The sequence below is a fragment of the Ochotona curzoniae genome, unplaced genomic scaffold (genome assembly GCF_017591425.1).
Source record: "Ochotona curzoniae isolate NIBS_2020 unplaced genomic scaffold, NIBS_Ocur_1.0 contig_1400, whole genome shotgun sequence".
In the NCBI taxonomy this organism is placed as follows: domain Eukaryota; kingdom Metazoa; phylum Chordata; class Mammalia; order Lagomorpha; family Ochotonidae; genus Ochotona; species Ochotona curzoniae.
The window spans coordinates 111,885-174,730 of record NW_024465073.1 but is presented as its reverse complement, the minus strand read 5'-3'; the positions used below and the strand labels follow the sequence as shown (position 1 = coordinate 174,730).

The window sequence follows — 62,846 nt, the reverse complement described above, 5'->3', positions numbered from 1 at the left end:
TTTACAAACATAATATTAATGGAAAAGGGGTGATCTTTAGCAAATAAATTGAAATTCAACAGGAACTTTTTATACATAACTGGTTTAAAAATCAAATGTGACTTGAAACTTACAATGGACATCAGGAATATCCGTGGTGGTGATCATTTTTCTGTTTTGCGCATTAATACCTTAATGGATTGCAAATATTTCCCTATTATTTCTTTTAAAATTTTAATATACTTATCATTGCTAAAGTTTACTATTTTAACAACCTGGATGATAAAGTAAATATATTTTAAAATATTTGTATGTACACTGGATACTTTCATGTAATATTCATTCAAATGAGTGATCTCTAAAAAATATAACATTTATTAAATACAATATTATTATTGTAAGCAGAAAAATGTTATCACTGACTTATTCTTTTTTCATGGCTGCCTGTTAAAAATTTACTATTGTTCAGATTTAAATATTGTATGATTTATTTTGCCACAAACCAAAAATAAAAACCAATTTTCTGAAGCATCTTAAATAGTATTATTAAATTGGATAATATTATTTAGAATGATCTAATTCATGTAGGTTTGAAATAAATTTAATTAAAATAGTGTAAGATTAATTAAAATATGTTAGAATCAAAGAAACCAAATGCAATTTTAATTCAAATACATAAAACTCCAACTTTATTTTTGCAAACCTACTTCCTTATGTAATTATGTAATTCATAAACCTGATCATTTCATGTCTAGCAGGAATAATATATAAGATAATAACATGAGTGTGGAATTTTGCTAAAATTACAATTTAAAAAAAAAGTTTCACCCAAGCATCGACTTGTTTTTGGAGATTTCAGTGCATGACACAGAGAAAGACAATCTCCCAGCTAGGCCTCTGAGGTTTATCCATCGTAAGATGAATCCTCAGTTTGGCAGGCATGGCACCAGCTCACCTCCCTCCAAGCCCATAACTCTCATTCCCCTTGTAGTAACAGGACAGCCTTGGCATTGGCATCCTTACAGATGGCCCAAAGCCAGGAAAAAAGTAAACCTCCCTGGTTTCTCAGAGACAGCAGAATAGAGCCTTTGGCTTCAAATTTTGTCACATCTGTACTCAGTTCTCCAAGACAGATCTACCTGGGCAGATTGTTCTCAGTCCTTGTCAAAGTCAAAATTAAAACAACAAGCTTGGATCTTTGCTCCGCGGGTCAGGCATGTGGAGCGAACTCCACATCATTGGTCAATCTTGGCTGATGGACAGAGGTTGCAGCCTACTCCCAGTTGCTGTTTAAGCAGCCGTCACCATCTTTGCTCTGTGGGCAGCCAGTGTGCCCATCAGGCACTGGGCTTTGCCTGCTGACTGCTAGCCAATGAGCTCTGGCGACTTGGGGGGTGACGAATTATTGCCTAGGGACATCCATGGGTGAAGACACCATAGGTGTAAGTTAGGAATGGAGCCTAAGGGACACCTAATGACAAAGCCACTATACTTGCAGGTAAGTGAAGGTACTGAGACCTGGTGGTATGGAGGGGAGAGATGGGAAGATTTGAATGGGCCAGACTTATTCACCAGCCCACATGGCAGTCCTAAGATGAGCTTGTTAGCACAAAGCAACACTGACCACCACATGTCAGACCACATGAAAGCTATGGCTGGGGACCTGTCTAGTGGAACTAGATACCAGTACCTGATTGAGTGTTGGAACAAGGGACAGGTCACATTAGGTAGGGCCATGACACTAACCAGCATGGGAGAGAACCAGATCCAGAAGGAGATTCTGTGAGGTATAAGTGGGCCCAAAGCTATGGAAATATAAGTTCTGCTGCTTAGTGTTGGGGTGGTGACTTGCTGAACTGAAAGTGAACATAGCCCTACCAAAACTCATGGGTGCTGGGGCTGAGAATAGGTTGGGCAGGTCCAAGCTGCAGCATCTGCATGTGCATCCTAAAACAGGGTGTAGAGTATGCTAGTTCACAACATCCACCAACACATACCAGGGCCAAGATGGAGGGTCAGGCTATGCGGGGTAAGGGCTGAAACCCTGCTGGAGTATGTGAGATCTGGGTCTGGTAGTGGGCCAAGTGGGGGAGTCTGAGAGACTCCCCAATATGGACTTAGCTCCCACTGTTGAACATGTGGTCCAGACATAGGGTTCAGGCAAGCTAGGCAAGGTATCCTCATCTTAGCATGTGTGTAGGTTGGTTTTGGAAGGGGGCAGACCAGGCAGGGTTGAGCATACCCTAACCCAATGCACTCCAGGCTGGAGTGCAGGTCATGTTATCACACCAACTGGTTTAGATGAGCTGGGGATGAGAGCAGATTGTGCCAGGGCCAGATTGCAGCACCTGCCAGCAAGAGTTGGGACTGGGGTCTAGCTAGGGCAGGCCAGCTTGCTACATCCAAAGGCAAAGCTAGGACAGATGAGGGGAAACACCAGGCCAAGTCCGAGCAACCACTGGCACACGCAAGATTGATGGATGGGAACAGGCCTGGTTGGGGAGCGAAGTGGACATCCTGGCCAGGTTGTGATCCCCATTGGAGAGTGAGAGAGCCAGCATGGGGACTGCAGTCTGGTCTGGATATAGCTGCAGAATCCCTCAGCATGTGTGTGGGCTGGGTCTGGGATGCACCACACTGGACTAGAATCCAGCACCTACTGGTGCCCATGAGAGCCTGGATAGGTGTAGGATTGGTTAGGTTGGTTCTCTGCCCCTGCTGAGCCATGCATGAGCTGTGTCTGGGTGTGCACCATGCTTGGCTAGGCTGTAGCGCCCTACAACAAGAACCGGAATGGGTTAGGGCTGGTGAGGAAAGGCCACTGTTCCTGTAAGGACAGGAGGTATACTAAGTAGGGCTGGTCCATAGACCCACCGGTTGCATGAAACCTTGCATTTGAAGAGGTTATGATGGAGGAGCTTGGGGAACTCCTCTGTTGGGATACAGTACCTGCAGGTGAGTGCAAGAACCAAGACAGGGAGTAGCCCAGACCAGGCCAACATATGGTACCACTGGCATACATTTGGTACAGATCAAGGGCAGGTCAAGCTGGGTCAGCACATATCACCAACAGTTGAATCCAAGTGCCAAAATGTAGTGTGGCTCAGACCGGGTCAGGGTGCAATTCCAGCCAGTCAACATGAGGGATGGTACTGGTATGGGGAAAAGTGGATGAGAAAGCAGCTTCATATCACGTTTTTTCTTCTGGTATCAGGGGAAAGTGGAGAGAAGGGAACAGGGCTGCTGCCAAGAACACTACCACATCAGTACCCAGGAATGGGGTAAGTCCATCTGTGTCATCTTAGGGTCGCTGATGTAGAGCATGTTCTGAGGATACTTCTTATATGGTTTGATAATGCTGCCATGCTGTTGATTTCTTTGCTCCAGGGTTGAGGAAATCCTTCTAAGGTCCATTGGCTGACACAGTCCACATTAGAATCTCGATTCATCCAGATACTTGTCCAGAAGAGTTGTCCAATTTGTTTTGCTCTCTGTGATGCTATATGTCCTCTGCAGGCCTCAATGAACTGGTAGTTATGTCCTCCATGAGCATCTGGACATGACATGACAGGGCAGGCTTTAGCAATCATGGAGACCCAGGTCCGATGCATGCAGTCCATGGTCAGGCCACAGATCCTGAGATTTTCCCCGTGGTTGCAATTATGAGTCCAGTGATTCAGTTGGGGAGGATCTTTAAAAGACTCATGAGAGGTAACCTGATGGCTGTATGTGCCCATCAAAGTCAGATCCAACTAAGTTCAACATCCACATCAGCCTACACACACTGGCGGTTACAATCACCTGATCAGTTCTGTCTCCAGCCACATCTAATATGCACACCAATAGATGGTTCAGCTCAGCACATCCCTGCCCACCATTCACTCTGCCCTCACACACTCTAGTGGAAACTGCAGCCTAGTTGGAGCAGCAGCCTCCTACAAATACTGACCAGGCCCTCTCGCAGCCCCAGATCCTGTGCTTGCTGGTATGTGTGGCAGACTGGTCCAGTCTATCCGCCATCACATTCAACTCTCCTACACATCAGTAGGCATTAGATGTGATCATCATGCAGTGCAATGATTCACTGAAATCAACATTTCCACTTTTAAAAATCCCTTTCTTATGTTACCTAACAACTTCTGGGTATCAATGTTCTTTTTATTTCCTGTAGAAGGAAATAAACATATTTTTTATAGATGCTTAAAGAAATTCTCATTGTTTTGACGTTTCACAGAATGACTACCAAAAAAAAAAAAAAAAAAACTACTGCATGAAAAATTTTCATTAGTGGTAGATGCCCAGAGAAAATCCTACTACGTGATATAATCTTAGATATCACAGTTGGAAATGAAACCACTTCATGTCTCTTAATTACCTAGACATTATTAATCATATTGGAAAAATACTGGGCTGCACAGAAAGTTTGAGAAAGGATAAGAAAAGTAAAAAGCCTGCTGAGTCTGCAGTGGAAAACATTGGTTTCTGGCTGTTTTCTTTCCTATTCTGCCCCCAACAGCCACAAAGGCATCCAGTACGAAGTAGGAAAGCAGATTTTTGTGACAAATCGTCTAGTGAAAATACGTCAGTGATCAGTAACGGAAACAATTACTGTGTAATATTAAACATTAGCATCTTCCTTCCTAAGGAATTTACACGTGTTTCAGTCTACGTCAAAGCAACTTATCTATGCTTTTCTTTTTTGATTTTCAGAACATCACTGAATCACACTAATAAGATGCTCCCCTGGCTCTGTTGCAACATTACAGGGTAATGGAAATTGATGTGGCCATGCGCTAAAGCCAACCATGTGGGGTCAGCTTGCCAAATAACAGTATTCCCTTGTGAGAGCATCTCATTATAGCAGTTTGCCGTTAGGATTTCCACGATGGGACTCCAGATAAACTGACCACCTGATATGAGGATCTGCCTCTAAAAGATTTCACCACAGCATTGTCACCTCCTAGGACTAAGCATGCATCACATAAACTTTCAGGAATATTCTGAAAATCTGTTGAATTCATACAGCCAAATGATACAGTAATCTCATCTCTGAGTCTATATTCTAAGGTATTCAAAACTGTATTTTTATGTTTAATGGAACATCTTTCATATCATTGAAATTTGAACTAAAGTCCATCAATATTGGATGAATAACAAAATGTTGTATCAAAACACAGTAAATTACTACTTGGGCTGTAAATAAAAGAAAGCTCTGTCATTTGCCAAATGATGGACAAAGAGGCACTATCATGATCAAAATACATCAAACATGGAAAGAAATATGATGTGAATTTGGTCAATATATTAAATGTAAAAAGTCAATAATTAAAACAAAAGCATTTCAAATGCTACTTTAAAATCAAAACCAAAGCAAGGAGTGCATGAGAAACAAATGACCAAAGTTTTGCATGAAATCAGGAACAGGAAAAAAGAAGGTTTCACACAGGCATACAAGGCTTGATATGTACAAAATGTGAAGAGACATTTCTTTAAAAAGTGCAAAATACAAGTGCAAAATCAGGTAAGACAATGGAAATGAATTTTAAAAACAGGCAAAAGTAACAAGCACAATATTTGAAATACTAACATTTGTGAAGAAAGTGGAAAAATAGAGTAGTAAGATCAATTTTGATTAATTTTATGAAACTCATCTATAATGCCTTTTACCAGGAACTTATATAGGAAAATTTATAGAAGACAACATTTTCCATATATAACAAGATGTGGATACTTATAGTTGGTTCAGTTTTTCTGTTTTCTTTTCAAATTTGCAAACAAGGAACAAATGTTGTACATTTCATATGCACCACTTTAAAAGCATAATAATGTCCCTCTCTTACCCCCAGTTTCCGTCCCCCTTCTTCCGTATTTTTCATTTGAGTTTTACAATGACGTACTTTCATTTTACTTGGAAAATCAAAGGCGTATCCCTTCATTGAATACATAACTCAACAATTAATATAGGCTATTGTGTTCAGTCAATTCTAGCACTTTGGGTTCATCCACAGGTGAATTAAGATCTACTGTAAACAGTGAAACACAACTTAAGTTTAGTTATCAGCATCTAAATAGGAGCTTTGCACTGAATGACATCCACAGAAGCCCAAGCCCAAATTGTGCCTAATAAGACAAAATATCAATGTTGCGTTCATATTAGAGTACTAAATGGAATTCTCTGAAGGTCTTCTCATTTTGAGAGTAGACTGCCTCATGAATCCCTTAAGGCTTAAATAAGTAATAAGTCAAATAATGAATAAATAAGCCGAATGCTTCAATGAATAAAAAATAACAAAATTCCAGACTTCCTTAAATATATTGTTTTAACAATAGAGTCTGAGAAATTCTACCCTATCTCTATTCAGAAGAGCCCTCTGACACACCTTCACTCAGAAGAGGAGATAAAAACACAGTGTGACAATCAGGAGAAGTTGTCCTTTGGAGACCTGTGGTAACTCATTACCAAGGTGCCTTTGTACCCATTTCACAGGGTGCTGCTCATGGTGTCATTTGGCCTTCCTATCAGGTTTAGGTTGAGCAGATAGAGCAGGTCACAGGAGCATCTGAGACCACATTCCCACACCACCCTGATGCACTCTGGTGCCTTGGATACACACACCTAGTGACTGAGGACGACCTAAAGACACCGTATTAAACATGAGGAGAACATGCCACAGCAAGGATAATCTGACTCCTTTGATATTTACTATTAATTGTTATAGCCACCATATTTACATGGTTTGCACTAACCTGAGTACTTTAATAAGTTGGAAGGGATTTTTGTGTAGAAAAAGAATTCTTAACGAGTTCTTTGCGTTTCACTGCAGCTTGCTGTCCCATTTCACATCCTGGTATTTATTTGCATCTTGTTTATACAGAAGACTGAATCTAGTAACCTATTAGAGATAAGCTGGAAACTAGACAAAACTCAGGTTACCCCAAAATCAGAATAACAGCCTAGATTTCTTAATTCTTAATGTTTTTACAGAAAACCACTTATTGCACATTGAAAAAACCTTATCCCTGATTGTTTCAAACTGAATTCCACCATGGTTAAACAGAACCTATTTTCGCCTCAACATTCTATTATCCTTGGCAGTGCTGCAAACAACAAAATACATGCAATGAATGTTAACATCTCAAATCACATATAATCAAATACACCACAAAATTCTTGTTAAACAATTTAAGTGAAGCTAGCGAGTGGGCATGCTCCTTGCACAGTGGGGATATGTCGGCTGTGAAAACAAAATAGTTTCTAATTAGGATTAACACTTATAACCCACTCTGGATTCTCCATTCTGGGGACAGACAGACACACACATATACACACACTCTTTTATACAGAAAAAATGCAGGTAGGTTCAAGATATATACTTGGCAGAATACTTACATATAGCTTCCACAAATTGCTACAGAGACGAACAATTACAAATTCCATGAAGAACCAGTGAGCATGCATTCATCTGGGTTAGTTCTAAATAATGCCATCGGACTATGTGACTCTGTCTGATATTCTAATCATTATTTTCCTTTGATCACTGGATTCTTACAATAACATTAACAAGACAAGCCACAGCTGCATCAGTTGAAAAAAAATGAAGACTAGACTAAAAAATCCACATCCATCCCACATCATAATGCTGTCCTTGGAAGACCAGCAGCTCATACACAATCTCTGAGCACAAAAAATGGATCATAAGAGCTGGAATGGTTATTTCATACTATTTAGTATCTTCATTAGTACAACAAATGCTACCAGAACATAATATCATCTCGAAATATAAGCAAATTTTTCACAAAGACAAAACAACTCAGATAAAAAACCAAAACCACACGATTAATTCAACATTCAGAAAAAAAACACTATACTATCTGGCTGCAATTAAATAATTAAATTTACTCAAAAAATAAGTTGTATACCAAACAACTTTGTGTTGCGAATCATATTAATAATGAAAATATTGACAAAACCAACTAGTTAAATATCAAAACAGAAAATAAGAGAACCAGAACGCAAACTTCTTTTACACAATGCTAAAGATTTAGAATAGAAACAACACATTGGGAACTAGGAGTCTCTACTTAGAGGAAATAACATCAGAAAAGACCCCAAACATATATTAACAATCACTGAGAAAAAAAGCTTACAAAGCATATATCTTTCACATGACAGAATCTATTAACAAACGCAAACAGTAACAGAAAGGGCCTAATTTTTTTTTTTTAAACAACGAGTAAAGTTACTCTGAAAAGCTCTAATTCTCTGCTCTACAAGACATAAAAAACAATATCCAGTCTGGCTAGCCAATTTGACCAGACAAGTGAATCATAAACAACAGATGAAACTTCTGAACCCCCAAACAACTTAGATGATCCTACCAACAATAAAAATGAACCTTGTATGATGTTAGATGCCAAGATAGATCCAACTAAGATATAAAAAAGCAACAAAAAACTAACAATACACAACCATTAATTTACAAATTGAAACTAAAATTTCACGTGAACATTATGTGTAACTTATACTCGCATTAAACAATAAAATCAATAACAACTCAAATAACAAAAGACTTCAAATCTAGAAACCAACATACCTCAAAATCGAGCTATTTAAAAACTTTAAGCAATTGCTAAAAATGCCAAAAAAAACCATGATATAACACAAAACTTATACAATTTTAAAATTTACAGTATAACTCAACTATATATTTTAAAAAATATCCAGAATTGCATTTTAAAGAAATATTCATTTAATAATTTTATTGGAAAGGCGGAAAAACAAGAGAGAGACAAGAGGAAGAACTTCCATCTGATGAATCACTCCCCAGTGGCCACAAAGGCTGGACTTGAGCCAAAATCCGAATCCCGTAAGCCTCTACTGTACTTTACCACAATGTTGCAGGTCCCAGCATGGCCGTTCCTCGACTTGCTTTTCCCCGCCCACAAGCATTAGCATAAGGAAGATGTACAGCCAGAAAAATCTGGCCACACCAGTGAGCTGTATGGGAAGAGGCCCCTGAAATTGCATTAATACAAACATCAAGCTCGTGCCGCATCGCGTGACGCAGTTGTTTACTTACCGTCACCAATGCAACGCCCTGTGATCCATTGGCGCTGGTATCTATCCCCCACCCCACTACCCAACCAGCACCCAGCCAGGTGGCCCGTAAAATCAGTACTTGATGGCCCAAGTCTATGGACCCAGCACCCTCGTGTGAGTCCTGGAAGAGTCACCTGGCTACGGATCACATAGCATCGCCCGTTTCTCACACTTGGGAGGAATCATCGAGTAAATCTACCACACTTCTCTTCTCTATTTACATCAGCCTTTCCAAAAAATAAAAAATAAATCTAAAAAAACAACCAAATAAACAAGCTTCTACTTCTTCAAACAAAACTCCTTTAATCGGCAAAAAGGTATGTTAATGCATCATTAAAAACGTAACACACGGGTCTGGCGCTGGCCTACTGCTAAATTCCTTGCCTTGAATCCCGCCGGTAACCCATATGGCGCACAGATTCAAATCCCGTAAGCTCCATTAACCATCCAGCTTCCTGCTGTCCTGGGAAAGCAGTAGAGATGCCCAAAGCTTTTGGATCTTTACCCATGAGGGAAAAAGGAATAAGTTCCGGATGCTGAATTCTGCAAGGTATAGCATCGGCCATTGCGCTCCACATTGTGTAGTGAAACATCAGCTAAGATCTATCTCACTGTCTCCCGCCTCTCTGACCTCTCATGTAAAACTACATTCCATAAAAAAAACTAATCTAAAAAAAAAAAAAAAACCACAAAAAACCATAACACACACTTCTATCTATTCTGGAACTTCCACTAACTCTACAGCATTTGCAAGGATCACGTACCCACTACCTCTTTCTTATATTGTCCACCTTTCTCATTTATGAAGTGTACACCTCCTAATTTTCCTCAAGCAGTGCTGCCGTTCAGTCTTCTGCATTCGCTGCTATGCTGTCTTGACTCCTTCAATGTTTTTCCACTGGTGATGTGTCCCCCACACTACACTGTGTCCAACAGAAACCCAAGTTTTGTCGGTGTCTGCAGAGGAGGCACAGCAGCCCCAAGCGCATCCACCTGGAAATGGAGTGTTACAGTAGATGAGGCACCTGCTTTTGAGACTCCATATATCTTCCCGTCATGTCAGAGGTTCGTGCCGAGAAATGTTTGGCATGGGCACTCTCCTGAGAGCTTGTTGTTGCACTACACTCTTAAAAGTACTGGAAAGTGGATCCGACCAAAATACAGCTCAACTTGCTGGCCTAAAGCTTTTTCTACAGACAGCTGCCTCCCATTTTTGTGTAAAGCTGGGTTGAGTCAGTGGAAAACCAGGCACACACCCCTTCAGACCAGGTGGGGACCAGCACCACGACCTTAATTATACTATTAATTTCAATAACCCAAACCTATTTCCTCCTGTCCTCCCAAGGCATGCCAGCTGTATCCCAGCTAACTCCTCTCTATATATTAAACCCAAATAGCACTGCTTATTTAAACAGTTCTAGGGTCAAATTCAAACCAACGAGAAGTCCTAATCTTAGAATTTTCAATGCTGTTTGCTTGTTTTCCATTGGAGCAGTATTGGTCATGTCCTGGGTGGTTGCTGCCCTCCAGCCACAAACTTACCAGGTGAGCTTCAAGATACATGCAAAAAGTGCTCATATTTAGGCAGTCTCATGGGATGCTTTGCCTCCTCATTTCCTTGACCAACCCGTGGTTCTGTGTGGTCGCTGAAGCATGATCCTCTGAGTCCCAATGTCTTAGTGGCTACCAGTCTGCAGCTAAATGTAGTGCTTCAGAAGCCAACCCATTTATGGGAAATGCCCAATGTGGAATTGATATGGGGTCAGCTGTGGGTCTTGCTGCCCATTAGGAGGTCAAAATTTGGGTTGGCAGTGCACGACTGCCTCTCAAAAAAGCTGCATGCTGAACTGTACAGGTGGCTTCAGGTGGCACTCTGGCTGCAACCTGTTGCTGCCTGGCTCTAGGTAGTTGCTGGAATGCCTCAGGCTGTGGGTATCATAGAACGTTACCAAGAGGTAGGGATAATGGTCACCCGGAGCTCAGGCTCCTGGCTGCTGGAGTCCCAGCTCTGGGATGACTTGGCAGAGCTCAGCTCAGCCCTCTCCCTCAGGGATGAACCATTGTCCCCCAGTTTGGTGCTATGTAGGTCAAATACTGAGAATTGTCTTCATAGGGCATGTGCAGCTTATGTAATTTCCAATTGAACTGAAATCAGGAGCATGGCTCAATTAAACCATTTGGAGGTGAACTCAAGGTACCCCCTTAGCACCAGTGTTGCAGTGAAAATATTTGGTAAATCTGATTTCCAAAGACGTAGCAGGCAATATTCAGAGCATTTGCCTGTCTGGGCCGCAATGTTGGTGCTTGTCCAACATTAGGCACACAGGATCCTGGGGAGCCCAGAACCATGTACATTGAGGGTGAAGAAGGAGCAGTTCAGCTGTCAATCTGGAGCGGCAGGTAAAGGTCAATTTCCACAGCTGTAATCTTGGATTGTAGGAGCAGTGTAAAGATGACCTCTTTTAAACCTGAGCCATGTACTTGAAATATATCCCTGTGCTAAGAAAAAGGACAGGGAATTTCCCTGAATTATTTGGTGAAACCTTCAAGATAAGATTTCAAAATCTTGTCTACATCTATAAATTTTTGCTTTAGGAATTTAATACATGAAGCCATGTTAAAAACGTGTCACTCCTTCAGTGTTTGAGGATAAATGCACAGGTAGGCAGATATCCACTTCTGGGTAAAGTGTGCCTCCTAGCTGATTTTCACACACACACACACACACACACACACTATGTTTTATTCTTAAAGGGTACATGGTATGTATAGGAAAAAGTAAATATGCTTTTATAATTTTAATCAATGGTCTTCTTCATCAGAGATAGTTTCCTAGATGGGAGAATTTTGAAACTGTGTAATGATATTTATTATGCCTTCTTTAAAACAGCAAGAAATTTTATGGGGAGTGGATTGGTCCCTACAAAAGGCCAAGGTATAAAGCTACGAATACTTTAATTCGACTTCTCTCTTTTCTGTTCCATACAGAGTGCCAAGTCCCCATGGCTGATTTCCATGGAAGAAACAACTATTTCATGTATGTCAGTCTAGATTTCTTACAAATTCTTTCTCAGCCAATGCATTGTTTGTGCATGCAAAGGCTGTTGATTTTTGTGTTCATTTTATATCCTGAAACATTACCAGAGGGGAAAAAAAAAACATGAGATAAAAGACAAATGCTTGGGAACAGCATATACTGACAAAAAGCCAGGGAAAAAATCAGGAAAACTCAAAAGAGTGCTCTAGTTTGGTGAGACAAAAGCCAAGTAACCAAGCATATGTATCTTAGAAGTTCCCAAAGGTGTTGAAAAAGAAAATGGATTAGAAGGCCTATAACAGCAGAGACCTTCCCTAATATGGAAAAAGTTCTGTAGGGAGCACATAGAACTCCAAATGAGCATGATATGAAAACAACCTTCACAACAACACACTAGAGTAAATCTCTCAACATTAATAGAGAGGAGCTTCTAAGATGTCCATGAGAGAAAATGTCATATGAAATTCAGAGGATCTCCAATACTATCAACAACTGATACCTCATCAGAAACCTTACAACTAAAAAGAATGCGGAGAATAAGGCCAGGTCATTAAATGAAGAGACTTCCAACCAGAATATCTTATTCACCAACATGAAACAGAGACCTTCCAATACAGACATTTAAAGAATTTGCCACAATACATGGAGGCTTAGAAATAATGCTTTAGGATGCGCTACGCACAAAAACGAGAATGATAATCACCAGCCCTGAAATTTAGACTGCAGGCCTCTACCTGGGTTGCACTATGACTTCTCTTTTGTTTTTATTTCCCACCTACCATCCTAGGACTTCATCATTTTCAAGGTTCCATGCTTCTTTACCAGGTTCCTGTGTTCATTCTCAGGCATGTGCTTCAAAATCCAACATTGTGATTCATACTTTGCTTATTCCCTGTGAAAGCATAGGTGAATCTCTCGCACATCTATTTAACTATATGCTGCTTTTCACCTTGCAACTTTTGGAAATAATGATCAACACTTTTGTAGGTGGGTCTCTACTAGAACGTGTTAGTCTTTCCATGAATAAATTGAAGTCATGGGAATTGGGGAGATGATATAACTAAGGATAAACCATCATCACAGAATGCTCAAAGTACATATTGTCAACATGACTTAGCTTTTATTTTGCCTAGATCATAGAAGCTGAAGGAATTATTTTTTTTCATATTTTTCTACAGATGAAGTTTTTCATTCACTTTCTATTTTCCATGCATAGTCACTCTTAAGAAGTAGAGAACTAGGCTTTATCTCCTAGAGCATGAAATTTTAAATAAATTATTTGCTCTATAAAATAAAGTGTCCCCTTCACCTCACTGCTTTATCTAGTCAATAATGGAATTGTCAGTAAGAACACATGCTTATTATTTCACATTTTGGTTAACAATTGCTAAAATTATTCATTTATATAAAGTTAAGAAATCTCAGATAACTATTACACACAGGTGTAAGATTTACATCACTTTCCCAACACAAAGACAAAGGGATTAAGTTTCAGAAAGAGTTCCAAAAGCAAACTGAAAAACTACTTTCATTTACCGTATTATGATAGTATAAGGGACAGAAAGGTTATTAAATTGAGAACTTCGAATCATGAGAGGCATATAGACTTCAACAGCATCAAATTACAAAATATTACGATATAAGACAAAACCACGAGACAAAATCTTGCATATTTAAACTGCATGAAAATCTTAGATTTTTTAAATTACTGGACAAAAAAAGTTGTAATATTCGTTTCATCAATTTAACGTTGTTTTCATACCAATCACATTTTGCAGAATGCCAATTAACCTTTTATCAGAACTAATAAGCACCAAAGGACTCACAGTGGCGTAGATATTTTCCACAAGTCTCTGGATATCCACGACAACTGGCTCATATTTCCAGAGTATGGATGAGAAGGATGCGATGGTCATATCCACACAGTACATAATCACAAAGAAACTCACCAGCACTAGGACAGTACACGTGGCCTGTTTGGCAGGGGAGATTCTTGGGGAAATGCTCGTGCTGTGAAGGTACTCAGACTTCCTCTGATGGCTACATAAAAAAATCACCATGTACATGCTGGAGAGCAGCATCATTCCTATAAAGAAGACATTCTGAGACAATATAAGTGTGAGAAATAGTGTCATGATGACAGAGTTCATTGAGGAAAGTGAGCAGTATTTACTGACATCGAGTAGATTGGTCCTGTTGGAATAAGCTACTGCATAGATGATCATGTTGCTATTGGAAGACAGGTTGAGGGACCAAAAAGAGAAGAAAGCAATGACAATATAACTTGTGAGTTTGTGCTTAAATCTTGACAAGTAGGAGTTGGGACTGATGATGATGACCTGAACGATGCTCAGGAGACAGGTGGTGGAGATGGAGAGATTCCGTGTCACCCTGCTCACATAGTATGAAACCTTACATTTAAAGTCACTTGGAAAATTCACTGACTTGAACATGTGTGCAGACAAAATTTCCACTGTAGTAAGCAGCATCACTAAGTGCACAAAAGCCAGGTGACATTTGGTTATATCAGTGGGCCTTGGCCTATGAGCCTGGTGGAATGTGAAGATGTGGAAGACAAGGAGGAAGGCATTGGCTGATATCCCAATGCCAGCTTGGAAAAAATACACGCGTTTTAATGATAACATAATTAGATAGTTTGTATATCTCTGCACACCTAGGACATTTTACATGCCTATAAAACAAAGAGAGACCTCATGTCATATGTTTTCTTTTTTATGAAAGTCACCACAAATCATCCTTTTTATTTTACCCACACATTATGAGCCCTGAATGCAAACTGGAAATTCCTGGATTTAAAATTTCTGCACTACTTTTTCTACAATAAGTGTTTTGTCATTATATTAATGTTTGACTCTTTTAAACCTCTCAATTTTGGCATAAAAACAACCCTCCAGAAAGCAGTCTTACTTTTAATTTGCTCTTTCTAAACTTTTTGAGGTACTCTGAAGAAGCACACACACACACACACACATCTTATCTTAAATAATTAACATTCAGGAATGGATGGAAAAGGAAAAGCACTCTTCTACAACCACATGACTTGCATGACTTAAGGAAGGACACACTGTACATTTGGATGGTTGGTGAACTTTCTTAAAGGCTTTATCTGGGAAAGCAAAAACACAGGTGTATCAGAACTGATAACTGATTGCTCCATAAACGTGAGCATTCACGCTCATAACAACATGGGATTAGCATAAATTTGACCAAGTGATTGGATCTTTAAGTATTTGAAGACTCACATTTGATTTCAATAATATATTTAAGCATGGAACATATGTGTGCAGTCATTTTTCTTACTTATATATGGGCTTATATTGGCTTAATTCATACATTCTTAGCCATGCAGTAAAATGAAATAATTATATAAAGGATACTGGATAAGAATTTCAGTACTTTCCTCATCTAACACAGAAATATTTGGGGGATTATTCCTAACTAATTTTCCTCATTCTGTAAATACCAAAAATGCCCTGAAACAGATTTGCTCCTACAGAGCATCAAATATCCTCCTTTCCCCATGAGGCTGATCTTAATATATAAATTAAGTGAGAAAAGACCTGCTTACTGTGCATGAATATTAACAGCTAATTTAAAATATTTGCATGATTTACTTGAAAACTGCTTTAATTCACATAACCTAACAACTTTCATTGTCTACATATGTCATACATTTAACCCTAAAATTCTCCTTTATTATTTATTTGAGCTTCAAATTTTTTTTTTCATTTTATGTTTGGATCTGAGTAATCTGGTAGTGGCATCAGGGAACAATTCATGAATTTGTAATAAAATATTACTCTCCTGAGAGAAATAAGGGTAAGAAAGTTTGGACATGATAGCCTATGTTAATCTCATTGTAAACAGGAATTTAGTTCTTCTCTTAACAAAACAATCATTCCTGAAATCTGAATGTGGAACTCGGTTCTCAATGCATGGGGTGACAACCTGGGTTGTCTAGGACTGAAGTGAGGCCCAGGGATCAATAAGGAGACAGAAAGTGTGGACAATACTCACCCTCTTTATTTTGACTTTCATATTAAACTCCAAAGTGTTTATGTAATCATAGATCTTGGCGAAAAAAATACCACAAATAATTGAGCCAGGAACCAAGAGACTGGTGATGAAGTCCTTGGGCTTGCATTAGACATGTACACAATACAGAATAATTATAACGATACTGAACAGCCATCTGTAAAAAATGTAGGGGTGAGACAGTATCAATGACAGGTTCAAAAAATAACAAACAACCAAACAAAAAATTACAGGTTAAATCAAGGCAAACATGTGGTATCTAATCTTTTGGGATTCGCTCATTTCCCTTAGCATTATAGTTTCCAGTTGTGCCCATTTAGCCACAAAGAACTGCATTTTGTTTTTTTTTTAATAGCTGAGTAGTATTCCATGGAGTAGATGAACCAAAGCTTTCTTATCCAATCTTCTGCTGATGGGCATTTTGGTTGCTTCCATGTTTTTGCAATTACTGATTGTGCTGCAATGAACATAGGGATGCATGTTGGTTTGTCGTAAGACAGGTGTTTTGGATATATTCCTAGGAGTGCTATTGCTGGGTCATATGGTATGCAGATTTTGAGTTGTTTGAGTGTTCTCCAGACTGATTTCCATAAAGGCTGTACCAATTTGCAGCTCCACCAGCAGTGGAGTAGGGTTCCCTTTTCCCCGCATCCTCGCCAGCAAGCGTCGTTGGTGTTCTTGTTTATGTGGGCCAATCTTGCTGGTGTTAGGTGGTACCTCATCGATGTTTTAATTTGGATTTCCCTTATTGCCTGGGAGCTGGAACATTTTTTCATATGTTTGTTTGCCATTTGGACTTGTTCCTTTGTGAAATGTTTGCCCATTTCCCGTGCCCATTTCTTGAGTGGCTTGTTTGTTTTGGTTTTTTGGTTGTTTTGAAGTTTCGAAGAATGGAACTTGCATTATTTTTAACATATTGTTTACCCAATACTATGTCAATTAATTCCATAATGTTGTATATTGATACTGAGGCCTTGTTGGGGCTTTTAACTGACCGGATCTTTACTCTGTTAGACCTATCTTCAGACCATAGAAGGTCTCCCCAAGAGGCCACTGAACTTATCTGGACAATAAGACGCTGAACTTTATGCTAGGCATGTGTTTGCAAGCAATGAATCTCAACTGAACTTGAACTATGGTTATGCAACAAGGTGGAGGAATCCACCATGGGGGGAGGGGTATGGGAGGGGTGGGGGGAATCCCCAGCGCTTATAAAACTGTACTACATAATACAATGTAAGCAACAATAAAAAAAATTTTTTGAAAGAGAAAAAAAAACAATTATTAAATCTGTATTTACGGAGTTATAAAAAAATAAATGTAGCTAAAAAAATAAAATTTATTATGTATTAAAAAAATGTAGGGGTGATTTGTATGGAAGGCATATTTTAAATATGATTTTTCAAAAGAAAAAAATGACCAGAGAGCAAGTAGAGAAAGAGGGAATCCTCCACTTAATACTTAACTCACCTAAATATCTATTTAGTGGTGGCTGGTCCTGTCCAAAATCAGAGCTGAAGAACTCTATGTGGGTCTCCCATGTGTATAGGAGGTCCAAGTACTTTAGCCCTCAGTACTACTTCCCAAGTGAATTAGCAACAAGAAATTGCATCAGGAGCATGAAGTGACCAGAACTTTATCTTGCACTCTGAGATGGGATGCCATTGTACCTTCTGGCAGCACAATCACTATGATTTTCCAATATAAACCATCTTTCCCCTGTTAATCACTGTATCAATTACTAAAGTATTGTTCTAGTATGAATAGAAAATTATAGTGGTATTTATGAGTGGATATGGAATGATTGTAAACTTTAAAACTATGAATATAGATGATAAAATATGTTACTTTTTCATTAAGTTAATCACCAGTTATCTTCGTCATAAGTTTTACCATATTTCTTAAGACACATAACATGACACTAAAGTGTGTTCTCCCCAAGAAACTGTTGAATTCAGCTGGGCAATAAGATACTTGACTCTATGCATGGCACATGCTTGCAATGAAAGAAATAAGACTGGATTTGAACTGTAATACTGCAATAAGGTGAAGCAATCCACCATGGGGGGGGAAGGCACGGGGAGGGGAAGGGGGAACATCAGAGCCTACAAAATGTTGCTATAAAATGAAATGCAACAAAAAATATATGTAAATAAAAAAAGAAATATTATAACCACCAAAAAAAAAAGAATTTCAGATGAAGAGATAAATGTTTCTATGTTGGTACTGCTTATTAATGGAATTGAATCAGCTGGCAGAATCATCAGATAAACATCTTTTCAACCATGATTAACTTCATACAAGAATTTCTTTAATAAAAAGTACAAATGCCAGAATGTTACTGTATGATAAATATCCAATAGAAATGAATTACTTCAATGTGTCACTATTCCTTGGGTTAAACACAGATTCATAATCCCAAATTTTAATTTCCATGGCCTTTGAAGAAAAACATTAACTAAGAGTCATATGGCTGGATAGGGAGCAGGCAAAAATACATCAGGACCAAACATAAACTGTGAATCTGGGGAACCCCAAATCTTCTCTCAGAAATGCTGCCTAAAAGTGCACTTTGAAAGCATTATAAATAAATAAGTAATAGAATAGAATAAAACAGTTATCAGGGCAAATCCCATGCCTACCTGATTATCACACAAGAGGATGTGACAGCCCTATCAATCCTGTCATTTGGTGAATTCATAGAAAAATAAACAATAGGATCTGTGTTCACGATCTCTAACCCACTGTGTCCAGGGTACCTGAATTCCTCTCTCTTTAAGCCATGAATTCATAAAGCTTAAAATGAAAATTTTAAAGCCTATTAATCAATGATATTTGAAAAAAATCAATAGATGTTATACCTGTACAGCCAAAAATGGATAATTTCTCTCAATTCACTGCATTTTATTCACAACAATATCATGTTTGCTTCTTAATTTTCTTTCATTTTACATGCTCTTAAACACTAGAATTCCATTGTGACTCAAACTTGACAGCATTCTTGAGAAAGCTGAAAGATTTATGCAACTAAATTAAAATTGAATAGGAACTTTTCATGCATAAATCTTTTAGAGGTCAAATTCAATTGAATCAAGTAAAGGAAATCAGAAATATTGATGTGGTGATCATTGTTCATTATATATATAATTCCCATCAGGTATTGCAAATTATTTCTCTTACTTCTGTAAAAATTTTAACATTCTGAGCAGTATTACAAGTCTGCTAATTTTATTTTTAACTTATTTTTATGATACAGTTCCATAGGATCTGGGATTTCCCTTCCTCTGTTCCCCTGCCCTCTCCCCCACCAACGTGCCCCTCAATTTTATTACAGTAGTATCTTCCTTCATAAATAGTACTAAGTCCATCATTCTGCTGTTTCAGCTGATCTTTATACTGTAGATATGAACGATGGCAAACAGTTATTACCCTATTGCCAAGATACACTTCGAAGTAGAGATGCATGATGCATTGTTCAGTTATATCTGGATATGATAGTCCCTACTACACAGTTGCCATATACACCACTAAGTGAAAAGCCATAAAGTAAATCAACAGCAGGAAGAAAAACATGAAATTTACAACAACCAGAAGTTAAATAACATGTTACTGGATTACCAATATCACTGAAGACATGAAAAAGAAAAATAAGAAGGTTCTTGAAGCAAACAATGCTACTGTATGATCAATGAGTCTGTGCAGAATAATAAGAAAAAAATGGCACAAAGAAATGAAATGAAACCAAAAATATGTAAATCCGTGAAATATAGCAAAACCAGTATTGAAAAGGCTACGATCTCACATTTTGTATAAAGGTCCCCTTGTATCAGAGAGAAAATATAGTATTTGTTCTTTCTAAATTGACTTATTTCACTGAGAGTAACTTTAATTTTAAAAACTAAATGCAAAAATCAAATATATTTTAAGAAAGTATTTGAGGGGCCAGTGTGATATATGCTTTCATGCATTTTTATGTAAACTATTATTTTAAATAAGACAGCATATTTTATGGAAAGAAAATTATGTTGTCAACAAAACATATAATAGAAACATTTTCATCATTACCCATTGAAAGCACTATAATTTACCATTAAGAGCATCTTAATTCTTTATGTATCCCAGAGGTGGAAGAATGGTAAAATTATCTGAAACAGCTTAAAGTACTTCCAAACATTGGAAAACAAAATAGGTATAACCAAAACATACTGAATTAGTTCAGGTTTAGTCCATCTCATTAGCTAAAATTTAATTGAATCAAATAAAAATGGATAAATTGAAAATAATTTGAATAAGTAGAATTGCCACTGTACTTTTACAAACCTTTTCCTATATGTACTTACACAATTCATAAAGTAGATCATTTTATCAACCTAACATTGCTATCATGAACAGAAAATTTTCCTAATATTTTCCTGAAAATTACTCTACTTCATCCCAGACCACTCCTGCTGTTATTTCTGTGCATACCAAAGAGAAAGACACTCACCCAGCTAAGCCTCTGATATGAATACATTGTGAGATGAGTCCTCAACTTGTGGTTATAGGGAAAGGATGACACCAGCTCATCTCCTTCCAGGCCCATCACTGTAATTTCACCTGTACAAACAGGACAGCCCTGGTCTTGACATCCTTAGAATATGAGCCACCCCAGGGAAAAAGTGAACTTTTCTGCTCTCTAGGAGACAATCCAGGAGAGCAGCTGGCTTCCAATATTCTCAGCTGTGGACACATTTCTCCAAGGCAGGCCTGCCTGGGCAGGTTGTCTATTCTCAGTCATTGTCAACCAACAAGAGGAAAACAACAAGTTGACTTCGTTACAAGTACAAGCCACAGCTGATTTCTCAAGCTGCCCCCACTTCTCCAGGAGACTAGTGGTGGAATTCCCACTGATCCTGCTGTGGTGTCATCATCTCAGCAAAGCAACACAGCACTTGTAAAGCAGTAACACACCCCTCCCTCAGTCCTATTCAGGAAAATATTTGTCACCAGGGAACACATCTCTGATCCAGAGCACCTGTGATGGCTGCATTGAAAGCATAATTCAAGCTGCATTCCCTACACTTTATTATACTCCAGGGCAAATTCATTTCTGGGAGACTGAAAGGGTACCCTCCACTTCAGCAGTGCAGAGGGCCAAGGTCAAGATAACTTAATGGAGATGCCACACCCTGCCTGCTGTGTTGTTTCACCTTCAATCTCCTTGGTCAGTTTCACTCAATCCATTTTATTCCACACACTCAGAAATACAGGAACTGGACTCTATCAGCTACAACCTCAAGACACCTTTTTGTTACAATTTGCCTAAAGGTGAATCTTTAACCTAATTAAAACAGCCACATCTGGTCTTCTTTTTACATCAATACGTCCCAATTTTAAAGTGATATTTATCTTCTTCACAAACATATCCACACCTGCACACAACCTATAAGATTCTTAATCCATTCTGCTAGACCTTTCAAGCATCCTCTTTGACTCACACTGGAACCATTAGCCAGCTAAGCAGTGTGAGGCAGACTTTTTCCAGTCAAATATAAATATTACTTGTCCAAGATAGAGAATGCTGTGGAACTGACATGCTAGGTCTGCCCTACAACGCTCACATTGCACTAGCTTTTATTTGCACCTGTTCTCACTAGTCCTGGCACAGGTAGTTGGCCCTGAGCACAGGAAATTTCAGAATAACATAAAACAAGGAGAAAATCTAAACTTGAATGAAGTAAAACTTTCACTATCAGATGCAATTAAACTAATGTACATCATTTAAAAACTATATTTATATGTTTATTTTCTATTTTATCTTTCCGTGATGCACATTCAAGGATAACACGATATGTGTTTCAAGATTTCTTTTGATATTTAATGCAATATAAAGAGCTTACATTTACTATGTTGCATTTTATAAATTCACTTTATTGACAAATAATGTGTCTTTTTTATTGTTTTTTGGATACAGTTTAGTTGGCTGTGGGCTCTCTCCACCTCAAAGTTCCCTCCCCTCCCCTCTGTTCTCTCCGGGTTCATAATGTGTGTCTATCATGAATTTTCCCAAGTCCATCATAATTCCACTAGAGTGTCTCCAAGCCATACAGAAGAATAACTTTTTGTTGTAGATTAATTCTTGCATCCTGGGGCCCTAATGTAGGTACCGTGAGGATCAGGCCTTTGTTATTTATGGGCCATACCAATAATAGTTATATGTGGACACTGACTGTCTCAGGTGGTTATAAACAATTCACCTCTTGTGGATGGTTAATTAATGAATTACATCACAAGTTCTTTTTACATTAAATACAAGTATAATTAACATTAACTAACAGAGTAAGATTCACATATGATATCTCTACATTTGATATCAAATTATATCATATTAGAACAAACATATGATATCTGACCTTTTAGGATTGGCTCATTGCCCTTAGCATTATGCTCTTGATATGTTTGTTTTGATGTTATTGTTGTTCTGGGGCTCTCTGTATATTCTGGAAATTAGCCCTTTTTCTTCTGTATAGTGTGCAAAGATTTTCTCCCACTCTGTTGTTTTCTTATTTTTTGTGTTGTTTCCTTTGCTTTGCAGAAATTTCTTAGTGTAGTCCCATTTGTTTATTTTGGTCTTAACTTCTTTTGCTTTTAGTGGTGTTTCTAGGAAGTTTTTGCCCACTCCTATGTCTTGCAGAGTATGTCCAACTTTTTCTTCCAAAAGTTTGATAGTCTCTGGGTGTAGGTTTAGACCTTTAATCCATTTAGATTTGATCTCTATGTATGATGAACAGTGTGGGTCCTGGGTCTTATTTCTACATGCTATTAGCCAGTTGTCCCAACAGCATCTATTGAAAAGACCTTCCTTTTTCCTGGATTGTTTTTCTGTTTTCTTGTCAAGAATGGTTCAACATATGTAATGTTATAAGCGTGATACACCATATCAAAAAATTCAAGAAGAATCATATGATAGTCTCAATAGATATAGAAAAAGCTTTTGACAAAATCCAATATCACTTCATGTTAAAAACACTAAATAAAGTAAACACAGGAGGAATAATCTATTACATAATTAAAGCGATGCAAAACTCTTCAACAAAATACTACCCAACAGAATGCAACCATACATCATACAGATCATTCGCTTGGACCGGGTAGGATTTATCCTTGGCATGCAAGGATTGTTTAACACATGCAAATCTATAAGTATGCTATAACACATCAACAAATTAAAGAACAAAAATCATATGATAGTTTCAATAGATGCAGAGAAAGCGTTTGATAAAATCCAGCACTGCTTTGTGCTGAAAACTGTAAACAAGATTCTGTAACAGTGATTTATGAAAAACCCAATGCCAGCATCACACTGAACTGGGAAAGATTGGAAGCTTTTCTACTAAGTTCTGGAAATAGAGAAGGAAATCCACTATCATCACTGCTATTAAACATAGCACTGAAAGTTTTCACTGGAGCCGTTAGACAAAAGAAAAAAAGAAAGAAGAAAGAAAAGAAAAGAAATCAATGAAATTCAAAGAGGAAAAGAGGAAGTTATACTATTTCTATTTGCTGATGACATGATTCTATATATAGGAGACCCAAAAGACAAGAAAGAGACTTCTAGAACTTACAAGAGAGTTTGGTGAGGTGGCAGGGTATGAAATAAATCAGAGCCAATCAATGGCCCTCTTATATACATACAATTCCAGGGCTAAAAAAGAACTAGTCACATTGGTCTCTTTCAAAATAACAGAAAAGACACTTAAATAACTTGGAATAAACTAAAGACATGAAAGATCTCTTCGAGGAAAATTATAAAACATTGAAAAAGGAAATGAAAGGAGACATTGAAAATGGAGAAATATACTATGTCTCTGAATGGGCAGAATTAACATCATTAAAATTCCCATATTACCAAAAATCACAATTCCAGGCCTCAGGGTATTTTATAGGGTGGTAGTAATCAAAATAGTCTGTACTGGCACAAAAACAGAGAGGAAGATGAATGGAGCAGAACTGAAACACCAGAAGAGAGCCCACACATGTAGATCCACCTAATCTTTGAGAAGAAAACAGAGAGCAACCCATGGAAAAAAGATTATCTCTTCAGCAAATATTGTTGAGACAATGGGATAGCATCTACAGAAGTAAGAAACAAGATCCTCACCTTTCACCATACAGAACAAACAAATCTAAATCTACACCCATAAACCATTAAACAATCAAAATATAGGAAATAGTCTACAAGATATAAACTTAGACAAGAACTTCCTAGAAAAATAATCAAAAGCCCAAGTAGTCAAGACCAGACTAAACAAAAGATTATGTCAAACTAAGAAGCTTCTGCATAGCAAAGCAAACAATCAACAAAGTAAAAATGTAGCCAACAGAGTAGGAGAAAATATTTGCACACTACACAGCAGATAAATGGCTAGTATTCAGGATTAAAAACAACACCAGAAATGCAATAACAGAACAAACAAGTTAAGAAATAGGCAAAGAAAATGAGCACTTTTCAAAGGAACAAATACAAGTGGTTAATATACATATGAAAACGCTCAATCTCCCAGCAATAAAGGAAACACAAACAAAAAAACATATTGCCCATCCACTTAACTCCAGTGAGAATGGCCTACATTAAGAAAAGCTTCCAAAAGACCTGCTTGTGAGGATGTAAGGAAAATGTACCCTACTCCACTGTATTTAAGGAGATGTATAGTAACTGTGTAATAGAGACTATCATATCCAGATGTGAAGACAGAATACAATATGCAGCCCTACTACCAAACCAAATATGCACTCCAACTGAAACTTAAATATATCTTGACAATAAGATGCTGTAGTCGCTGCCATTTTCTATGCCTACAATGTCAGGATATAATTAAATGGCAGAATGAGGGACACTACAGTTCATGAAAGACTGTGCTTTGAAATAATAGATGGGAAGTCGTGAGTGTGGGGGAAGGAGAAACCCCAGGGCATATGCAACTGCAGCAAAATAAAAATTAAGAAAAATTCTACAACAAAATCATCTTAATTTTAATATAATTTTTGTAAAAGTTTAAGTACTCTTCACATACACACACACATAAACACATACATTCATGAAAGGAAAATAAGTTACATTCACAAATGAATGCCAGAGGAAATTAAAATTCCTTAGCAGCCACCTGACAAACATAAGTTAATAAAGGATGCATTGAAGATAGGTCTAACAGAGTAAAGATCCGGTCAGTTAAAAGCCCCAACAAGGCCTCAGTATCAATATACAACATTATGGAATTAATTGACATAGTATTGGGTAAACAATATGTTAAAAATAATGCAAGTTCCATTCTTCGAAACTCCTGGGTTGAGACAGTATCAATGACAGGTTCAAAAAATAACAAACAACCAAACAAAAAATTACAGGTTAAATCAAGGCAAACATGTGGTATCTAACCTTTTGGGATTCGCTCATTTCCCTTAGCATTATAGTTTCCAGTTGTGCCCATTTAGCCACAAAGAACTGCATTTTGTTTTTTTTAATAGCTGAGTAGTATTCCATGGAGTAGAACGTATTTGGACAATAAGACGCTGAACTTTATGCTAGGCATGTGTTTGCAAGCAATGAATCTCAACTGAACTTGAACTATGGTTATGCAACAAGGTGGAGGAATCCACCATGGGGGGAGGGGTATGGGAGGGGTGGGGGGAATCCCCAGCGCCTATAAAACTGTACTACATAATACAATGTAAGTAACAATAAATAAAAAAAAAATAAAGGATGCATTGCTTAGTTGATTTAAAGCCTGTTGAACATTCCCCAAAAGCCTTAATCTAGTAAAGGAACAACACTTGTATATCAGAACTGATAACTGGTCGCTCTGGGTCACCCTCAGCACAGTATGGAATCCAAACAAGCACCAGAAAGAAAATGATTGACGATTTTCACATTTGAAGGACCAAAACAAATTCGTTTCACAATACATTTTAAACTAAATAATGCTGTGCAATAAATTTAATTAAATATGTACATGTATTGGCTTACTTCATACATCATGAGTCATTCAGTAAAATTAAAACTTACATAATGGAGACTAGAACTCAGTATCTTCTTCCTCCACAAAGCAATATTTAACTAATTCTGTTTATCTCGTGCTGCTCATTCTGTAAATGTCCACCATGCCCTGAAACAGATTTGATCCTACAGATATCAAAAGTCCTCCTTTTCCAATGAGGCCCTTGACAATGCACAAATTGAGTGGGAAAAGACCTGGTTACTGTGAATTAATAATAATAGGTGAAGTGAAATATTTACATAATTCCCCTCAAAAGTTGCCTTAATTCTCTTAATCTAAAAAGTAATACGTATCTCCATCATATATTGGAGCCTTAAAATATCAGCTGATATTCATGTGAATTTAAAATTCATGTAAATTTCAAAGCTAGTTTTGTATCATATTTTTATTTGAATAATCTGGCAGTTTCATCATGGAATGATCACTGAATTTGCACTAAATGCTAATGATAAGATAAATGGAAAAGAAAATGTCCAGGAATGGAGAGCTATCATTTAGTCATATTGAAAATAGGAATTTGACTCTTCTTGGAAGAAGGTAAACACTTCCAACATTCTGGATGTGCAGCTCAGTTCCCATTGCAATAAGTGCCAACCCGGGATGCCTGGAGCTGAGGGTGAAGCCCTGGGTTACAAGCAGGAGAAAAAAAGTGTGGGCAGTGTTCTTCCTCTTTGTTCTGGCTTTCACATTAAATTCCAAAGCTTTAATGTAAGCATGGATTGTGGTGGGAAGAAACAAACAAACGAAAAACAATTAAATGTGCTGGGACCAAAATGTCAATGGTGAAATTTCTGGGCTTGAATTAGACAGGAACAGGAAACAGAGTCATTTCAATGACAGTGAGAAGACCCGTGAACAAAATCAAGGACTAGTTTATACAGAAAGTGCATTTTAAATGATCTTTTACTCAAAAGGAAGAGAGATTCTTCATTCACTGGATAATATCCCCAAACGTCTATAAATTATGGCAAGACAGAGACAAAATTATATCTGAGGAGCTGTACCTACATACCTGATGCTCAGCTGCTGCTCCCAGGGAATCACCAGAAGGAAATTGGATCACAAACACGCAGTGAGCAGGACTTGACCCCACACGATTACATGGGATGCTGCTGACCAAATTCCAGCTTAATCACAATGTTTACTCCAAGCAAAATACTTATATCAACAGTCTTTTATCAAGCTGAACACATGCTGAGCAGTTATCAAGCAGTGCTATATTATTTGTGCTAAATTAGTGTTATTTTATGAATGAATGTACAGTGATGTTTGCCTTCTGTTTAGATTGATGAGTATAAATCTGCATGTCAAGATATCCTATTATCTTACTTATACATGAATCACAACTGTTATTTCTTGAGCAAAATTTGAAGATAAATGACATCATTCACAGTCCTAAACTTTAATGAGAATTTCAGATGAACAGATACATGTGAGTAGTTGATCATGTTTATTGCTAAAATTCAGTCAGCTGATAAAATTAGGCTGATGCATGGTGATTAGCTCCACTCAAGGATTTTTTTTTTTAATAAAATGGAAAAACTCCAGAATAGAATGAGCCCAACATCATTGAATTACAGATTTTAATGTAGATACAGTTGAAGCATAGAGTTAATGAGGAGGATATTCAGATTCTCACAGAGATTCCAGTGTCACTCAGAAAAATCATAGGTAACTACAATGTCACTAAAGAGGTAGAAAACCAGAGCAGTTTATGAAAATAGGATAACCAATAGAATCACCTAGAACCAGAGAAGGGATAAAACTGTTTTAAGGAGTGCCAACATGCCCACCTGTGTATCACTTCAATGAAAAGGTGATAGCCCTCAGCAACCATGTCAAATAGTGAATGTAGGAAAAAATGAGAAATGTGTCCTGTGCTATAGGTCCTCTAAGCAAGGCCAAAGGATTAAGGTTACCTGAGGTTCAACTTCTTTAAGCATGAATGGAAAATCTTTAAATGAAGACTTCAAAACCTAATCGTCTATAAAATTTAAAACATCAGCAGAGGTTTTCAATTCCTCACATTTCTTCAACAACTGGTGCCTTTGCTGGCAGATGCTACACTGTCATTTTGTTCTTTTTATTCAACAATATGTTAGCTTAGTCCATATTAAATATTCATAAGTTATAGCTTATTTCCATATTAAATATTCAGAAGTCTTAAAAAGTATTCCTGCAAAAATTAGACCCTATTAATGGGATTTTGTGCTATTTTAGCAACTAACATTTGAGGAGCCACTTTTTATGATGATTATCAGGAAAATTGATAATGGTGATCATCTTTCTCTCTCATACACAATTCCCTTCATTGATTGCAAACTATTTCCCTTTCAATTCTGTAACTATTTCAATGTTTTTGCCAGCAATGAATGCCGGCTTATCTTAAAACCTTAAACACTAAGACTAAATTTTGAATAGATATTGCTCATTTTCATGTAAGTTCATCTGAGCTAATAATGTACAAAAATCCATATATATATTATTGAGAGAGTATTCCTAGATGCTTGTATGATGATAAGAAAAATATACTATCAGCAGTCACTAAAATGGAAACATTTTTTATGGCTTCTTGCTAAAAACACTATTTTTTTAGTATTAACAACATTGTATGATTTATGAAGCAATGAAGTGAAAGAGTTGTGAAATTCTGTGGAATGTCTTGTACATTTCCAAATTTTAGATAAGAAACAATAATGCTACTAAGTCATATGCTCAGCTTTGGTATATCTCATTGAAATGAAACAGATAATAAGGAAATTCGAAAAATATATTCTAATGAGGGAAAAAATGAAATTTCAATTCAAGTACATAAAACATTAAAAGGCAACTGTACTTTACAGTGCTGTTGACCCATGAACCTAATCCATTAAATTGATCATCTGAGGTCTAGAATACCTAGGATTTATATCATGAGCAGAAAGTTTTCCTAACATTTCAGTGAGAAAAAAAAATGCAGCTACAGCCTTGAGCCATCTTCTCTTGGAGATAGTGGTACATGACACAGAGAAAGACCCAGTGAAGCCACTGATGTGAATCCATTGTGACATGCATCTTCAAGATGTGGTTATAGGGAACAGATGGCACAGCTCAACTTCCTCCAGGCCCGTAACTGTTATTTCTCCTATTGAAGCAAGGCAGCCCTGACCTTGGCATCCTCAGATCATTAGCTACCCGGGGAGTAAGTGAACCTCCTGGTTTTCTTAGAGACAATAGAGGAGGACAGCTGGGTTATAAGCTTCTTACCTCTAGACCCATTTCCACAAAACAGGCCTGCCTTGGCAGGTTGTCTGTTGTTCCTTGTGAACAGACAAAAGTCAAACAATAGGCTTGACTTCTCAGGAAAAGTGGTTTTGTCCAAGGGAACATATCTCTCTGAATGAGCATTTGCATTGGTAGTAGGACGCAGGCTGCATTTCCTCTAATCTCCTCTACCTGTGTTCATGCACATTTCTGTTAAAACAGATACCGTCTGTTTTACCAACATAGTGGTTAACAAAACTTACTGAAGATGTTAAACCCAGTCCCCCATGTTGCCATCTCTCCCTCAGTCTCCTTTGCCAGTTTCACTCACAGTCCATGTCATTCTACTTACTCGGCAGCACAAAAACTAGACTCTATCAACTATACCCTCTAGCCATGTTGGAACACATCCAGCCAGCCAGTTGGGATAACAGAGGCCTGTGGGAGCCTGTTGACAAGAGGTTCCAGGAAGAGGAGACAAACGGAGAGCCCCTGGCCCGGAATCAGCACTGCCCTCAGTGACTCCTTTGAGGAACATCTGTGTTCTAGTTACGCAATTACCCAAGAACAAAGCAGTACTCCTTATCAGTACACTACATCAAATGTGCTCTGATCAAGGTACCTTTTCAGCTTCGAGCTCTCTGCTTACATGAGACATGAGCTATTAATTAAGCCTGGTAATTTTGACCTAAGTTTGACCTGTTGGAAAAAATCAGACAGCTTGGTCATCAGGATTAAAGGTTTGGGGTACTTTTGATATGCTCACAAGTGATGGAAAATGGGAAAACACTGCACACCAGACTGCGCAATTCAACGTATCTGAGAAACAAATTTAAAAACTTGGGAAAAGATTCATGCAGGATCTGACTAGCTTAGCAGTTACACAAAAATTTTGCAAGGGCCTGTGGAAGCTTATTCAGATTTCAGGGGATGGCTTAAAGAACTTGTTTCCTTGACAATTGCCCTATGATAATGCAAATTTAGATAGCCAAAGTATTATAAAGCCTCAAGAGGAGGAGGGAAATTCACTGGAGTGTATGAATTATTTTAAAACGTTGGTACTATTCAGCATAGGGTCAAAATTACTGCCACTCTAAGTTTGATATGGAAGGGAATTTCCCGGCAACTTCTTTTTTGGCTTGTAGAAGCCAGATATCCCTCCACAGTAATATATTTGTTGTTTGCTTGTTTGTTTGTTTGTTCATTTGTTTTTGCCAGCAGGAAAATCCTGTGGGACCAACCCTGGTTCCTGAAAAAATTAAGAAACAAAAATATGGAATTGTCTGGAGCCATCATGGGTATCTCTGCCACTGACCTGCTTGCTCTGTATGATTTAACTATACATCCTTTTCAATGCCCATATAAAATCCCCTTGAGATACTGGGGACCAATCCCTTCTGGAACTGTGGGCCTGATTTTGAGCAGAAGCATCCTGTCCCTAAAAGGTATCACTGTACATACAGCAGTAATTGATGAGGATTCCACTGGTGAAATTACTGTTATGATGACTATACCTTTGGAATGGACTTTTTAAAAGGGAGATAAAACTGCATCGCTTCTGTTATTATTCTATGACTCCCCAAAAAGAAAAAGATTGTTTCAGCATCAGGGAGCATCTAGCAGTGCAGATGCTGTGATTGCCTTCAGCACAATGCTTCATGAGTCTGAAAAGCCACTACTGGATTTAGGGATGTAAGAAAAGACTTTTACTGGGTTCTTGATACTGAAGCCAAGTGTTCATGATAATGGAGAGTGAATGGTCTGAGAAGTGACCCCTGCAAGAGGCAGGGCAGAGTTAATGTGACTGGGAGAGAAAAGCAGTTCTCAGGGTGGCTCAGTAGTCAAAAACTTCAGCCTTTAGTTACTGAAGTCCCATCAATTTATGAGGATGAGACTTTCTAAAACAGACAAATGTACAACTTTATTCACCCCCTTTCTCAAACATATTCACGGATGGCAAGGCATACCATGACTAAATCGGGTTAGTAAAGGAGGAAAGGTTTAGGTAAATATCAGCCAGGAATGACAGAGCCACGTAGTCCATGTGCTAACCCACATCGGCAGGGCTTGGGTTTTCCACGGATTTTACAGGGGATGTTGAAGCAATCAAGCCAAGCCTGTTAAAATGTAATGGAAGTTCGAAACACTGGTATGGACTTCTCAATGGCCTCTAAATCAAGAGAAATGACAGGCTTTTCAAGGATTAGCACAAGAACAATTAGAAAAGGGACACACAAAAACTTCTTTCTCTTCAAGGAATCTTTCCATGCTTCTCATTAAAAAGAAGTCAGGGAAGTAGGAATTGTTCATTGATTTACAAAATGCAAATGCCACTGTTGTTGCTCTGGCTCCTTTGCCACCTGGACTGCCATCTCTGACACAGTTCCTAAAGATTGGAAACTTAATGTGTTACACTATTTCTATAATATTTTTGTCCATGAAACTGAGCGTGCCAAATTTTCTTTTTCTGTTCTGGCTTATAATAACAAGGAACAACGTCAATGCTACCAACGGAGATCTCCCTGAGAGGATGACTAATTTGCCTGCTATAAATCAATACCTTGTTGTGAGGGCAATAGATCCTTTTCACAAGGCTTCTCCATGTGTTGATCTTGTTTACTAGATGGATGATATTTTGCTTCCTGCTGCCTCTGCTGGTGTGCTGCAACAGGCTTATGCTCTGCTCCAAGGGAATCTGCAGCAGCCTGTGCTTGTTATTGCTCCTGGAAAAGTGCAAAGAGATATGATGGATTATTTAGGACATGTGGTAGAGAGACAAATCATTAGACTCCCTAAAGTCTCAATTGGAAAGTCTGCATTGAAAACGTTAAATGATTGTGAAAAGTTATTAGGAAATATTAATTGGCTACATCCTACATTAGGAATTCCTAACGATCAACTGCAGAACCTGTCCGCTACATTAGAGGGTGACCAGCACTGCACAGTGAGTACACTTTATGCCCCCTGGCGCCCCCCCCAAAAAAAATCACACATTTTTGAACAATGATTAAGGGAAGCATTTGCCCACAGGCTAATAGATAGATCTATTAATAGATCTTAGGCTCCCACTCCCTTTTTTGGTTCTTTCTACTAAATTAGTTCCTACAGGGCTGACCCAGAACAATCTGCCATTAGAATGGCTATATTTACATCATACAGGGTCTAGCATGTTAATGCTTTCATTATCTTGCTTAACTTCTCAGTCAAAGCCACCTCATGCTTAATATCTATCTGTATGGTTTTTATCCTCATCTAATCATTCTGTGCTTTGGGGCCAAATAACTTGGGCAAGTATTAATATTAAACAAAAAATCCAAATAGCTTTTTCTGATTATTATGGGTATATTAGAAATCAGTTATCATGCTGGAAAATTATGGGACTTATAAAAAAAGATTTATTTTATTATTGGAAAGTCAGATATACAGAGAGGAGGGGAGACAAAGATCTTCTGTCCATTGATTCACTGTCCAAGTGGCAGGCGCAGCCGGAGCTGCACCAATCTGAAGCCAGGAGCCAGGAGACTCTTCTGGGACTCCCAAGCAGGTGAAGGTTTCCAATGCCTTGGGCCGTCCTCCACTGCCCTCCCAAGCCACAAGCAGGGAAATGCATGAAAACCAGGGCTACCAGGATTAGAACCAGCACCCATATGGGATCACAGTACATGCAAGATGAGGACTTTAGCTACTAGGCTATGGCACTGGGTCCAATTAATGGAACTTTTTACAGAAAAGTGAATTCATTGTTAATTCAACCCACTCCTATTCCCTATGCTCCTGTTTATTTTGTAGACAGATCTAGCATGGGAAAAGGCAGGATTTCTGGCTCTGATATGCATCTCAGTCACCCTCCCATATTCATTTGCCTCGAAGGCCAAGCTGTATATGTTCATAGCTTTACTAAAAAAATTCTTCTTAGCCCCAAGGGCTCAGGGGCAGGCAGAAAGCCAATAAGTGGCACCAAAATTTTCCACTGAGAATAGCCATCCTGGACTCATTTAAATGAAAATGACCAATCAGAAGACAACACATAGCTTTACCTCGAGCTTCATCATTACCACTATGTAAGCTAGGCATGCCTCAGTCCTTCCTGACTTCAGCAGCCTGCTGCCTTGCAGACTGGTGAACCTCGCCCAGGTGCAGATCTCAATAAACTCTTGCTTTCCCATCATTCTGGTCTTGGCAGTCCTGCTGTTTTATCTAACAAGTCTCAACAGCCTTTAATGTTCTATCTGATGTTCCGTATGCAGTCAGTTGTTCCCTGATACTGTCACTACAACAATCAAGACTAAAGACACCGATCTCGTAACAGTGTCTACCTTTCTGCAACAACTGCTTCAACAGCATGCCTTGCCCTTGTACGCTGCACAAATTCATTCTCATTCAAATCTTCCAAGACCTTAAATAGCAGAAAACCCTCAAGCACATCTCTTCACCTGCCCTACTTTTTACTCAGCAAGGGTGAGATTTCTGGCCTACATTCCAATGCTCACTACAGGATACTCGCTCACTGGCCCCGTATTATTCAACTCCGCCCTGTTTGCCAACCTCTGCGCTGTACTGATCACCTTGCAGGCTGCAATCCAAAGGACTGCAAACTAATCAGTTATGGCAATGTGACTTTACCCATGTCCCTTTCCCCAGACGCCTTTGGCTTGAGTGGCTATTGACACTTATTCCTGGTTCATTTGGGCCACCTTACATAAATCTGAATCTACTCAAGCTCTTATTTCTGCTTTACTGCAAACTTTTGCAGTTTTGGGTGTTCCACAGAACTAAAAACTGATAATTGCCCTGCTTTTACAAACCACAAATGTTGGCAATCTTGCATTGAATGGCAGATTGAACATATTACAGAAATACATGATGATCTGTAAAGACAAGGCATAATTGAAGACAACTCATCACACACTCAAACTCCAGCTATTAAAAAATAAAAAGGTGAGAGCTGTTCTCATTGCAAAATACATATTCTCTATTGCCCTATTTACACTGATTAAAAAATGTATCAAAAAGGACCTGTATCTAGGGCATCCCAACTCTCATCAACGCCAGAGTACCAAAGATGGCAGAGAATCTTCTACTGGTCATGACAGCGGTGCTTACTTGTGCTACTCTGGTATATGGGGAACACGTTTCATTGGTCCTACATTCCCAAACCATCTCTGAGTTGGTGGTGTAAACTAAGGATAGTGTATATATGCCCAGCCCCTGGCATTCTCCTGGGCATGGCTTCCCTGCAGAAGACAAAATTATTCTTAGCATTTGAGATCTTGCCACTATGTATTGGACAGCATAAACAATCCCAGAGGCCCAGTCTCAGTCACAGGGGTATAACATCCATGAAAGACTATATCTGTGTTTTATTGGGGCTCTTACATTGGTGTTTCAGAAAGTCTGAAAGATAAGCACCACGTAGGTAATCACACGAACAACACTGGCCGGCCTAATGAGCCGGTGTGTGAAACAGTTACGTGGAAATTCTGTAGTATTTCAACTATACATTGCTCTACTTGCGGGGGATGAATGTGGAGTTTCCACTCTTACAAGATATCAATTTGTTGATTGGGGCCTCAGGGATTCTTTGTTACAAACTGTTCTGATTATTCTGATCTGTCACATTGCAATAATGATACTTTATCTTTTAACATCTCAAATTTGAATATTTTACTTTCTTTTTTTTTATTGTTGTTAACATTGTATTATGTGATACAGTTTTATAGGCACTGGGGATTCCCCCCACCCTTCCCACAACCCTCCCCCCATGGTGGATTCCTCCACCTTGCTGCAAAACCACAGTTCAAGTTCAGTTGAGATTCGTTCCTTGCAAACACATATCTAGCATAAAGTCCAGCGTCTTATTGTCCAGATAAGTTCAGTGGCCTCTTGGGGAGACCTTCTCTAGTCTGAAGATAGGGCTAACAGAGTAAAGTTCCGGTCAGTTAAAAGCCCCAACAAAACCTCAGTATCAATATACAACATTATGGAATTAATTGACATAGTATTGGGTCAACAATATGTTAAAAATAATGCAAGTTCCATTCTTCGAAACATCTGGGTTGAGACAGTATCAATGACAGGTTCAAAAAATAACAAACAACCAAACAAAAATTACAAGTTAAATCAAGGCAAACATGTGGTATCTAATCTTTTGGGATTCGCTCATTTCCCTTAGCATTATAGTTTCCAGTTGAGCCACAAAGAACTGCATTTTGGTTTTTTTAATAGCTGAGTAGTATTCCATGGAGTAGATGAACCAAAGCTTTGGTATCCATTCTTCTGCTGATGGACATTTCGGTTGCTTCCATGTTTTTGCAATTACTGATTGTGCTGCTATGAACATAGGAGCGCATGTTGGTTTGTCGTAAAACAGGTGTTTTGGATATATTCCTAGGAGTGCAATTGCTGGGTCATGTAGTATGCAGATTTTGAGTTGTTTGAGTGTTCTCCAGACTGATTTCCATAAAGGCTGTGCCAACATGCCGCTCCACCAGCAGTGGAGTAGGGTTCCCTTTTCCCCGCATCCTCGCCAGCAAGCATCGTTGGTGTTCTTGTTTATGTGGGCCAATCTAACTGGTGTAAGGTGGTACCTCATTGATGTCTTAATTTGGATTTCCCTTATTGCCAGGGAGCTGGAGCATTTTTTCATATGTTTGTTTGCCATTTGGACTTGTTCCTTTGTGAAATGTTTGCCCATTTCCCGTGCCCATTTCTTAAGTGGCTTGTTTGTTTTGGTTTTTTGGTTGTTTTGAAGTTCTTTGTATATCCTGGAAATTAGCACCCTATCGCCTATATAGTGTGCAAAGATCTCCCACTCTGTGGGTTGCTTTTTTACTTTGTTGATTGTTTCCCTTTCTGTGCAGAAACTTCTTAGTTTGATGAGGTCCCATTTGTTTATTCTGTTCTCAACTGCTATTGCTTTTGGTGTCCTTCTTAGAAAGTCGGGACCTACTCCTAGGTCTTGCAGGGTATTTCCAACATTTTCTTGCAAGAGTTTGAAGGTTTCTGGATGTAGGTTTAGGTCTTTTATCCATGTAGATTGGATCTTAGTGTATGGTGATAGATGTGGGTCTATCTTTTTGTTTCTACAGGCTATCAGCCAGTTGTCCCAACAACATTTACTAAAGAGGCCTTCCCACTTGCTTGGACTGTCATTGGTCTTTTTCTCAAAGATTAATTGGCTGTATCTGTGTGGGTTCCCTTTTGGTGCTTCTATTCCATTGATCTTCCTTCCTGTCTTTGTGCCAGTACCAGGCTGTTTTGATAACCACTGCTCTATAGTATGTCCAGAGGTCCGGGATTGTGATTCCCCCTGCTAACTTCTAATTCTTCAGGATGGTTCTAGCTATTCGTGGTTTTTTGTGTTTCCAGATGAACTTTTGAATCATTGTATCCAGTTCCGTGAAGAATGTTTTGGGCAATTTGATTGGAATTGCGTTGAAAATGTATATTGCTTGTGGTAGTATAGACATTTTAATGATATTGATTTTGCCTATCCAGTAGCATGGGATGTTATTCCATCTTTTGAGGTCTTGTTCAATTTCTTTTTTGAGTAGTTTGTAGTTTTCTTCGAATAGGTCTCCTACGCTTTTGGTTAGATTTATTCCCAAATACTTCATACTTCTCTCTGCTGTTTTGAATGGTATATGTTGGTTAGATCTTCTTCCATCTTGGTGTTATTTGCGTACACTATGGCTGTTGATTTTCGTTCATTAATTTTGTACCCTGCCACTCTGCCAAACAAGTTCTTGTATAAGTTCTAGCAGTTTCTGTATTGAGTCTCCTGGTTTTTCTATGTATAGAATTATGTCATCTGCATATAGTGAAAGCTTGACTTCTTTGTTCCCCATTTGTATGCCTTTGATTTCTTTTTCTTGTCTTATGGCCTCTGCAAGTACCTCTAGGACTATGTTGAATAGCAGTGGTGATAGCGGGCATCCTTGTCTTGTTCCAGATCTCAATGGGAAGGGTTCTAGCTTTTCTCCATTCAGTATGATACTGGTGTTGGGTTTTTCATAAATTGCTTTGATTATGTTGTGGATTTTCCCATCTATGCCTACTTTGGCTAGAGTTTTTAGCATGAAGAGGTGTTGGATTTTGTCGAAAGCTTTTTCTGCATCTGTTGAAACTATTATGTGGTTCTTGTTTTGCAGTTTTTGTATGTGGTTTATAACATTTATGGATTTCCATGAATCCTACTTGATCCGGATGAATGATCTGTCTGATGATTTTTTGAATTCTATTGGCTAGGATTTTGTTGAGAATTTTAGCATCAATGTTCATCAGAGAAATAGGTCTGTAGTTTTCCTTCTCTGACGGTTCTCTGTCCGGTTTTGGGATTAAGGTGATGTTGGCTTCATAGAATGAGTTTGGAAGGGTTGCTTCCTTCTCTATTGTTTAGAAGAGCTTGTAGAGGATTGGGGTTAGTTCTGTTCGGAATGTTTTGTAGAATTCTGTAGTGAAGCCGTCTGGGCCTGGGCTTTTTTTCGTTGGGAGATCCTTGATGACTGTTTCAATCTCTGCCTCGGTTATGGGTTTATTTAATTCTTCAGTTGCCTCCTGACTGAGTTTTGGTAAGTGGTGAGAGTCCAAGAACTTTCCTATTTCTTGGTGATCCTCAAATTTGTGGGAGTACAGTTCTTTGTAGTAATTTCCTATTATTTTCTTAATGGTTGCAGTGTCTGTTGTTATGTTGCCTTTGTCATCTTTAATGCTATTGATTCTCACTTTCTCTTGTTTTTTTTTTTTTTTGGTCAATCGGGCCAGTGGAGTGTCTATTTTGTTTATTTTCTCAAAAAAACCAACTTTTTGATTTGTTGATTTTATGTATAGTTTTTTTGATTTCTATTTGGTTTATCTCCTCCCTTGTTTTGATGATTTCTTGTTTCCTATTGTACGTGGGACTCTTCTGCTGCTGTTTTTCCAGATCCTGGAGGTGTGTGGTTAGTTCCTGTATTTGGTGTCTTTCTTGGGCCTTGACATGGGCTCCGATTGCGATGAATCTACCTCGTAGCACTGCTTTGAATATTTGAAAGCAGGATGTAAAGCTTCTTGCATGGCATATGAGGGATTGCTCCATGTCAGCCATAAACAGTCCTACCTAACAGGATTTTCAGACCTGAGTTATGGTATCTTTAGAAATGGTCCTAGCCACAAGTGCATTGGTGCTTGAAGGGGAGCAGCCTTAGCGCAGAAATTGGCAAATTACACATTTCACCAAAATATTACTGGATATTTACAAGCTTGTGTAAAACTCCACTGTGTTATGGGTGTTGTTCAACTTGAGTTAAACCTTCCTCTTAATAGCTTTGATTGTTGTAATTGCTGCATTAGAAAGATCCACTTCTGGGCCTGGTGCAGTAGCAAAGTGGCTAGAGTCCTCACCTTGCATGATCCAAGATCCCATATGGACAGTGGTTCATGTCCCAAGTGGCTCCACTTCCCATTCAGTTCCCTGCCTGTGGCCTGGGAAAGCAGTCAAGGACAGCCTAAAGCCTTGGGACCCTGCACCCACATGGGAGACCTGGAAGAAGAAGCTCCTGGCCCCTGGCTGCAGATCGGCTCACCTCTGGCTGTTGTAGCTAATTGGGGAGTGAATCAGCAGAAGAAAGTTCTTCTTCTCTGTCTCTCCTTCTTTCTGTATATCTAGCTTTCCAATAAAAAAGTTTTGAAAATTTCCAAAAAACAATAATAACTTAATGTGAGCCTATGCTTTAATAAGATTTGCTCAAAATATTGTCACCTTCTAGGGCTAAGCATCCATTGCATAAATTGTCATGAATATTCTCAAACTATGTTCAAAACATATTGCTGGAGACCAGCACAGGTGTGGACAGTCTGGGGGAACGGAGGTCTGACTAGGTCCCAGGTCCCCCTAGTCTGTGTGATTTGGACCAGCACAGGTGAGGCTAGCTGGGCAGTGTGACTCCCTGAGGTGGGGAGGTAAGAATAAGATTAGGTATGGGCCTGTTGGGCAAGAACACTGTTCCTGCCAGAACAAGAGGTGGACAAAGTGAACCTGGATCAAGGCCCCACCAGAGTGTACAAGATCTGCCACAAAGAGGTGACCTGACAGAGGAGCTTGGGGAATTCCTTTGTCAGGACACAGTGTCTGCAAGTGAGTACAAGAACCAAGGGAAGCAGCAGCCCGAACCAGGCCAGGCTAAGGTAACAGCCAGCATACATGTGGGGTTAGGTCTGAGGAGCAGGGCAGGCTGGGCCAATTCATAATATCCTTGGCAGATCTGAGGACAAGGAAGGGTTACAGGAGAGGTTGGGTCAGGATACAACCAATTAGTTCACACTGGGACCAGGGCAGGGGGCTGGCTGGGCCAGGATAGCCTACAACACCAACCAGCAGAAGCTGGAACAAAGGGCATGCTGGACTGAGCCAGGTTGAAGCACCTGCTTGTCCATGTTGAGCTGAGGCAAGTGATGGGAGTCTAAGGCAGTGGCTCCAGGGACCATGGTTCCCAGCTGTGGAGGGTGCTTGCAGAGTCTGCATCACATGGCTTGAATCCTTGGGCCTGCCTGCACAGTGAGTTCCAGGTCCATGAGCCCCAGGGTTGGGGGTTCTGACAGGTTCAGGCCCAGGGCCCACCTATGCAGTGGATGCAAGGTCTCTGCCCCCAGGGGTAGGGGGTCTGGGAAGGTCCAGGTCACCTGGCCTGAGTCCTTGGGCCTGCTTGCTCACTGGGTGCCAAGCTGTGGGCCCTGGGGTGGGAGGTCCAGGGGCCCAGGCCTTGCCTGCACAGTGGATGGTATATCTGTGAGCCACTAGGGCCTGCAGAGGACATCTGATAACAAAGTAAAGGAAGGTGATGACAGCAAATATCTGGGCAAATGGAGACTCTAAGAAGGATCATGTCAGCTGATGGATATGTCAATCTCAGCCTTGGATTGGTGAGATTGACAACATTTCAGAACTATCCACATCACCTTGGCAAAACCCTCAGAGTATATACCACATCAAGACTCTGGGTTGATATTGGGCTGCTGGTACCCATCCCCATGTGCTGGGACAGTTGGGAGGGTGGGAGTGCCTTCTCCCCTGGTCTCCCCCCAGATACAGGAAAAAGAAATGAAAACTTAGAAGCAATGAGCACATCCACTTTTCCCTGACCCTTGATCCTTCCTACACTGATCAACTATGTAAATATCATCTAAAGTTAAAAGCTGTAAAAAGAAAGAAAAAATTAAAAATTGAAAGAAAAAAAAAAAAAAGAGGAAAGTGAACCAAAAAACCAAAGCTGGATTTGGAACTCGGGCTGTCTGATGTGGAATGTGGGTATTCCACAAGTGTCTTAACCTGCAGTACTCTATTTTAGTGTTGGTTTTATGATTAGCTATTGTGACAAAACATTTATAAGTAAAAACACATTTGCGAACATCAGTTTGGACTTCCATAAATTTTTTATAATCTCTAAATATCAATTTTCCTCTCATAAAAGATCAAAAATTACACAGTGTACATGCTCTCTGTTCCCTTAGTTTCATCACTTTCTGAAATGTATCACTGAAAAAAATTATTTTGAATCTTGTTTTGAAGCCTGCTTTAGGGGCCAGTGCAATGGCTCAACTGGCTAATTAGTTGGCTGCCAGCACCCCCATCCCATATGAGCACTGATTTTTCTCCATTCTGCTCCATGTTTATGCCCTGGAAAAGCAGCAGAGCATGGCCTAAATTCTTGGACCCCCTTCACCTGCTTGGGAGACAAAGAAGGGTCTCCTGATCTTGGCTTTGATCTGCTCAGTTCCACTCATTGCAGCCATCTGGGGGTGAACTACCAGATAGCAGACCTTTCTATTTTCCCCTCTCTGTATAAATCTACCACTTCAACAAAAATTTAAAAATCTAAAACAAAACATCATACTGCCATAAGATCCAGTACTTTCATCTCTGGGTATCCATTCTAAGTAGTTGAAAACAGTCACTTTATATTTAGTGAAATATTATTCACAACATTAAAAGATGAACTTAATTCATTGTCATTGAAAGAATAACAAAATGTTGCATATTAATATAATGGACTACTGTGTGGGCTTCAAACAAAATGAAGTTCTTTCATTTACCACATGATAGGAATAGGAAACATTATAGTAATCAAAATAGGCAAACACAGAAAGACATATCCTGTGAATTCAACTGATATAGGAGGTAAAAGTCAGCCATCAAAAAAAAAATATGTTAAATCATTATTTAAATGAAACTCAAAGAAATTCATGATAAACAAATTATCAAAATTTTGCATGAAAATAACAACAATAAAAAACAGAGCATTGGGCCCAGCACAGTGACCTACCAGATAAAGTCCTTGCCTTGAATGTGCCAGCATCCCATATGGGCACCAGTTCTAATCCCAGCAATCCTGCTTCCCAATCAACTCCCTGCATGTGGCCTGGAAAAAGAGTTGAGCAACGGACTCTTGGGACCCTGCACCCACATGGGGGACCTGGAAGAAGCTCCTGGCTCCTGGCTTCAGATCAGCTCATCTCTGGCCATTGTGGTCACTTGGGGAGTGAATCATTGGACGAAAGATCTTCCTATCTGTCTCTCCTCCTCTCTATATATCTGAGTTTGCAACAAAAATAAATAAATCTTGTTTTTTAAAGGAACATTTACACAAGCATATGAGATTTTATAGGTATAAAATGTGAAGAGAGGCTTCAAAAATACAAAATGCAAGTTTAAAATCAGTCAAGATAGAGGATACTAATTTACAAAAGAAGCATAAATAATAAGCATTATTTTAAAGTTCTGGCACTTATGATAAAACTAAAAATATAGTAAATTCATTTTTGACATATTTCCTGAAACTAAAATAAAATTTTGTAGGAAGATTTTGAAAACACTACATTTGGCATATATAGCAACTACAAAAATGTGTTTTCTTGGTTTATTGATATTTACACTGAATTCATGTTTTTTATTTTTTTATGCATTTACAAATTTTGTGTTTTTAATACATGCTACTTTATAAACATGATAATATGCTTTCTCTAACACCCACCCATCCTCCACTCAACCTTAATTATCAGCATTTCAATAGGGCCATTTCACCAGAGGACACCCACAGAAGCCCAAAGCTAAGCAATCCGGAGACTTTGTGCCATGGAAACTTGTTGGAACTTCTTACCAAGGTGCTGAGAATTCATTTCACAGGATACTACTCATGCTGCCATTTGGCCTTCCTATCAAGTTCAGGTTGAGCAGATAGAGCAGGTCACAGGAGCATCTGAGACCACATTCCCACACCACCCTGATGCACTGTGGTGCCTTGGATGCACACACCGAGTGACTGAGGACGACCTAAAGACACCATACTAAACACAAGAAGAAAAGTCACAGCAAGGATAATCCATGTACTGTGAAAATTAAATATGCATAACTACAGAAGACTTCAAATGAACTGGAAAGATTTTTCAGCAATTCTTACCCAGTATTTTGCATTTCATTTCATCCTGCTATTCATTATCATAGTCCTGGTAACTACGCACTTCTTATCTGCTGAGGACAGGATCCATTAACCAATTAGGGATTGACTGTGACTTGGATTAGACAAAACACCAGGGTACCTCCATCACAGAATGCCATCCTAGTTTTCTTGATTATAGTATTGCTTTCAGTTATTTCGCCCTGACCTCCCAAAAGATGCCAGCTGGATCGCAGGAGATGCCCCGTGCTATATTAAACCGAAAAGGTACTACTTACCCCTTCACACAGTTCTAGCGTTCAACTCAAACCAACCAGATATCCTGACCTTAAAACTCTCAGCAGTGTTTTGTGATGATCCATCTGAACGCTTTTGTTCATTGCCTCAGTGGTTCTCCTCCAGTCATCAGCTTATCAGGTTGGCACTAGGAAACGCCTTCCTAAAGCGAGAGCGCTCAGGTCCAGAGAGCCTGGCAAAGCCTTCTGCCTCCTTATTCTTTTAGCACTCCCAAAGTGCGGTTTCAGGAGCAGGTTCACGCGCCAGAGGTGCCCAAAGCTAACTGAAAAGGGGGTAGTTGTGGCCCTGCTGTGTACTGTAAGTCCAGTACCTGCTGGCTGTGGCAGCTAAGCAGGAGCCCACCTTTACAAACCTTGCAGGAGAAGCGATCCTGTGCACGCCTGGAGCATCTCAGGTGGTCTTCACCGCTGCTGACCGTTGTGGTCTGATTCTGAACCGTTGCTGTGAGGTCACACACTGTGCGTTCCGTAGCTCCTGACCCAGAGACGGGATTGTGACGCGCTGGGAAGGGTCACTCAGAGGTCCAGTAGCTGGCTGCCCGGAGCCTGGCTCTAGGAGCACTGGCTCAGTTCATTTGCTTCCTGGTGAAGTATCCCCTGGATTTTGCTGCAGCTGGATTCGGATAATGAGTACTGTCATCTCAGGGCAGGATGGAGGCAGTTCGTGTGATTTCCAATTGGATTGTAATTAGCAGTGTGGCACGGTGAAACCGTTTGAAGATAAACACAGCGTCCCCCTCAGCCCTGGATTGTCTCCATGAAAAGACTCGGTAACCCTGCTTTCCAGAGGCCCAGTGACTCTAAGGCATCTTTGTCTCCTCGGACGGACGTCGTAGGGAAGTCTCAGGGCGTTTGCTTCTCTTGGCCACAGCGCTGCTGCTTTTCCGACGTTGGCCCCATGGGATCCCAGCGGAGTCAGCTTTTTGGAAGTGAAGTTGAGTAAAAACAAGGTTCAGCGGTTTCCTCTGGATCTGCAGATGAAGGTGATTTTGGGGTGCTACAACCTGGGACTATAGTAGCAATGTGAGAGTGACCTCTTTAAAACCTGAGCCATGGGCTTGAGATCTATACGCCTGCGCTAAGCAAAATAACAGGCACTTTCCTTGGAATGGTTAGCTGATGGCTCAAGACATGACTTCAGACACTCGTCCCCATTGGTAGGTAGAACGTTTACTTATATGTTTTCACTTTAAGAATTTAAAATGTGAAACGATGTTTAAAAACATGGCACCCTTTTATTGTTTCAGTAAAACACTTTATTAGAATAAATGTAAGCTATATTTCTATAGTGAGATATGTTAAACCAAAAACCAGTGTGTTGATTTAACTTTTCATAGTGACAAGCTAATGGTTACCTTCTTCTTTGAACTTTAATTGTTACATGCTGGCATTGTTATGGGACCATTTTCAGAATGAACTTCTACCCTTACGGGATTTCTGTGTGTGTGTGGATGTGGGTGTGGACATATACTAAAATATGCTACTGAATTTTAACTGAATAGGACAGTTTCAAAAGGCTATAAAGCCCAATGTGATTGTCTTTCCCCCAAGCCTCCAGGCAATTATCTAATTCAATTTTGTTTGTTTGTTTCTTTTTTCCTTTTTTAAACTTGTGGTTGACTAACCAGAAGAAACTTAAACTTCACCTTGTGAAAGTAACTACTGTCTTCTGAAAGTTGTTCATTTTGTAGTAATGCACTACTTTAAAATGTGTGCACTTGACACTGTATTTTTCGAAGTGTATTTATCAGAAGGTGGATCAAGTCTGGCATTTTCAGAGTTACACTTTCTGATAAGATGAACCCTTTCTGCTTATAACAATTTCAGAAAATAAAACATTTAATACCTTGTGTATGACATAAAAAATAGCAGAGTGTTTCAAAAAGTTCTTGAAAAAATAGAAATAAAGGATGATTTTATATTGGTAGAAACTGCTTATGAAATCCACATCTTGTTTGATAATTAACTATGAAGTTTTTTTTTTTACTTAATAACTATTTATTTGAAAGTTAGAGATTAGGGGAGAGAGAAGGGAATAAAAAGAGATGGATAGCAAGAGAATGAGACAGAAACCTGCTGGTTCACTCCCTATATGGGTGCAATGGCTTGGGCTAGCCCGGGCTGAAGCCAGGCGTCTTCAGGTATTTCTCCATCTCCCATATGGATGCAGGATCTGAAGAACATGGGCCAACCTCTGCTGCTTTCCCTGGAACACTAACAGTAATGGAGTAGCTGGACATGAATCAATGCCCAAATAGGAAGCCAGCCTCACAAGCAGTGGCTTTACCTACTGTACCGCCATGCTTCTCCCTGTTCGCGTCTTAAAGACTGTGTCACAGTGATGGATTACTCCTCTCCACTCTGTGGTGACACAGCATGGCATTTACAACAAGTCAAGTAATCCGATACAGGGTGGTAGTTCATTGTGTTAAGGCTGAGTTCTTAGCTTGCTTAGCCAAGAACTTCTGAGTTGTGCAGTCTTTCATATAAAAGGCACATAACTGAACATCAGTATGAAGGGTCTGTACTTACCCCAAAGAGGAGTGGTCTGTGCTCAGTGTTCTGAAAGCATGCACCCAACTTTCTGTTATTCTGATGCTTCTTTTGGATGCAGTTCTGGTATTTTTAAACCAATGAAAGCAAATCATCTGTAAGTGTGCTGAATTAATGATTCACTTTCTCCATGCTGTTCCCAACCATTTGCTTTTATTCTATAAATGCACTTACTACCATGTGCTGGGGAAAGAACTCAGAAACAGGAAGGCAATAACTCTAATCACATTAGTCTTAAGTGCAAGTGCTAGAGGTGGGAAAGACAGGCAATAGATAAATACCACATGTTAAAATGCAATTACAATAAAATGTAAAGACGGGAAGTGCGTAGAGAAAGACACTGTAGAGAAAGACACTGAGGGAAACTCGCCTAAAGATGGCATTTGAGCTGACCAGAAGAGAAAATGCAGTGGCCCAAAGTCAACAAGGAGTTTCATCTCCTTTTAAAGAACTGCGGGAAACCTCAAGAGAATAGGGCACAGTGAGTGACAGTGGGATCAGGTTGCGGTCAGGAAGTTGGGGTGGAAAATGGTGTAATGTAAGCGTTCACAGACCATGCTAAGGATTCCAATCCAAGTTCAAAAGGAAGCCTTTGTGGGACTTAGAGCAGAGGATGACATTATCCAGTTATTATCTAATTAATACCAGGAGTCATAGTGTGTGCGATGGCATGGCAATAGTTTTTCCTACATGATATTAAGATATTACCCTCCCTGCTAGCACCCCAGGACAGACTCAAAGTCATCATCGTCTGCTAGATTCTTTCTGTATCAGCATTGGACATGGGCTACCCCAGGCTCCTTCCACCTCTCTCTAAGAAGATATCATTTCCTCCTGATTTCTGGAATTTTGTTACAGACTATGGCACTGCAATATGGATAACAGATAATCCCATTTATGATATTTCCCATATATATGATACTGTTAAATGATAATCAGTCAAGCGCTTGCTACTCACCACTTGGAAAGCTAATTCACCAGAGATGAGTTTTGGTTAGACAAAAAAGCTTATTTTCAAGCAGCTGGCATCGTGAGGAAAAAGTTCTCATAATCAAAAATGCGCACTTTCTAGCCAACACACAACAAAAGGGATTTTAGAAAGACTAGGTTAACTGCAGAGAAAAACAATAATCTGCTTAATTGATAATTACTCATATTTTCTGTGTCTTTTCTAATAAGGGTCCAATAGACTTCTGCAAAGTCAGGGAACTGGACAGGTAGTCCTCTTGACAATCATTAAAATAAAAAGTTATATGCAAAGACAGGAGACTAGAAGCTTCACACAATTTATGTCTTAAAGGTTTAAATATTATTAGTGCTTCGAATTCCACACAGAAATCTGGAGGAGTTTTGCTGAGCTCTGTATAGCAATTAAAATGTATCAGATTGATACCTATAAGGAGTATGAAATAATTCGCCCTAACATGTGCTACTATCTCTGTGGAGTAATGTTTTCAAGATTATTAGAAGAGAGATTCTGAGTTCCTTGCTCCTTTTGTGGGGTTGAATTTGGCACTTTAGGCTGAGCAGATTTCTTATGAATTTGTCACACAAGGGTCAAGGGAATCATGTATTAATTTACAGTTTGAGAACCTTAATCTGAGAAAGAAGTGGGAGAAAAATCACATACTCAGATTTCCCTACCACCCAAAAAGTGATACTGAGACAGAGTTCTCAGAAAGCGAAGTAGTGAAATAACATTAATTTCTTCCTGTTTTTATGGACTGCTTCTAATGTTTTAGCAAAATGACATTGAAGCCCTAGAACCTTCTCTCTCTCTCTCTCTCTCTCTCTCTCTCTCTCTCTCTCTCCCTGTCTCTCTGGAAAGTGCTCAAATCTCATGCATTTCATATATGCAGTTTAAAGAACACGATGATACTCCAAACCTATCTCATCTCTTCCTTCCTCTCCCCCATCATCACTGCAGCTTTTCTTATTTTTCTTTCAACTTTAGGATGCAATGTTTTCTTTTTTCAATCTATTGGTAATGGTAAAACTCTATTAAAGAATTTGACAAGTTGTAAGTAGAAAAACCGTTGAGGACCAAGACTGTACATAAGATCTGTAGACAACAGTCATGTCTCAAAATGTCATTTCACTCACACATATGACAGTTTTTGTGTACTCTTAGTCATGATAAATCAGGGAAAACATAAGGTATTCGTCTTTCAGGAAGACAGGCTTGTTCATTAAGCACAATGTCTCCTATTGTCCGTTTGATGATGCATGCATTCCACGATTCGTTTCTACAATCAGCAATTGAAAGATCTTCTTTTTCATACTGCCTTCCATAAGGATTCAATTGTGTCATGAAATATCCCATAGATATTAATTAGAACTTGACGGTCAGTGGTGTAATCAGCTCTGTTGTTCGTTAATTCTTTGTCGATTTGACCTGCCAGTTGATGAACTGTTGAAGTCACCCAATATTGTTTTAGAGCAGTTTATATCTTCTTTTATATACACTTACAGCTATGTAAATACCAGGGTACGCTGGCAATGAGAACATATATTTTTTACTACAGTCACATCTTCCTGTTGAATTGATCACTTTGGTCTACATAACTCCTCTCTTTGCCTATTTACTAGTTTCTGTGTTAAAATCTCTAATGTTGGGTATTAGGGTGGCTTCTCCTGCTTAACTTTGCTTTTTGTTAGCATGTAATGCCTTTTTGTATTTTTTAAAGTTCATTCTAAGTGCATCTTTGTGAGCTGTTTTACTGACATGCTGAAAATTGATGGGTCTTGTTTTTATTTCTATTCTTTCTATTTGTTATCCTTTAATTGTAGAATTTAGGCTATTTCAATACAGAATTATTATGGGTAAGTGGTAGGTTGGTCTTGTCATTTTTATGACTATTACTAGAGTTTGTTTTGGGTATTTGCACTTCAACTAGAATATCTTCTGCCTCCATATTCTTTATTAGTGATAACCAGTGTATCTCTGTTTCTGAGCATAGCTGGGCAAACATTTGTAATTCTGAGTAAGTGGTGACAAATTCTTTGAATTTGTTGGTCTTAGAAGATCTTCATTTTCACCTTCATCTGTGAATGAAAGCTTTGCTGGCTATAGTGTTATGGGTTGGCAGGTTCTTTTTTACTTCTGTTTTCTTTTAAGACTTGGACTGTCTCTCCACTCTTTGCTGTCATGTAGGATTTCTAACGAGAAATCTACCGAGAATCTAACTGAAGGCCTTTTGAAAGTTATTCGGTAGGACCGCACCGGGTTAGATTTTTATTTGCTCTTTTGTTTCCCTGTAAGTCACTTTGGAGCTTCTGTTTCTCAAATCTGGAAACAGCAGGCGTGTAATTTTGGCAGCATCTTTCCCAGTGAGTTCCTAGGCATTTTATTGTTTATTTAGGATGTGGGGGTGGGTAATAACAAAGAAATTGGTACCATAAGTTTAAGACCAGGCAAATCTGTGTTTACAGTTCTGCATTCTGGGCAAAAGGGAGGGTTAAGCCAATAATGCAGGTGGTTGAGATAAAAACAAAGGGAAGATGTAATCGGATGTGCTCTCCCATCCTGTCCTTGTAATTGAGGTAGCATTCAGAATGCTCAACTTCTGGTTATGGACACTTGAGCTCTGCCTGTGACTTGCTGGGGAAGTTTATATGTCCACTCAAAAGTTTGTAATCGTCTGTGTGTGACAGAAGGAATATATGGCATTAACTAGGACATATAGATAAACATGATCTAATTCTTAGTTCAAAATGTATTCTTTCCTGCTTTGTTTCTTTTCCTTTTTTCCTATGCTCTCAAATCCCCAGCATAATTTGTCACCGATATATTTAACCTGGTGCGGTCCTACAGAGCAGGTTTTACTGGTAGAGCTACAATTTTCCTAGCAGGCTGTGAGAGTGCACTATTCCCCAGGGCCATGCCCTCGGGCAGCTGGACGGCCTCCCATCACCATCCTGTCCCCAGAGGGTATGTATCAGTGGTAGCTGTTAGGATGGCAGGGAAGACATTATTTTGTTTTACTAAAATAAACTTATTTTTTGTTATTAAAAGTTATGATGACTGCACCTTCAATATAGCTCAGCATGTGGGGTGTCAGTTTTGCTGTGCATTATTTTCCTATTACTATTCCGGGAAAGGTCTCTATCAGGGATTGCCTGCTGAGTATGAAGGAGAAAAAAAGTGTAAAGTGGAGCATTATAACTTATAGTCCAGAAAACAGCAAAAGCAAAGGAAAAGCAGAAAAAAAAAAAACAAAACAAACAACAACCTGCCCTACATTCCCATATCCATGTGACATTTAGGAAAGGGGAAGATGAACCTGATTTGGGGCAGTTCTGTTCACATACACAAAGTTTTTTGTTTTTGTTTGTTTGTTTATGCCTACCAGAAAAAGTGTTTCAGCCAAAAAAATTGAAGTGCATTTAAGATGTGGAACATATCAAAAAACCACCTGTGGGACATTGCCTGTCTTTCCTGAACTCCATATGATTCATCCTCCTCCACACTATTTGTATGTATGCCGGAATGCTCCATATTGTTCTACAGTCTCTTCCATTCCCACCCTTGGCCCTCCTAAAAAAAATAGCATCAATGGTCCTTTACTTGAAGAGATTTTCCCTGCCATTTTTATCAGTCTTTCCTGCTGGAGCTCTCGTATGATTTCTTCATCAAAATTATTATGGATTATAATTACTTAACCTATTTTTTGACTTCATCTGTTTCACTCAATAAAGTTTAATTTCTCAAAGTGCAAAAAAACCAGTTACTCAGTATTCTCCTTGTGCATATGTTAGCATCCTTCGTTTATGTTTTACATTTGAAACTAAATGTCATGCTGAAGATCTTTTATTTCCATGTCTATTAGAAGGTCTAGGTGCTTCCTATTTTGATTGCCCTTATATTTCTCTAAATTATTTCCTACTGTCATGTCTTTGAATAGTTATTTCAAGGGATTCTCTTTTTATAAGTAAGGCATTCAGTATCCATGACTACTAAACTATGTGTGTTTGATCACTTGATATAATAAATCTGAAATACTGCTTTTTTTAATATTTCCTTGTTTTTTCTTCATTGAGATATTTTGAAAGTTTTGTTTTCCAGTTCAGAGTTTCTTTCTTCTATCTCAAGGAGTTGAAGTGTCTTTCTATTATTATATTTTTTATACATTGAGTTTTTATTTTAAATATTTCAGTTTGATTTCACATTAGTATCACTATGTGAAAAAAGTTTGCTCTTCCATGTCTTATATGGATTCTTGGTGTTCATGCATTTACTTTTCAGTATTTCTGAATAATCTTACGATCATCATTCTGATTTTCTTCTCAAGCATTTCATCCACCTGACTTTTTTAGGTTACAATATCAAAATGTTTTTGTTTTCTGTTTGTGGACTCATTATTGTCTCCTTTCTTCATGCTTCTTTTATTTCTATTTTCTTTTAGCATTTGTGAAAAATGCTGATTTTTCTCTTCTTGAGGCTTTCATCTTTGAAAGAAGGCTAAGTAGCCAGTGCATTAGGGTGTGTTCAGAAGGGTGTTCTGGATGGGTATGGTAAACTCTGGCTGAGGTTTGGATGTGGGGCCACTGTCCAAAGGGACACCCAGGTTGGTTGTAGATCTCCTCTGTCGTGGGTAGGAAGAAAGATGTGATCATGTGAGCCTTTATGATCAGATAAAGTCCTCTCTGTCAAGGTAAACAATTGCACAGGATGAGCCCCACTGCCTGTGACCTCACCCGTGCAGCTGTCGGAGGCACACATAGAAACTGTGCACTTTTCAGAGGACATGTGCCAACACCTCTCCTGAAAAAGGCTGTGGGGTCCACGTGTCTGCCTGTCTCTGTTAAGTGCATTACACTGTGCCAGTGTGTCTGTGTGTAACCTGTTTCCCTATGTGTGCCTCTATGTGCACATGTCTGTGTGTCTGTGTGTATCTGCCAAAACTTATGAGTGAGGTCTCATTTCTGACTTTGATCCACTTATTCTGCATGAAGGGTATCCCTCCATTCAGATCTTGGGATTTCCCAATTTTATTCTCTCCATTTTTTTTTAACCTGGTTGTGGTGATTGTTTTGTGAAGCAAAAATCATTTATTGAGGCTTGTTCACTTTAATGTAAATCTGCTCTGTGCTTTCATGAAGACTCAACTAAATTAGTATGTGCCCTAATGCCCTTATTGATAATGGTGGTACATTCAAGTGTCACATTGCTCATGCCAGTAGGTGGCATCTGAAACTTGTCAGATGGCACACCATAAAGTTTTTGCCAGTTCCTTGTAGAAATGTGGGCAGGTTCCCTAACCCAAGGCTTCTATGATCAAGGGGTTTGTAACTAGCAATAAAAAGAGCTTCCTGTTTTACCACTGTGTTATTTTGTACTTAATTATGTGTGATCCTTTGGACTTTGACCATTAGCATGGGTTGGCCATTTTCCCACTGCTGAGATGGTCCTGCATTATGGACAATGCACACAGCCTGTTTTCACAAACTCAGGTCCAGGTCCATCCTCACTGCTCGCCAGTCTCACTGCCCTCACAGCACCCTGTTCTTTATTCTGAGATTTCCTATCTATGTCTCCTATATAAGGTTTCATTTGATTCTGCTCATGATCTATTTCCTCTGTAACTTTAATTCTGCTATGTGTCTTGTCCTGACCCGTCCATGTGACTCATGATATGCCATATCCCAGATTTCAAGGAGGGTTTCTTTTTCTGTGTAAATCTCATCCTATTTCTGGTGCACAAATATGCACTGCGGCTGTTTAATGTCTGCAATGTGATACAGAATCTGGGTTATTTCAGATAGTGAGTGTACATACAGACGGCCATTAATTGTGGCACTGTACAAAATGGATGATTAGGACAATGTATATGCTTGGATACTGCTTCTCGCCTAACTTTCACTAAGGTCTCAAACACCATCATGCTCTTCAGCCTTATGGGACATACTTTGCCCAGACATAGAGAAATTAAGGACTGGAGTACTGATATATATATATATATATATATAATATATATATATTATATAATATATAAAATTATATATAAAATTATATATTATATAATATATAAAATATATATATATATATTATATATATATATAAACACAACATGTTTATAAGCAAACTGAATCTGAATTTTCTGAATGCCTATGAAAGGCTGGAAATGAAAATAGTGTTGTTACCTTTCTAGTGGGTCCTTGAACCAAACTGACTTAGTCTACACCTGTGCTAGCAGGAACAGTGACCTTGCCCAACTGGCCCACACCCATTCTGCTTCTTACTGTTGGGTGCTACAGCCCAGCCACATCCAGTCCACACCCAAACACAGCTTTCACATGGCTCTACAGCAGCCAAGAACTAGACTAGCCCGTCTTGCACCCAGCCTGGCTCTCATGAGAACCAGTGGTTGCTGGAGTCTATCCAAGTCTGGCACACTCCAGGCCTAGTTCACACTTAAGCCATGGGGTACTACAGCCATGTCCAGCCCAGATCACCACCCCCATTCTGGTTCTTGTGTACACTATTGGTAACCATAACCCAACTCGGCCATCTCTTTATCCCCAACCAGGCCTGTTCCCAGCCACAGATCTTGTGCGTGCCAGTGGTGCTGTTACCCAGCTCAACATAGTCCCTCCCCTGCCTTGGCCTTTGCCATCAGATGCTGCAGCCTGGCCTGGCCTGGCCTGCTTCCAGTCTGAAAATTTAAATGTAATTTACAATTATAAAATTAACTTATAATTTACTATAATTTATAAGCAATTTCAGGATACCATATTAATATACAACTTCCTTTTTTTAAAAAAAACATGAGAAGGCATTAGTCAACTTACTCATTCATGCAAAGGGACTGTGCATGCTGTATCAACCAAAGTTTAAATCTGCTGTTTTACTTCCATTAGAAACCATAATATGTGACAAATTTAATTTTATTATTAAACAGGAAATCGCACTTAGGTATCAGTCCTTCAGTCACATTCACAGTACAAGTATTCATGGCTATGGATTTCTAGTGTCAGATACACAGAAAACAAACACACTTTTAGGTTTATAACCAGTTTCTACCTGCTAATTTTCTTGATTTACATTTTGAAACAATCATGTGAGACTTTAAAGACATTTTCTAAATAAAAGCATATCAATTTTAAATACAATGGCTTTAAGCAATTTTTAACCATTTCTCCCAATTCGTGGAAACATTTTAACATAAACCCGCCTTAAAACCTGGAAGCAGCAAGTTTTTCAGATTACCTTCTTCTAGCTGATTTGAGACTTGTTTTTGCAACAGGACAGGGCCACCATCCTGAATTTTTTAAAGGGCCAACTTTAAGCATGCCTCTCTCTTTTTATGACTGTTAGTCCTGGAGTCTCTTCTTATTTTCTATTTTATTGAAGTCAAGGATGTTCAGGAAAACAAAAATCTTCAGTTTGGTTGTTGTCTTAAGAGGCTACCTAAGAATTTACTGAAGTTAGTTAGCAGGTTTAGTTATCAATAAGATGAAAATAACTTAAAAGGACATGTTAAAACAATATAATTATTTTTTCTACACATCCTTTAAGAATTTGTTGTATTTCTGTAAAGCAAATCTCACAAAGGGTACTTTTTGTAAATGAGAACACAGATAATCTTGAATTATGATCAGTTTTATCATTAAAAAATATTTTAACCAATAACCATAAACGTCAATACGCATTCTTTGTAACTTTGCAAATATTCATTTACTTTAATAAAACATATGAAGTAACAAACTTGTCACAACTTTATAACACTAACACATTATGATTCAAATTATTTTAAATAATAATTAAATTATCCATTGCCCAGCAGCGTGGCCTAGCAGCTAAAAGTCCTCCCCTTGAACATATGGGTGCCGGTTCTAATTCCGGCAGCTCCACTTTCCATCCAGCTCCCTGCTTGTGGCCTGGGAAAGCAGTCAAGGATGGCCCAAAGCTTTGGGACCCTGCACCCATGTAGGATACCTGGAAGAAGTTCCTGGATCCCGGCTTTGGATGGGCATAGCATCGGCCGTTGTGCTCACTTAGGGAGTGAATCATCGGACGGAAGATGTTCCTCTCTGTCTCTCCTCCTCTCTGTGTATCTGACTTTCCAATAAATAAATAAATCTTAAAAAAAATTAAATTATCCAAATTTTGTCTCTATATTTGAGAGTTCCAGGGTTCTGCTGGATGTCCCAAAGTCAGAAGACTTGGTTCAAATTCTTGAAGTACTTAGAGGTCCAATTGAATTTAATAAACAAAGAAACCTTAATTCAGCAGAGGGAAAAATCTCTCAGGTTAGAAAGGGTTAGTGAAGTCAAACCCCTCTCTGGCCGGGAAGGGTGGGGGAGTCTGGTTTGGCCAGGTCCTGCTAGATATCCTTTCAGGAGAGAGATTTCTAACACACACACACACATACACCAGTTTAAAAATTTAAAGGGAATTTACTCAAGACGAGGACAGGGCTGGAAATAAGTGGACTCAGGGTGATGCATTGGGCTTAAGACCCTCATTTTCGCTCTCAGTTCCAGGAGCCAGCTGCGCTGCAAGTTTACTTTTTTTTTTTTTTAATCATTTTCTAACTCACTGGGAAAAACTCCCTTTTTATGTATGTGTTTATTTATTTTTTTATCTCTAGGAGCATTGAGGCTAAATAGAGCCACTTAAAGCAATAGCCTTTTATTTTGCAAACTGTGCCCTAGGACACTGCAAGAATCGAGTTTTGCTTATCAGTTATCTTGACACTGAACCTGTTAAATCAGACAATTTTAATAAAAAGGCATACATGAAGACAGACATAGGTGGCCCCACACTCACAGAATTTAGAAATCTAATGGATAGGTAAAGCTCAGTGTAAATCTTGTAAACTTGAAAGCCAGGATCGGCAACTGGGGCTGTGTTAATCATCACAGTGGCCAGCCCCAGACTACCGAGCTGGGTTCCTGAACACAGGATGTCACTGCCCTTGACCGAGACCTCAAATCTGAAGCTTTTGAGTTTCTGAATACCTGTAAGGAATGCCAAAATTATCTGATAGAAATAGGATCCTTTTGTATAACACAATATAGATTAAATTGTTGATATAATACCATCGTTCAGATATGTCTAAAGCAAGAACACAAATTTTGTTATTTTTAAACAATGAGATGGGGAATACAAAGATTACCTTAATATGAAAGGTTGTAGATAAGAATTACCACATTGGTTTAGCTCATATTCATGTAAAGAGTTTTCAGTGTCTTGTTCTAAATTTTTAGCCCATTTTCACCCCATTAATACTTAGAAGTACTACTCGGAACAAAGCCCAAGTGATCCAAAATTGCAGTGGAAGACGCTCATATTTTCTATTTGCTTTTAAAATACTCTCTCTTACTCTTTCCCAGACATCTAAGTCTAAGGTCCGTTCACCAGGCAACCAAGCATTGTTTTCTCCCACAGTGTCCCAGCACTGCTGCAGCTGGGATCTTGAAACCACAGTGCTGTCCTGCTTCAAAAATGATGCAGCAGTTCAATGTAGGGAAAGCACTTTCCTTCCCCTACCATTTGCCCCATTCGGTCCCTGCTTACCTCCTCCTGCAGGGTTTGTCTCCTCCTTTTTCCTTTTTCTCACTTCAGGTCCCCTGTTGTGGCACCAGTTGCAAGTTTACCTTTGCGGGTTCCTGGGAGGAGATGTAACCTGAAGAAGGGGAGGGGGGTGCTCTCTTTTGGCAACTGACAAAGTTTATTTCCAGGGTTTCAGTTTTGATACATTTCATGAAACAATGATTCAGACATAACTCAGAATTAGATCATCCCCAAGAACACAGAGACAACAAAGAAACTAACAAGGCGACCTAGTCAGAGTTATTGTAACAGGCAATAGGTAACATCCTTGATTGACTAGACAGAGCACAGATGTCTGCCTATCTTCAGGGAGAGCACAAAAACACATCCAAGGACTCACTGGGGCAAGAGCACACTGTGGGTGAGAGGCCTTCTGCCTGCTCTTTCCTGGAGCCTCTTCTCAACAGGATCCAACACGCCTTTGCTGTCCCAGCTTTCCTATGGGCTGTTTTCCTTCAGTCCAATCTGAAAAAACTTAACAGCCACCACTGACACCGTTGCTAGTGTCTAGACCTCTTATCCATGGCTCAAATTCACTCTTTCCAGGACATTTTCTGCAAAGGTAGAGCTCAGACCTCAGACTTCACTTTCAACAAGGTGGATTTCGTCCTTGCTGAAGAACCAGACTTTAATGATTTTGAAATTTATATTGTCACTAATGTTCTTCTTGCTGTATGGAATGTATTTCTTATGATTTGTTTTAGTTTCTGCTCCTTCCTCAAGTATTAAAAAGCATATGTTTTAAAATTCTTGTGGTGATGTATTGTGTAATTTTAACATTCATTAGTTTAAAAATTTTCTGATAAGGAAAACATTTTATGCATTCCACAAGGTATAGTTTCAAAAACACAATGACCCTTCCCTCATCCCCTGCTAATCTTCATATCCCTCTCTTCCTCTTTTCTCATTTTCAATGACATATTTTAAATCCACTTCATTTTCAGAGGTTAAGTTTTGGACTACACCTAATATTCCATAACTAAATACTAGAAAAAGTACAGTTATACTGCTGTATAAATATCGAAGAAAAATAATATCCCAAAGTGATCATCTACTGCATTTTTTGTGTTCAAGAATACTGCCACATATCAGGAAAGCATATTTGTTTTAGACATATGTTTAAGACAGACATTTTTACTAAAAATAATGGATTCCAGTTGCAACTAATAAAATGTAAAAGAATTTCATTGATTTCTGCAACCAAGCAGTATTCTATATCATAAACATACATAGGCATGTATAATGTGAATTTATATAAATTATCTTTATAGAATTTCCACTAATGGAAATATGAGCTAATTACAAAAAAATAGCATGGCAAAAGCCATAGAACAAAGCACTGACCCCAACATCTGTGAAGGGAGGCAAAGCTTAGTTGAATTCCACAGGCGTCTGGATTTATTGAATCCAGATACAGACATTCACACCATTGGGGAGCAAGTCATTGGGGAGCAAGCCACTGGGGAGAAAAAACAAACAGCCAGCCAATGGAGGCACCCAGGAAATAAAAGTGGAGTCCACCCCACACCCATAAGTTTCACATCCTAAATACCCTGAGGATATCAGAACCACCTGAGAGGTAGATGATGGAACCTGAGTATAGGGCACAAGCTAGACTGGGATTAGCTAACTGAATCCTAAAGGAAGCCATAGTGAAAGTCAAAATGCACTTGCATCAGTGGACATTAGGACCTTGATGTTTGGACTTCAGCACGCAAGGCTTGAGCAAGGCAGAAGTGGGAGTGAAGGCTGAGACAGTGCAGGCACAGGCAGTGGTTCTGGCCCAAAGTACATTTGAGCAGTCCAGGACCACAAGGGTTGAAGTTGGAGACTACAAGCACTGGAAGCTTGATTATTGGTGCACACCTGGGAGAGGCAGGAAGGAACAAAACCACTGCCCTGATTGATTTTGCTGCTCCACAGGCTATGGGGCAGAGAAAAACACAGTACGGCACTGTCCAATTTGACATGCAACTCTGTGGCTCTCAAGCTGCAGTGGTACCAGCCACAGCCCCTGACCCAGTGACCAAGGTACCAGCAGAACAGTGATCCTGCACTGTGCCCAGCAAATTGATGAGGTTATAGAAGCAGAGCAGGAGTACTGGGGTCAGTGCTGCACGTGTGGATGAAAGGTGTGGAGAGAACAGCTCCCCTGTTTGGCAGGGCGCAGAGGAGCTTCCAGCTGTTTAGCAGCGCCCAGCAGATTTCTCTCTGACCACCTTGACACAGTCTCAGCCCCTTTTGCTTGGACACTCAAGCACCCCACTAAGAATTCTGTAATCTATTGAGTCATTGTTGTTTGCCCCTGTGAGATGGTTTTTGCAACCGATGTGAGCTTGAGAGTTAATGTCACTGATAATGTCTTGGTGAGTGGATCATTGACAATTTACACACAGGAGCACAATTAAGCCCATGCCATTTTTGGACACTTTATTGGGTACTTAACCATTGCCTCAGAATCTGGCCCCGACATGTAGCACTTCTTCTGGAAAAGGGCTTGATAATGTCCTAAATAATAATGAAAGTGATGAGAGTGAGAGCTGAAACTAACATGGCAACATAGTTATTGTTATCTCAAAGGCTAAACTGTCTTTGCAATTTCTTTGGAGCATAGAAAATATAACTGTTTGAACCGCTTTTATCATTTTTAGCTAGAGGAATTAAGGATGCTTTTATTAAAGAAATATGCTTTTGATTATTGTTTTGTTGTTTATGGGTTTTTGGAGCCTATAGTTGTAGGGGGATTTAGCATTTGAAACTTTTGTCTTAGATTTTTGTTTTTTTCACTTGTAGCCTGTTTTTCCCATTAAATAATGGGTGAATTGTAGAAATAGAAATGTGGTAGGAATGTACTACTGATTAGCAGGTAAATCGCATGTCCTTGGCCTTGGAGTCCTGGCTCTCGCTCCATGACTACTACTGAAGAATGAATAATGGCTTGCTTTGAAGAATATGAATACAGTATCTCACAGAATTATCTTTAGGGTCATCTGCTTAGCCCTGAAGTGCAGACAGAATGACCAAATATCTGTGCATGCCCCATTAGTCTTGAAGTAAAAATGGAACAATTGGTTCTTTGTGTAGAAGCTTATGATGTGTCTGAGTAAATAAAAAAGGACAGCTTCTTGAGCTGTTGCAAGAGGGCACCAGGTGATAGTGTCCCACAGTTTCTTTATCGCCGACTCCACACACCATTCCCAAGCTTTGAACTGGGCTAGAGCTGGTCTCGGGCACAACAGACTGCCACAGATAGCAACAACAAATAAGAATTAGGCATAGAATTCCAAGGAACCCCTCACTCTTCTCTCCAAAATAGAGAAAGAGAGAGAGAGAGAGAGAGAAAGCAAAAGGACATCTCCTTACTTCTAATCCCTACTCACTTAAAGAAACTTGAGCTAATTAAAGAGGAACAACATAGTTTAAAATAGTGGCAGTAAGTCCCTGTTCCCAACACACCTAAAACCATGAGAGAGAGAAGCTAGGCAGACAAAAGCTGACTATGACCTAGGAATGCCCAGGCCAAGGAAGGCAACAAGGTTGGCACTGCCTGCAGAGACTGAGGCTGAAGCCCCCAGGATCAGTGAAAACAAAACCTAGACATCATCCCCGAGCAAGAATGAATAGGAAATTGTTGTTACTGAATGAGACGCTTAAACTCTACCCAAAAAGTTGGGAGTGACAGAAAAAAACAAAAACAGTATCTGCCATAAGCGAGAACTTGTTGATGTAAAAGCTGATGGACACGGGCAACAGAAGAACCACAACAGCACAAATGAGGAAACCAGTGTTTCCCTCAAAAAACAAGCAAAAGACCATTTCAGTGGTAAAGGTACAGGATGAAGACACTAAGGATCTACAGGAAATTGATTTTGAAAAACCATTATAAAGCTCTTCAGGGACAGGGAAAAACAAGCATTTAATTCATTCAAGGAAAACAACAAAATACTAGCCAACAGATTCCAACAATACATCAGACAGATCATTCACTCAGACCAGGCTGGTTTGCCTCTGTTATTGGGGGGAACACAACAATAAATGTGATACACTACATCAACAAATTGAAGATAAAGACCATAGGACTATTTCAATAGATACAGAAAAAAACTTTTGCTAATATTCAGCACCACTTCATTTTACAAAACATTGAAAGAAAAAAAGAAACAAATACAAGAAGATTTGAATAGATGGAGCAGTTACCATGTCCCTGGAGAAGCAGAGTTAAAATTATCAAAATGTTCATAATGCTGAACGTAATATAGATTCAATATGATCCCAAACACAATGCTAAGGACATTTTTGCAGAGTTTGAAAACATGGCACAAAAAGTCATCTGGAAACACAAGAGACCACAAATAACCAAAGCTGTCTTGAAGACTAAGAATCAAGTCAGGTGAATCACAATACCAGATATCAAGATATGTAAGAGGGCACTGGTCTTCAAAACAATCTGGTGTGGATACAGAAACAGAAAGATCAATGGAACAGAGATGAAACACCAGAAAGCAGCACACACACATACAGCAAACTGATCTCTTCAACAACAGGTCCGAAAGGAAAGCAGAGAGCAGTTGCAGTTTGGTCTCGTCAACAAACATTGTTGGACAATTGAATAGCAGCCTGCAGAAATAAGAAGGAAGGCCTCCACCTTTCATCATTACAAAGATCAAATCTAAATGGATCAAGAACCTAAATCTGAACCCAGAAACCATCAAATTATTAGCAGAAAACAATAGGAAGCACTCTACAAGATATAGGCATAGGCAAAAGTCATAGAAGCACAGCCCATGGAGACCACAATAAATAAGTGTGACTGTATCAAACTAAGAAGCTTCTGTATAGCAAAGGAAATTGTCAACAAACCAAACAGGCAACCAACAGTACGGGAGAAAATCTTTGCACACGGCACAACAGAAAGGGGGCTGATATCCAGGAACTACAAAGATCTCCAGAAATACAACAATGGCAAAACAAGCAAACCAGTTAAAAAATTTGCAAAGGAAATGAGCAGATGTCATTCAAAGCAACAAATTCAAATGGCTACCAGATACGTGACAAAGTGTTAAGGTTCCCTAGCAATAATGGAAATACAAATGGAACCACATTGAGATTCCATAAGACACAAGTCTGTAAAATTGAAAGTTTATTATTTCAAAAGTAAAATTTAAGAAAAATACTAAATAATATCTATACTGTATAATGCCAAAGAGGAAGAAAAGAAACAAATGAGAAAGGAGGGATCATAGTTCACAAAAAGAGTAAAATTCACATAATTCATATTTTGTCATGAACTACATATTCACAGCCATGCTTAGTGATAACAGGGACCCCTAAAAATTAGTAGATGACAAGTCCAGTGACAATCCAATCTTAATCAAAACTTTGAGAGGAAAAAACAAATGGTCATAACCATGAAACCCTTTACATTCAACTGAAGATCTGTGTCTTAGCCTCCTGGACAACACAATTTACCCTAAGAGACATGCAACAAACAACCTGGACATACTTAGAAAACTTCAACATTCATCTTTTCTTGATTTCTTGTGCATATTCCATTTCTGATAGGCCTTACCTCTCCTATAATACTTGAAAGCACAAATTAGAAATACAAAGTATCTTAGCATTGACACCTTTACCGCCCTGCCCAAGCAGTGAACGGAAGTTGATGAATACAGACACACATGGCCCATGCTCAGGGGTTACCTATTCTTGCAATCTGTTCATGAGAAGCCAGAGAGCAAGTAGGTATGATGCTAGCCAAGATACAGAGTGCCAGCATGAAGGAAGCATGCAAACAACAGAGTGAGCGCTTCCCTACCAGGGGTCTTTATGGGAGCCTGTGAGGGGAGTGGGTATGCAATAACATGCTACTTCCCCATCTCAGGTTCCAGGTGACCATAGGTGAGCATCACATGTGGGTGGAAAGAATTATGTGGTAGTTCCTGAACATGAACTAGCTGCCTAAGACAACAACATTGCACAGACTTTGGCAGTGTCCAAGGGAAGAAAATTAAGATACAGGTCGAAACTGTTAGGTTCAGAACAGATTAATAGACTTTTAATTCAAGCAAGAGTTTCACTGGTCAGGAGAGAGTCTAATGGACCACACCCTGGTGTGAGATGGCATGGGACCACTTCCACATGGCAGAGTGAAAGCAAGAGGGTAAAGAACTTTTATACATCTTAGTTGAGGGGCTTGGAGAAATAGCAGCTCCTCAGTTTGGACCTACCTGTGATGTCTAATATGAAATACTCATCATGGCAGGTGCTGACCTTCTGCACAGAGATGAGGTTATGGTGAATCAGCATTCCAAACATTCCTGGATGGGAGTGTCACCTTGCCTTCAGCAGGGTGCTGGAGTCAACTTCTGCTCTGCCCAACCAAACACAAACTGTAAGTAAGATCTGCACATTTATATTAGCGTGAGAGTCATGGAATTCTAATTAGCATATGACAGAATTTATCATTTCAGACTTGCTTGAACTTGTTAAGATTGTTATATCAAACATGTTCTGTGAACCCCAATTATTCTTTTCTCAGAACTAATTAACACCAAAGAACT

At 39.1% G+C, this 62,846-nt stretch overlaps 1 protein-coding gene and 1 pseudogene across 1 annotated transcript; one reads left to right on the top strand and one right to left on the bottom strand.

Annotated features, from left to right (window-relative positions):
* Positions 1-13,855: 13,855 nt before the first annotated feature.
* LOC121146987 (putative vomeronasal receptor-like protein 4) lies at positions 13,856-14,761 on the bottom strand. The gene has a single exon (XM_040966593.1). It carries the CDS (start codon positions 14,759-14,761, stop codon positions 13,856-13,858), a length of 906 nt encoding a protein of 301 aa, XP_040822527.1.
* Positions 14,762-58,789: 44,028 nt separating this feature from the next.
* The window catches only part of LOC121146981, an 11,284-nt pseudogene continuing 7,227 nt past the window's right edge, over positions 58,790-62,846 (top strand).

Excerpts from the sequence above, each read along its gene's own strand:
- LOC121146987 (XM_040966593.1), bottom strand. The coding sequence starts at position 14,761 with ATGTTATCATTAAAACGCGTGTATTTTTTCCAAGCTGGCATTGGGATA.